The sequence below is a fragment of the Aulonocara sp. 'chitande type north' Nkhata Bay genome, linkage group LG15 (genome assembly GCF_057382095.1).
Source record: "Aulonocara sp. 'chitande type north' Nkhata Bay isolate Kocher_YH1m ecotype deep benthic linkage group LG15, A_spYH_male_GT1.1, whole genome shotgun sequence".
Lineage (NCBI taxonomy): Eukaryota > Metazoa > Chordata > Actinopteri > Cichliformes > Cichlidae > Aulonocara > Aulonocara sp. 'chitande type north' Nkhata Bay.
The window spans coordinates 9,929,841-9,990,120 of NC_141358.1; the positions used below are offsets into that span (position 1 = coordinate 9,929,841).

Sequence of the window (60,280 nt, forward strand, 5' to 3'; positions counted from 1 at the left end):
TGGGTTTGGGACGAACGAAGAGGATAATTTCCCTATCAAACGCGCTCATTTAAAACAGAAAGTTTCGCACTTAAGTTAACCGTTCCTCAGAGGGAAGCTCGTAATTGAAGAGTCACTAGTGCCCTGTGGGTGTTCTGAGACGTTGAAGTCGGTATGAGCCCAAATGGCAGCTCTGTGACATGAATTTGAGAACGTGCTATATTTTTCTTCTTTCAGACACTTTCGGTGAGGCTGACTAATGTGCACACTTGCTATCATGAAGATCTAGATGCTCGTATGCATTCCTGTGTGTTTTATTTTTGTCCAATCAGTTGTGTTACCCACTTCTCTTTGGGCTAGCCGTTTTTATCGGCAGGGTCTAGACACGGACATGCACGCAAGCATCGTAAGGCTTTAAAAAGCTGACGGCACCAGGCTCCCCTTTTTGCCAGCTTCCATATTGGAATGAACTTGAGATGAATGTATTGATCCGACAATGACACAACCTGGCTTTGCTTCAAAGGTGACTCCATCCCAGACCCTCTTGTGTTATGCAGTTGACGTGGGCGAGTCGCAGAGGATTCGAGCGGTGTCAAGGAGTCGTTTAAAATTAGAGCGTGGGGGGTAAAATTGATTTTGTTTATATGTGATGTGATTAAACACAGCGGAGACCGTTTGCTGTCGCTGGAATCACAATCGCGGCTTTCAAAGATGCAGCGCAGGTTGGAGAAATGTCCTTAAGTTAATATATGCCATTTGGTGATTGCCTTTAACCAAAGTGACTTCTGATGAGTGAAAACATTTAACAAAGAGCACAATACGTAACAGCACCAACAAGGCAGTGATTTAAGAGTTCATAACAGCGGATTTCTCTAATTATGATGCAGACTCTGTACTGAATACTTAGTCAAAGGTCTGATGGAGGCTGCTTAGCTAATTTGGGTGTCGTCCCTCTCAGCCTTACATATTTATAATACATTTGCTCACAATATAAACTCCCGCAGGACCTTAAAAGATGTTTTTGGAGAAGCTGTATGCTCACATTTGGTCACACTCAGCCTGTTGCTTACTATCAGTGATGTCACATCAATATCCCACAATAGTAAATGATCAATCTTGAATTGACTGCATGGACATTTTTAACAGCACGAACCAGCAGAAGAAAAGTGAATCCAGTCACATTGTGGGAGTCCGGCTCTCGCAGTCAACGATATCGGAGCCCTGCAACAAGTCTCTCATTTACACAAGCGCTCACGTAGTTTTCTTTTAACTGCCCTCAGTAAAATGAGAAATTAAGAGGCAAGAGATAGAGGCTAATAGCATTTATTAACCCAGCGTGAGCGGGCAGCGGGGCGACAGCGGTCCTCCACCAGCCCTGTCTCGTCCTGGTGGTTCAGTCGGCGCAGCCCAGAGAGGGGAGTGGAACATAATAAAGCCCAACAAATGCACCCAGCTGATTAATGCAGCCCTGTGGCTATAGTAATTATCCCTCTCCACACTCCTCCGGCAGACGAGCCAAACAAGTACGCGGCAGCGAAAGGAAAATGTGCAAATGATGGATTTGTGGGACTCAGTGTCTGTTTCGTGAGCTTTGTGTAAGAAGTCGAATGTTGACACGGGGTTTGTTGTTTCGGTTTTGCTGTGGCGGCGGAGTTGAAGGTTTTGCACTTGCAGAAGTTTAATGTCAGCAGTTTAATGTCTGTCTGGAGTGAGTTACAAATTCCTCGTGGGTTTAAATAGATGAAAATAAATGTATCGATTTATTGCATGTAGACGAAAGAGATAACAGTATGTGTGTTTTCAGACAGCAACATACAACAAACTTTTAACTAGTATAAAGTGAATCAAATAATGATATGCACTTAAATGCAACACTGAATTTTTATTTTATCAGATTTATATGAAATGCTAGTACACTGATAAAGCAGCTTTGCAACGTGATCAAAAAGTCATATGTATATATATTGCACTATTCCTGTTAAGAATCACAAAGTGCTTGATGACAACAATCAAACGCATTAAAATGCACAAATCTCAAATGTAATGGCAAAAATAAATATAATAACAATTCTATATTTTAAAAGAAAACCACAAGTTTTTTGGTTCTACCTTCATGCACCTTGATTATTTTCCGTGTCGCTGATTGCTCATTATGTCAGTAATTTGATTAAAGCAACTGATGATTTCAGGCAACGCGCTGAGTTCATCAAAGTGGCCGCTGCTCGAGTGGTGTGTGGCCGAAGTGAAACTAAAAACACCGGCTCCAAGAACTGAAGGTATTGTCTCGTGTTCCCTGCATAAATGAACCAACAAGAAACGGTTTCATCTGTACCAGCTTCTGGAGACTGAATTGAATGCCCAGAACATTTAGGAAGGCGTACAGAGTGAACTTCCTCCTGCTGATACACTTTCTTCATGGCGAGGTCAGAAGGTCAGCCATAACAGGCAGTTTGCTCGTGAATCAAGAATTTAATTACATACAAGCAGCGTGACAGGAAGACCGTGTCCCTCAGCCCACTACAATATGTCATTACTACTTATTGACACGTAACAATTTTGTCCTTTTTTGCACTTTTGAGAAATCTGCAAATTTCTGGTCCTCTACAGAAATTTTTTTTCTCACAATCCTTCTCATCTTTGTTTTCATTCATTAACACTCACTGTTTACACTAGTCCAGATTTCACTCCAAAAATAAACCCCGATTCCCTTTCCTACTCAGCTGTTCTTCTCTAAATTACAGCCGTGCTGGGAGTTTACAGTGCTGAGAATGTAAAACGGCAAATGAGAGCAAAACTATAATGAGAGCCTAAACTGCTGCCTGAAAATGCAGGGTGGTGCGAGGCTGGTCTGCACTGATCTCCTTAAAGAGACACAGTCACGGTCATAGAGCCGAAAATCTGTTTTTGCTTAAATACAGATTTAATGATTGGATTACGGTTTCTTCTTCTGAAGATAACGTGATGGTGGGATTACACAGACTGTGCGCTCAATAGATTTCCTGTCAGATGCCACAAAACCCTGTGTCTCTACTCTGTGTGAGCAGGCCGCGCAGAGGAAGGGAGACAAATTAGGTCTGGACGCAAGTATGTACCCACCTCAGAAAGCTGGCAACACAAGAGTGGAGCGGGAAAATGCAAGAAATGTGGAATTTAGCCTTGAATTAAGCATTGCCAAATAAAAATGTGTTTTATTTTAAGGTAGTCTGACATACACTTTATATTTTGCATAAAGTTATTCAGTCTTAAAAATACCAAAAGACCACTTTTTTTTTGGTTTGACTGGCACTGGCTCTATTTTCTGCATGTGAAATCATACATGTCATCTGAACATCAGTTCTCATCTTCTCGGTCTCATTAAAAACATAAACATATCCCCCCTATTGATTATGTCTGGATGTCTTAATCGGATCAGCAGGAATAGCCGGATTTTCCTTCGCAGGAAAGTACATTAAATGCTAAAATATTGATCAAAAATGAAATGGAGAATGCACAGCTGCTTTAATAAAGCAATCAGCCTTTTGCTCCTGTGACTCTGATATGGACTGACATGAAAAGAAAACGTTCAAATGTATAATTCCTTTTCATTTAAAAGATGGTTGGGAAACGGGAGTCTGTCCTGAGGCTTGTGGCGACACGGCAACGCTGTGATCAATAGGAGCGTGTGATGGGTTTTGCATCGATCGGGAAAATGTGGGTTGATGAAGTGGGCTGGAGGGGTGGGTGGCGGGGCTTTGGGTTTCCTCCGATGGGCTGCCACATTTCACGTACGTGGTAAAGATCCACTCAAACTTCTCTGTCGTCGTCATCATTATTATCATTCCTGCCGAGGTCATTATCACTCTCAGTTTTCCTACATCCTGCCTCGCTAAGGACGGGTAGATCCCCTCTCTTCACAGCGTGACTGGTGGAATGCTGTGGGAAGCAGCTGTCATTACTTTAAAGGAGGGCAGGCTGTGGAAAGCCAGATCCATGGTGGAGAGGATAAAAGACTAAAGGGAACCGTTTAGCTCCATAATCTGGCACTGAGCCCTTTAAAGCACCGTAAACAGACCTGTTCAAATCACCCTCAGCGAACGTGCCTCTACTTCTGTTTCTTGTCAGTTACTGCTGTCCACTTTTGTTTACCTCATTACTTTGAATATCTATCTATCTATCTATCTATCTATCTATCATTTCTTTCTTTCTTTCTTTCTTTCTCTGTTTTGCAGCGCTCCCTTGTGAATGGAGGCCGACTAGTGGCCCATTAGCCCGTCTCATCTCAGTAATCTTTCATCACCATTGGCTGCTGGCAGGACAACCTTCCTGAATCCAGCCAATAGTGGTCGCTCCATATGCACCTAAACCACTCCCTCCTGTTCTTAAAGAGCCCCCTTGTCTTCAATGGAGACTCAATCCCCCCTCGCCGACTTACTCAGCCTGAGTGCGCTCTCACTGCTGCTGCTCTCCATCCATCCCTCTTATCTTTTATTCTCTTTCTCTGTCCACCAATCCCATCATCTGTGTTCTACCTCCTCTCGTTGCTCACCGTTTCCTCTCTTCATCTCTTCCTGAGGTTCTTTTTTTGTTTTTTCCTCTCTCCTCTTTCTCGGACCACCACTTTTCTTCTCACCGGCCGTACTCCTGAGCCCGAGCGTGCGGCACCTGTGCAGACTGGAGTTTGTTGGGCCGAGGCAGAAGGTTTTTCTTTTTTTTTCTTCTTCTCTTTTTTATTTTTATTTTAAGTGTGCAGGTTGAACACAGGAGGTAGGGGAAGCAGCACCCGGGACCACCTGACCAATATTTATTGAGAATATGAGGAGATTTAGGAACTGATCTCCTGCTTCAGCTTTTCCCCAGCTGTTTATCTGTTGTTGTTTTTGAATTTTTTTTAAAATTGCAACATCTGGAATGCTTAACAAGGACTGATGGATGTTTCCGAACTGTGTATCCCTGACCCTCTCTGCTACCACAACCAGTAGGTGCTTCTTTATACAAATCCCTTTTTTCCCTTCTTGGTTAGCTCATCTAAACTTTTCTGTCTCTCTCTAAGTTGATAAAAATTGTTTAAAAATGTTATAATTTGTTTCTTTAAAAAAGCAAACGAAACTATTTCCAAAGACAGGGAGTTGCTCTTGTTCATGTACAGGACATCAGAGCTGAGCGGTGGCTGCTGTGGCGTAGCCTGCAGGGAGACCGGGGAGCTGGTCTCTGTACAGCTCTCTAGCTTCTGCATCAGGATCCAGGGTTTAAACTCAGCTCATAGGAGAGAGTCACAGGCAGATTAATGCAGCCGGTATCCCGTGCACTGTCCTACAGCACCAGCCGGTGTCCCGGGGAAAGTTAGTTGTGACTGTACTGTGTAAGCGTGACACAGAAAAGTGTGTAACTGAAGAAGTAGATACATGTCTGTCTGTGTTACTGATACAGCTCATCTCATTTTATTGTCATTTATAGTTTTTATATAAAATTGGTGGTTATGATTAAATAACACTGAGAGTTTAGTAAGTTTGGTCACCTCCAAATGTGGCACAGTATGTGAGTAAAATGCAGTTAATACGAACAACAAAATGTGCACTTTAAAACTTTTTTTTTCTTGCGCATGCATATGGTTATTGTGCATTTTCTTAGCTCAAAGGCAGGGATCAAGCAGCTTTTTTCCCTAACAAATGAGAAGTTAAAGAAACTCTCAAATCTCATTTGGAGCTCCAGTCTTTATCATTGTTACAGTTCTTGGATACCTGGAAAGATTCACTGGGATCCTCTTAATGTTAATCTGTAGATGGGATTGGAAAGGTTTAATCTGCTAAGCACTTTTTACAGGACTGCGATTAAGGATATTTCCAACTCTGCAAGGCTCCACAAAAGAAAAAAAAAGGGGGAGCATCTCCTGAAGTGTTAAACAAGTGTTTATTCTAACTGCATCAGAGCTGCCACTGCACATAATCAAAACAAATGAGATCCTATCGGTTTGTATTGGTTGAGCAAGTGAAACGACAAAGCAGCTTTGGTTAGAAGCTGTTCGCTCAGTAGAAGTATGTGTCGTTTTAATGCACTTTGCACATGCATCAAAAAAAGCTCATTTTGGTGTTAAGTGTATGTAGTTCTATTGATCACGAAATAAAATGTATACACTGCTGCTGCTGCTCATGATGACGATGATTCAAAGCGCTTCAACACTTCAGTCAAAGGTGTCGTGCACACCTTGAAGGATGTACATAAATTTGATTTATTCACTGTAATCAAATGAATCACATAAAATTCCTTTTGAAAAAGGATGTAAATCATTTCCAGGCTGGAAACTTCAACCACAGTTTTGTCAGTTGTTTTGATATTTTACATAAAAGTAACAGATCTCAATTAAATACATCTGTTTCAAGCATCGTCTCTGAAGGCTCTAACTTTTAATATCACAGTTAATTCGTGGTGGTTTTAAAACACACAATCGCAAGGCTTTCATTTTTACACTCAAAAAACCTTCAAATGAAAACTCTGAAGTTTTAATTACATCTTTAAAGAAAAAAAAAACTATGCCAAATAGAAATGATTAAAAATGACAAATCCTACGATATGATGCTATTAACCCATCGTGACCCCAGACTGTGTCTGTGTCCATCTATGTGTGTGTGTGTGTGTCTGCATTTATGTATGCAGATAAAAAAAATATGCATGCATGTGCTGACAAGTGAGTAGCTGGTTATGCATGCTATACCTGCATCCTTAAATACTTGTTAGGTCATATTTGATAGGCCAGCACTACACTAACACCACAACTCTACATATTTTTACTGGTTCTGCTTGAGATGAACGATTCTACACTTAGAATTTTTTTATTTAAAAATGTATTTGTAAGCGTTAAAGTTGCATTAACCATGTTGTCCTACATTTTCCCACATCGAGAAGTCGCACGCTGAAAATCTGTGTGCTCAGTGTCACATATATCTGTGATTAGTTAGGTTTGCCTCTGCTTTCAAACCCTTGGAGACTTTTGCCTTACAACTATCATACTGGCCCGAGGTGAAAGGTCAAAGGATTTTAGTGCCCAGCTGTCAAACCACATTTCTGATGCTAAAGCAAATACCTGCTTTGTCAAGAGACCAAAATATTAGTTACATCTAGTGATTTATTCTTTATGAAAATGTGCACGTCGGGATCGTGTTTGCGTGTTGTGGACCAAAATCACAATAAAATGCAGCTGTACATAATTGCATATGACCTACTATTTGCATCAGCCTCCACAGGTGCTCTCCACTATTTCTTGTCAGTCAGAACCATCTGCTTTAAAATTAATGGAGGCAGTTTTGAATTAAGAGTCGCATTAGACACGTTTTTTTACACATATTGCTTTATTCTTCTTTTACAATAACTGCATTTTTTTTTTTAATTATAGAAATTCTAATACTTATTAATTAACTTATTATTAACTGACAAAGGCGTCACATGAAGATTAAATATACTGCTTGCTCAAATTTTTTTTCAACTTGTTTTACCTGCTATTCCCACAGGTGTCCTCCCCAAGTAAACAAACAGGAATGCATAAGCGACCAAATGTATGCAGACACAGATAGACTGGGATCTAATTTTAGCCGTCCGATACATAGAAACACCTGACTGTGTCTGTTAAAGAGGAGCACATCATCTTATCATACATTGCATCTGTAATTTGTTACGCTTAACACACGGGTCTTGCTGTGATTAAGATGCACCCGCAATTTATTCTTTTTTTTTTCTTTTTTTTTAACACTTGGTGTCACATACGGATGCTTGAGGTAAAATTAATTTGATTGCAACGGAGTATTTAAAACCCTGAACATAAGGAAAATAGTACCTGGAGTTGCCAGTTGTTTAGGGGAATTCAAGCATTACAAATTTGCAGTGAGTGCAGTTCACTATCTGCAATCAGTGTTTTTTGCAACATAAAACATGTAGTGGCGGATTTATTTCCATCCATTCGTGATCGATCTTGCACTCATTGCTTCTTTCGTGTGCTGTCCAAGGTTCGAGTTTGAATATTTCACTTTATGTGTACTCACAGCTCCCGGCCACCTTTTTGCACTTCACCAGTCACCGTTTGGTTTGTGTCAGACTGCTTGAAAAGGATCCAAACCTTACACAAGGGCTGTGATCTCTACCAACTTTGTTTGATAGTTGGCTGATCTGACCAGCAGAACTGACTGGAAAGCCAAAAGAATCCACTGACGGATGGAGGGAGCAGGTGGTGGGAAAGTGCTGCGTTGTGTTGAAACTGTGGTGAGGGGGGGAAAACAATCTGCTTCCTTCCAACTTCACCACCAGCTTTGAGTTTTCATAAAGCTGACAAAAACTGGCCGAGATAAAAACAGCTCTGAACGTGTGAAGTCGCTGCTGTGTTTTCTCATGACTGTCGCGTTCACTGTTAGCAGTGGCTACTCCTTACGAGCCGAGCTTTGTTGGTTCTGTGTGATGGCACGAGGGGAGAAATAGCTTCATCACATGTCATGACCGCCCCTCTTGTTATAGATATATCCTTTAGGTGGCCTGTTAAGACTCTGAGTTCATCAGGCTGGAGATGGACACCTTTTTTTTCTTCACCTGCTGTTCAATCAAACATGAATGTGCCTTTCAAGTGCTCAGGCTGAGTGTAAGCAGCAGTGAGAGGACTTCTTAGAAGGAGTTTGTTTTATTGATCAAATGAAATTAACACACACACACGCACACACACAAGGAAAGAAGCAGTGTGCGTCTAATCATGGAGTGCGGGTCAGCCGGCATGTTTAATTTAATGGGCCTCATCGTAGCTTCACGAGGTCTCACATTGTGAACTTAATTCCTCTTCACCACGTTAATTTGCATTGTGTCAATTGACCGGAGCGCTTACTGTATCAGCTTGAGTCTCACTTGAAATTCAGTCCATGCTCTAATACCATTAGGCAAATGCAAAGTTGTGTCATTTACACATTTGGGGGAGAAAAAAAGGGGGTGTGGGGGGTGGAAGGGGTAGGAGGGGTGAGAGAAAAGCCAATTTGTGCCGAACAAGACTCGCTTGTGATTATCAGTGGATGTTATTACTGTGGAGAAGCAGACGTTTGAAGGTTATGTTTCTGGGCAGTAATTGAAATGCAAAATAACATTAGGATCGATGGCCATCTCTGTTTATTTATGAAATCAATATCGTAACTGTCCCTCATGAGTCCTTCTCTGATTCCCAATGACGGCTTAAGTCTCTGCTCGTTTATTCTTTCTCCCCCCGTAACCTCCTTCTTCTGTCTCTTTTTAAAAGGCAGTTAGGGGTGTGTTTGACTTTGCAGAGAGAGCAATTTCCTAGAGGTGCTGGATGTGTATGTAGATGGGGGTTGATACTCCAGGTAAGGAGACATCATCCATGTGGGAAATCTATGCAGTCTCTCCTCGTGGCAGTGACATTGAAGAGGCCATATGCTGGAAATTCTCTGTATGGTATGTGCATGTGTGTGAGTGTATGCGTGTGTGTTAGAGAGATAGAGAAGAAGAAACAAAGTATATCTATGTGATGCAAAACTAGTGCTGGGACTTACTACCTGAGATAAAACAACATTAAAACAAATATTTTTAAAAATGAAGGTGTCAGAGCAAAATAACTTACAGAATGACTTTCCAGCTTTGCAGCACAAGTAAAGGATATGCTTGGTTCCACAAACTTATCATCAAGCTTTAAACTGTGGTTTTAAAACAGTTGCAAAGGAATACAATCTGATCCATTTTAAACCAGAATCACTCAGTATTATGTACAAGTCTGTGTGTGGAATGCACATAGTCGAACATTAGCATAAACACATATTAAATACACATGCAAGTACACTAAACATAAGCTCAAATGTATCCGAAAAAGAGGGAATAGATAAATCAGTCACACAACAATGCAAGAAAATCCGAACGACTTCAGGAATAAGATGCTCCGAAAAGAAGAAACCTTCACCCTTTAAAGGCAAATACAATAAATACTTCTGTTCAGTTGGTAGATTTTTTTGTTGTTGTCACATTTAACTGTAGGTTTGCGTTTCCTTGACTGAATCTGCAACGTTGTAGCAGATGATTATTAGATTATTAGAAATCCTCTTTCATGTGTTTGCTTCTATCAAATCAGCACATTACAGGGATAGCTCTTTTAAATGTGTATTCATTATAAATATATGAGGGGAAAAAAGCGATATTCGCAGCAGCGAAATTTAAGAACACACACATTTTTGATGACCTTCATTTGTGTCACCCGCATGTTGTTGTTACCACTTAACACTTGGAGACACACGCTACCCCCATTTTCCCACTCGCATGACCATTCATTTCCCAGACACCGCGGCCACTGACTAACAGTGTAATCTATGTGTCAGGCGGGAAGGGGCACTCCGTTTAAAGCTGATAGAGTTTGCCCCAAACAAGGACAGCCTATCATAGAAAGATTAATGAACTAATTTCATGCATGGCTCCTTGCCTCTGTCCTTCTGTGCTTCCATGTTCGACTGTGTGTTCAGCACCGTGATTTACGCTGTGTTCCCTGCTACAAGCTTAACCCCAAGCTCAACAATAATATTTCCTTTATGCGGAAAAGTACACGGTAAAAATTTGGAGAGCCGTATATATTCACTCCTTCACCCAAGACAAGGACAGCATGAGGTCATTTATGGAGAACTGTTTTAAATATGCATTTTCTTTTTCGTGTTTGAGTGGCGGTGTAAATTTATCATGCTGAAATTCAGGAGGCTAGACAACATATTTCATGGAGAAGAGGTGGATGGATTCAGGATTTATGTTGGGAAGCTGGGGATCTGCGGCTCTGCCAGCATGAGGAGGCATGCCAAAATACACACATGCACATGCAAACATCTGAGATTTCAGCTGCTCTGTCGGGACATTTTCCGCACCTATCTCATGTTAGCTTCAAAAAAGAAAAAATGGTCAATGATCTGAGCGTGCATCACAGTCCTGTCGCGTTAAACATTCTGGACGACTGTATTTTGTCGTACAGAGTAGTCTCTTGACGTGTGGTGGACAGACTGGAACGCGTGCATCTGCTGCTCCGTGGTGTCCATTGTGGGACTGTGTGGGCCTCTCAGAACAGAGAAGGCAGGTGACCTTCACGTCTGTCTGATGAGTCCTGCTTGTCTGCTCCGTTTGTACAATTTTTCTGCGCAGCGGAGCAAACACTACCCCATTAGGTATTAGGTGCAGTGCATGTGTGTGTGTGTGTTTTTTTGTCAAGGGAGTGGGACAGGTTGAGGAGAGTCAGGCTGTGGTTTGAAAACTCTATGTCTCTTTATATTGGGGCTGGTGGGGGGGGGGGGGGGGGGGGGGGGGGGCGACCAAATTATGAAACTATGAAGCTATTTCTGTCTGCACGAATTGGTGGTTCGTGCCATTATTTCATTTCGACAGATTTGAAAGGGCCCATTAGAAATTTCCATTAAACCTAACAAAAAACATCTCCCCAGCGTTGCCGTGTGCTAAGTGTGGAATGAACTACTTTTTACGTATGCCACAATGTGCTATTCCATAGGGAATCCCCCCCATCTGGCTGCAATGATGTATTAACTATTACCAGGCTGGTCTCTCTCCACTTCAGCTTGGAGAAAATATATCGTCCAATTGACTCTAGGTGAATGCTGATTGCTAACAAGATTTAACATGAGTCATCTGAGTCTTTTATAAGCCACAATATCCTTAGAATGAAGGCTAACACAATGCTGTATCTCTCAATCTCGCACTATGTTAACAGTCTCGACTGATTAAAAATGCATAAGGAATGTCTGGGGCCCGTAAGAGGAGGGTTTATTTTTTCATGCCTCATCTGGAACAGGAAGGAAGCCGAGGATCAATAGATCTGATCTGGGCCCAGGGGTAGAGGCTATCTCCTCCTCTTTTTCTCTTCTTCTCACTACTCGTTTGCAGTTAAAAAAGAAAAAAAAAGAGGTTTCTTGGCTTTAAATAAACACTTGTGCAAAGGAGGCAAAAGAAGGAAAATGCATTCGGAAACACAACACCATATTTAAAAAAAAAAAAATGGAGACAGCTCCTGGCAGTAAAAAAAGCCAAAAAGTTCAGACTGTAAAGCAGCATTAGCTTGCTATTAGTTTCAAACATTCCCATCACGCCTTTCCGCCACTCTCACCCCATATTTATGACTCATAAGAATTTAAGGGCTGAAGTTCTGTAAGATCAACACCAACTGTGACAGACAGAGCCAGCAGTTCTAAGACCAACCCGGGCCTCATTTCATGCTTCGTTTGAGAGAATATTATTGAATTACAGCAAGGAGCGCAACATACACTGGCTTTGCGGCCTCAAAGAGAAATGACTACCCACCAGTAGCAGTAATCGTTAAGTAAACAAGCATACTTATGGAGTTATAACATCACCGTTAAGCAAAGTGTATAATTTCTTATAAAGCTTAACAAGGCAAATAAAGAATACTCTCTTTAGCTTCTACCCTGCATTATGAGGATTTTTTTTTTCTTTAATCCTACCTTTGTAATCTTTATGATGAAATTCTTGGAATAAGGCACTTCCTCTGCCAGCTGTAACCCAGCACCTCCACTGGCAAAATAACTGGGACTATTGATTGGGTTATCTATTACCCACAATCCTCCATATGCTGAGTGTAACACCTCTCTTTGTCCATTAACAGCCTTCTGAAGTTTCATTCATTCATTTACTTCTGGCAGCCGACCAATTGTGGGCATTGTTTGCAAGATGTATGGGGCATCTGTTGACATGGTCGTTAGTTACCATTTTGCCTGAGAGGAATGAGCTACTGCACTATATCACTTGGCATTCCGGCGCATTAATGGTTGTGTGTGTAAGGCAATCTATCAAACTCAGGTGAACGGGCTGATGAATTTCTCGCAGAATGAGTGGCGGATGATGGTAGCAGGCAAGACTCGGTACAGTCACGGCGAAGCTTTTGTGCTCTGTTGTGCTCTGTTGTTTGGTCCTCTTTTTTTTGAGAGCCATTGCGTTCTTTTTATTTAAAGAAAAAGTTTTAAAAATGTGTGAAGAAAATGCGGTAAAACGGTTAATATTTTTAAAAAGTTTGCTAATTATTAATACTGAGATATGTTACTTTTATGTTATTAGTTTGTGTAATAAAATATTATTTTTATGCCAAAGCTCAGTGTCCCCTGATGTGGTTTCTATGCCAATATGACAGTTTTTGTGTTTTGTTTTGTTTTTTTCCAAATCACAATCACAATTTTTTTCCTAAATCCAACCAAACAACTCGTGGAAACAAAAGTTGAAAACAACACAAACCATGGTGTCCTTCTGCCTACTTATATATGTGCTTTAAAACAAGTGGTTTGAACTCCACCATATCACCCAATGCTCTCCTTTTCTTTTCTCTTTTTCCTCACACACAGTCAGTCAAAGCAGATGGCTGCCCTTCTAACCTTGTTTCTCCTCGAGGTTTCTCCCACTTAAAAGGGAGTTTTTCCTTCCCACTGTCGCAAATTGCCTTCTCATAGGGGGGTTGTCTGATTGTTGGGTTTTTAGCTCTTATACTGTGGGGTCTTTACTGGACAGGATAAAGCATTTTGCGGTGACATTATAAAAATTCAGTTGAACTGAATTAAACATTCATTTCTTTTCAAAAATTTGGAAAACCATTGCATTCCCTGTAAATTCAGTTTCAAAACTGACTGACATTCCGACTCTGTTTGTGTTTCTCCAGGTTATTAACCAGAATGCCCTCCGAGGACCGGCACTTATCCTCGAGCTGTGGTTCTTATGTCAAAACTGAGCCTTCCAGTCCTTCCTCCTCGCTCATAGACACTGGCAGTCACCACAGCCCCAGTGGCAACTCTGACGCCAGCGGCGGCTACGTTAACGTTGGCAGTGGACGGTCACACACTCTGGACTCCCCCCCAATGTTCAACCCAGGCATGCTGGGAGGCGGCAGCGCCTGCTTACGCCGCTACGAGGAGTGCTCCGGCGGCATGGCCGATGACTCGCCAATCAAGTGCGAGTACATGCTCAATGGAATTCCCAAGAGGGTGTGCCTGGTGTGTGGCGACACTGCCTCGGGGTACCACTACGGAGTGGCCTCCTGTGAGGCCTGCAAAGCCTTTTTCAAAAGAACGATCCAAGGTATTTTCCCCCTTTCCCACTTTTCCTTTCACATTTCACTGACTCACCTGAGCTGTCAGTAAAACTGTCTTTTAGGTAATGGGTTCTTTGTATTTTTGTTACAATTGGAGACAAGTAAAAGCACAACCGCAGCAATAGAAAATATGAGTAAAAATGTCTGCTTTTTGGATTAACTATAACTTGTGAATACTTAGAAAAATGCTCTGTGGTGCTCCCATTTACTGCTTAGACCATGCACTGCATTTTTGCATTTTTTGTTTGTAGCTGTTTAAGTACTGGTTTATTTTAACTACATTAGACACAATAATATTCATTCACAACACCACAGCTAACCAGATAAATCAGAGGATGTGGAGAACTGATCGATAGAAGAGAAATGAAGAACCCACACACGTTAAAAATTTTACAGTTTTCATTTTATTTTTTATTGGTTTTTTTCTGTGGATTATCAGATCAATCAATATTGACGGCCTCTGTTTTTTGGATTTTCAAAATAAGTAGCAAAAAAGAAAACCACTTGTCGATAGGTGTTACCAACTCACAGACATCAAAACAGCGACAGGTGAACAGCGCCAGATAAAAATGTTACATTGTTATCTTTTTTTCCCTTAAAGTGGCCATAAAAAAACAATGATTTGTATTTCTTAATATGTTATTCTAAAAAGTAAATTATTGCTAAGGTTGTTACATGAAAGCATTGAAGTAAAGAGATGAATAATTTTAGTGAAACTGAATTTTAATCAAACATAAATTTATACTTAAAACAATAAATTCCTGACTTTCCACCAGTACTTTTAAGCAAGGTGTATTTTCACTCTTGTCACAATAGAGAAGTGCTACTTTTTAATGATTTTAAATACTTTACGTTCACTTGAATACGTGGTCGTGCGTGTCACAGGTTCCTCAGTGCTTTCATGGGGCTAATACGATGTGGTGTCTACCGCAGGCATTAGGCCCAGACCGCAAATCTGCTCTAGTTTGTGATTTTTGATGTCTTTGCATGCGAATCATACATCTGGCACCGAATCTGCCATGTGTGGGATCCGTTCCAGAGTAATCTTTTGGACAGAGATAATGCGCCACTTTTTTTTTTTTAATTTGATTTGCAGCATTTGTGTCTGGATACATGGAGTCAGAGTGAGGGCACATTAAGTCAGGCAAATTTGAAAAGTATTCTGCCTAAATCCCTCTCAATTACTGAAGCACGAAGAAACAGAAGAAGCATCTTTCGGCACTGTTTTTTCCTTTTATTTTATTGGCTTTTGTTAAAATCCAAAACAGCGCATTACTGTCAGAATAAAGATGGAAAACGTGGGACTGATGTGAGAGCTGGTTACCTCACTTGGTCTTAAGAGTGAAACTCTTCGGCACTCTCTCTAATTACATCACATGTTTACAAAATTCTGACTTTTTCTAATAACTCTTAATGTGATGATGACAAATATACCAAGCCTCATCCTGATATATATAATTTTTCTTTTTCTTTGGCAGCGAGGTTTTTTTTCTAAAATTTTCTAAAATATCCTATTTCTCATTATTAATTATCAGACATTTCTAAAAGAAAAACACACACAAAAAATAGAGACAGCAAAGACATATTTTCCAAAACTTATTATTTATTTACATTTTTTTGGCTGCCCATTTTTAGGAAGGCCTTTCCTGGCTTAATTAGCCTATATGAAAATGGCTGGATTGTTTTATCTTAGGAGAATTTTCACTTTTCATGTACAAGAGGCTAAAGCATCTTTGGATCGGGAGCATCAGAAAATGTAGGAAACCCCTACTTTCTTTCAAGTCATCAGCACAATATCTGTTGTTCAGTCCGCATGCTACACTTTGTTGGGTTTTACTGAATGTTTTTGGCCTTCTGTCCAAATCCTGCATGCCTGTTTATGATCAATCATTGGTAGTTAAAAGGCTGCTCGTGCCCCAGTAATGCTGATGTGTGACTTTGCATTGTCTTGCCGAGACCTCTCTCTCTCCTTCTCATCTTCTTCCTCGTCACTGTAGTCTTCTTCTTCTTCTTCTTTTCACTCTCCTTCTTGGAGGACAGGCCTGTAATGAGCTTAATCTGTCCGTCATTCGTCCTGAGCCACGGGAGTTTCAGTCAATAACAATCAGTGTTGGGTGACTGTAATTAAGAACCAGGCATTTCATTGGGAGAAAGTCAAGAAAGGAGGGTGGGAGGTGTGGATCCGTTCCTTTTGCCCCCAGGCCCCTCAAGCCCTCACCCAAGGGGAAGGAGATGGGGTCCAATTAGAAGCAGAGGCACGTGTTGTGGTGGCAATAACAGAGGAAGGGAACAGCGAGACAGAGACGCTGAAGAGTCCTCTAAATAAAGGCGGTGGGACGAGGGATGGGGTAGGTGGTCATTCACAGAGAGGAGAAGCTGCTTTAATGGAATGGTAATCAGGAAGGGGGTCCCGGCCTCGGTAAAGGAGGAGGACAGGAAGAGGTCCAACTTGAGTGGAGATGCACGTGGATAATAGCATAGCATAATAATATATCAAAATTTAGAGGGAAAATAAGAGAGGTTAAGGAAGGTTATTAGAGTGGTTGAAATGTCCTTTGAGAAATAAAGGTGGACACAAGACCTGATTAACTAAGAGGGTTGCCGACAGTGAGCTTTTAGAGGTAGGCAATTTAAGTCTATTGTGGACCCTCGTCTCACCCACCCACACCCAACAAAAAACACACACATGCAGGTCATATTTGACCTATCCTGTTATTTTTGGATTACTGTTTGATTTTGAAGGAAGAAAATTTGATATCCAAGCAAGTTCATCAACCTCAGAAGGTCATGAAATATTGCATGTATGTAGTACAGAGAATAAGTTCAACATTTCAGGCATGCAGCAAACTGTAATGTTGTCTGCTTGTTAAGGCAAAGCTCAGAATCACTGCCTTCAGTTAGTGAAAAATAACATATTGCTCGGTGCTCTACAACAATAGAACAAACAGCAGACGTCAAGGAGGCAGCTGAAGAAAGATGAAAAAAATGAAAACTATTGTGTTTCATTTTGTAAAACCGGAATTTTATACTCACAGATTTATTAATGCCTTTCAACATATCACATCATTTTCATCATTTTGTGCTTGTGCAAAATGTGGTTATGTGATTTAACATGAATTAGATTTTCTTTATGTATACAACATGCATCATATATAACATATATATATATATATATATATATATATATACATATATATATATATATATATATATATACATATATATATATATATATATATATATATATATATATACATATATATATTTCTTTTAGTTATTCATTTATTCTTAATTGTCTCTAGTGTGAATTGTGGGACATTACTGTGCATTAAAAAGTATTAAGTGTACTCATTAGATTATGTAATTTTTACCATAAGAATTTACCCTCTAGTATTCGCACTGAGAATAAAACTAAAGTACTATATATTAATACTGCAAATATTATAACGCTCTTGCTGCATGCAGTTAGTTTGCAGTGTAGTATGCAGTACGGTACATGGCGTGCATCTCTACATACGAGCGCTGCAGTGTACTTTATTTCCCCTCTGCTAATGCCTCTCAGTTTAACAGACTTTACCTACCCCGAATCCAGCAGCAGCCTCTGCCAACATGCTGGCGTGGTGCCCTCGGCCCCTAACTGTGCGTGTGACCCTGCTGGCACTTTCGATGCCAGGGATCCTGACAAATGTTGGCACCTTCTCCTTGACCAACAGGGGGTTTTGTGTGTGTGTGTGTGTGTGTGTGTGTGTGTGTGTGTGTGTGTGTGTGTGTGTGTGTGTGTGTGTGTGCGCGCTCCTCTGGCAGACCTGCAACAGACAACACCTGGTTTGCTGTTTTTAGGTACCATTAATACATCTCTGGACTTACGGGATATTGTTCAAACAGTCAATCATGGGGTTACGGATACTTGGGAAAGAGGATTTGTCACTGGATTCTTGGTGTCGTGTCAACTTTTGAAGTGTGTGCGTAATGATTTGGGGAAAAAATAAATAAAAAAAAACTCTTAACCGGAATCAGGTGAGAAAGACGGGCAGCGGTTAAATTCCAGCAGATTCAATATGTCTGCATTTTCTGGCTGTTTTTGGATCTGAGTGATTAAATTGCATAGGAAATATTTCCATAGTGAGCCAACAACCGTCAAGACGACTTGAATAATACATCGAGCTTTGCTACATGATATCGCAGTCTTAGATTGTCCAGTCTAGCAGCAGCTCCTGGTCTTTGCTGGAGAACATTATGCAGAGTGCTCAGCTGTGCGTCCGTCTCTTAGCCCCGTGCTGTTGAGGGAGGGCAGTTTTCCCATCATCCTTTAGGTGAAGAAGGATGGGCTGGAAAGGGTCGTGGTGAGCGTTGCAGAGAGGACGCTCTGCATTAATGAAGCTAATTTATCTGTGAATCAAAATTTGAGTGTGACTGCGGGGCGGGTAGGTGCTTTTTACATGCCCCATCAAAATGCCACTAAACCCTCCTCTCCTTCAGGAGTGTCACACGGGGTCACCTTGGGACAGGTGTGTGTGCGTTCACAGGCACACATGTGCACACACGTGTTGTGTATTTTGCAGTGTTCTCACTCCGCGCCTGGTGTGATTTGATCTTCCTGCCAGCGCAATAATTCCAAAACAAATTATTCCTAATTGCTGATGTATATCTTTTAAGCACACAGAATAATGGAGTCCTTTTTTTCCAATCCTTTTCCAGGGAATATCGAGTACAGCTGTCCGGCTACCAATGAGTGTGAGATCACCAAAAGGAGACGAAAGTCTTGCCAGGCCTGCCGCTTTATGAAATGTCTTAAAGTTGGCATGCTAAAAGAGGGTGAGTACTGGTTTTTCACACAAGCTCACACAACATATATATATGTGAGTGTGTGTTTGCTTTATCCTTTTATTTTTACTCTGCCCCTTGTGCAAAGCTGCATTATTTGGGGTCTCTGTTCAGTGCTGCTCCTCAGCACTACGAAAAAATCTAAGTACTGTTGTATCCATGGTTGTATATCACATAGGAAGCAGCGTGAAGCAGTTGAGTTCACAGTTCGCAGAGTGACGAGGGCTGCGGTGGATGAATGCTTTAAAGACTTTTGTCTGGAGTCTGTGTCCCTTATAAAACCACACACATGTAATTTTTAGACTTAATTTCAGTCACACTGTGGCTAAGCTTGGGTAACAAAACTAGCTCTTTATGTGCAGGAAAAGGTTATAGTTGAGGTGTTAGAACGCCTTTCTGGCAGTGAGTGCTTGGGTTCAAGTAACACTTTTGGCTACGGACACCCCGGTGCTTGTCTCTGTGATGCCGTATATGCCATGCTATATACTCCCTGGTGTAAATAGCCACATTAACTTTTCCACCCACTGGTGCAAATAGCATTGTTGGCTATTGCCACCTTGGTGCTAATAGCATCTGTCTAGATTAATTAACTGTCACATCAAAATCCTAAAGATCATATGCTTCTTAGGCAGCTTTCTCTGTTTATTAGTATATAAACTTTAGACTCTCCTCTATGGCACCAAATTGTCTTGTGATTCTATATTTTAAAATATATGAGATGGTGTAAAGATTTTATGATCAAGCTGAAATCAGGAGGTTTGCCTATATGTTAGAGTAAGCTGTCTGTTTTTCAATGGTTGTGGATCTGTGATGGTCACTCCGGTCTAGAGGATGGTCAGTGATATTAAAGCCAGCTGTGGCCTCAGGGAGACACCGGTGACATCACCCACAAGCCTTACTTACTTCTCCTCACACTGCCGAGCCTCTGAGTGTTTAACTCAGCCGGGTGGAAAAAGCTGCTGAGCTGGATATTCTTACCAAGACCGACTGAGATGTGTAACAGTACTCTTAAAAAGCACAGGCTGTTCCCCCAAGACTTCCCTCTCCCCTGGGCTCTGGGTGTCTCTCTCTCCATCTCCCACTCTGTCTGTCTGTCTGTCTCCCTTCCCCTCTCTTGCCTGCCGTATTGATCCACTAAATGCTTTCCGAATATCCCACCTCACTTCCTGCACGTGTTGTTTTTCCTCCAGTGTGAGTCCTCTGGGAGTACAGAGGGAAAATCTAGCCGATAGATTTTCTTTTTTTCTTTTTTCTTTCCACGGGAAGAGCATTTTTTTTATCTTTTCAGTTTGCAGAGCGAGAAGAACTATCCTACACCAATGCAAAGTCTATGAAAAGTCTAAATCATGCTATTTATACGCAGAGGGCTTGTGCTGAGCTTGGACTTCAGTGAACATTTCTGGACAGATGTCCATGAGAAAAAACAAAATCTCAAATTGCTGAAATACAGCCTATTTTAATTACATTTCTTTGTCTTATACTGAAACAAAGAATAATTTTTGAGCAACTGTGGTACGAACGCTGTATAGGACAATAAATGCACACTGACAGTAACAGTAAATTAATTGAATAATGTGCTGAAATAATCAGAATCAGAATACTTTATTGATCCCTGGGGGAAATTATTTTTTGTTACAGTGCTCCATTTTAAACCAACATTAAGACAAGACAGACAATACGCTAACTAAGAATAGTACAATATATACATATATATACATACATACATAAGTCACTTATAAATAAATAGTTGGAAAAGGCAGAAGTGTAGGCTTTCCATAGGTGTTGATGGCATAAAAGATATAAGAAAATAAAGATTTAGAGAAAAAGAAGCAAAGGAATTTTTAAAATATTTCATTCACACATTAGGATTTCTTTATTTCTACCAACATTAAGATTAAGTGTAATTGATTAGAGGAATGACTGCATCGTACATTTTATTAGGACGTAATATGTGCTCTGATAGCATTAATGTGTGTGTATGTGTTTCATAGTCCACACTGAATCCTAAATTAAAGAAACATACGATTTATAAATTTATTTATAAGCTCCACATAGAGAAAAACAACTGTTTCCTAAAAATAAAACCATGGCCATATAGTTTTGTACACATCTGGTAATAGCAGCCTGCACAAGTTGACTGCAATTTGTCCCAGTAACACAAGACTGCGTGTCACTCTTTTAGTTCACTTTCACTGACCCAGCTTCACTGTGACGTAGCTGCGTTTGTTCCTCTCAGACAGAGGGGCCGTCCGTTCTGTTTGGCATAACGCTACTATTTATACATGCAGCCATTTTTTATGTCTTAATCCTGGCCAAAATATCTCACACTGAGCCTTTGACTCTTGGCCAGAAGAAAAAAAAAATAGCAACACATTTGCTTCAGAAATAAAGCTGAAACTATTAGTGCATGCTTAAAGGAAAAACTGTGGGGTATTGTCAGCGGAGAGCCAGGCTAAGCCGGCCAGTGTGTGTGCGAGGCGCAGCGTCACAGCCACCGCAATATGTGGCACAGTAGGCGATTTTCTAAAAGTGATGGTGTTCAATTAAGAGTAAAAAGGACACTTAATCATGGCATACTGCAGTGGCGTGGACTCTTACAGATTTAAGGGGGACTTTGATCAGTGAACCAGTAGGGGGGAGGGGACAGCGGCTAGCCTCACTTTATGCTATGAGATCACCCTGCAACAAGTGACCAAGGGCTGGTCACCGACAAGGAACAATTACATTGTGTAATTTCTTAAAATGTTAACTTAAATGGTGTTTAACACTCTATTATCCTGCAAGGTTAGTTATATCATCAACAGGTTCAAACACGGAGGACTAATAACAGAAGGCACAAATGCAGACTCTGAACTGCAAGCAGCAGAGTGACATTGTGGGTAAAATCTAGGAAACACTAGCAAGGATTATAGATTCAATTCAGTTCTATTCTATTTTATTTACATAGCACCAAATCACAACAACTGTCACCTCAAGACGCTTTACCGTAAAATAAAGATCCTACAATAATACAGATAAAATCCCAACAATCAGACGTCTCCCTATGAGCAAGCAGTCGGTGACAGGGAGGAAAAACTCCCTTTCAATGGTTAGAAACCTGCGGACTCCGCTGCAACTGGTTTGAGTTAAGGGGAGGGAGACAGGACAAAAGATACACTGTGGAAGAAAGCCAGAGATTAATAATAACTAATGCAGCGTGGAATGAATCCAGAGGACTTAAAGACAACAGCACATTCCACAAACAGGAGATGGATACACTGAAAAGAATAAGGAAGCGTAGTGTTAAAGTATTCGCTTAATAAAGAAGGTTTCTATTATCCTCACAATTATCCAGACTCAGATTTGAAACGCAAATCTTTTAAACCAACAAAGACGAATGTTTGAGCGTCTACTGAAGGGATATTTTGAAGACACCCACAATTGTAGTGATGCCTCCACAGTCCAGACCTAAATACAATAATTACAGAGAAACCAGAAACCAGTTAACTTGTGTTTTATATCCATATCCAAGCCAGACCTAATCAGTTTGGCCCAAATATGTTTTGTGAGATCGCAGTAAACCTTGATCTTTGACATAAAAAAATAGCTGACTGACTCTCTGATGTGGATGAACTGAAAGCTTAAAAACAGATTTTTTAGGTGTAAACTCATGATTGTGGTGTCCAAACAGAAAAATGGTTTTATGTTGAAGGTTTACACATTTGAGCAAATTTCATTTTTCGTAGCAATCCTTGTCAATATTAAGCAGGCTTGTGTTTTTTTTACTTCTTTCCTTTGAAATGAAACCATTTTAACTTTTTAATTAATAAAATGTTTCCAGATACGTTTCTATTTTAACTATTATAATCTTCAGCTATTAACAGGTAAACATTGATAAATACATAAACTGGATATTGTAAGTTTCATAAGTTATTCATTTGTTCCCATTGCAAATTTCCCTCACGTTGGCAGTGGCTTCCTAAAAAACGCCTCCCTCGGGGTGCTGTGAGAGTTATATATTGTGATGAGTTGCTCTAGAAGTTTCCAATATTTCTCTTCCTCGTGCCAGTCGTGCCATCCTGACTTTTAAAGGGTAGCTGCCAGGGATTTTGAGCCCCATTAGTGGGTGGGGAAAACCCTTCTGCTGTGCGCCACCTGCCACTAATCAGCTGACTTTACTTCTTCGAACTTGGTTTGGTGGCTTCAGGTGTGATAGGGGTCTAAATAAATCAGGTATTCTAGCTGTGGCCAGTGCCAACATAATGCAAAGGGAATTTATGGATTATGCTTAAGGGTATGTTGAGCTAAGCTGTCTGTTTAAGATGTAACAGATTATTATTTTTCCAAGAAAATCGAATAAATAATATAGATGACAGGCCTCTCTCCTGGTTCGGCTTTACTGCTTTGTCAAAGCAGAGCACCTGGATGAGCCGGGTGGACGGCAGCGAAGGGCAGCTGTTCGAGGAAGCCTCATTCACTGACCCCTCAAATGTACAGCTGAGACTGATGAAAGGTCACAGGTCAGTGGAAAAACTTTCACGTAATTACAACTCACGGAAGGTATGGTGTCAGTCACAACTGCCAGGAGTCAGTGCCCCCAGCTAATAGCGGCGCTAATATCCCATAGCATTACTGTACGGTGTTAAATGATGCAAGAATCTACCGCGTGTGCATTTTTCAATTTCCGCTTTGAGTCACATCCTGCTGAAGAAGAGAGATGGATTCTTTTTTTCTTTTTGTGCCAGTAAGCATGGGTATCTATGTTGGTCCTTGAACAGGTGTCCGATCATCATGTTAACAAATTATCGTGTTCAAAAACCAAGTCCCACTGGAACAGAAGCATATCGCCTTATACCCACTGAGTGTCTGTCCTGGAAGAAGCAGGTCTGAGCATAAAAGGCGCTTACAGTTTGGTCTTTTAGTCACTACTGGTGGGTTCTAGTTCAGTGATGTTAGCTCGGTGTTTCTGTGGTTTATTCTTTGCATGCTGGGATTTTCTGACATCGCTGTAATGTGGTGGATGAACACAAGCTGCCAGACTATTTTGGCAACCTACACCGCTGTCTCGCCCTCTCCTAACCACAGATAGGGATCAGCAGTCTTTCCTGAGCGAACGTGGCTACCAGGGTAATGTTACAGCCTTATTTTCCTCCGGCCACATACACAAAAGATTAGTAAAGCCATATCCAATATCACAGACTGTCAGGTCCCTTCCAAATCAATAGGCTTAAATCAGAAACCAATCTATATGCTAAGATTACATCACCATAATAAAGATATACCCAAAGTCTATACTCTGTGGGCGTCTTCAGAACCAGAATTTTTAGCATGTGTTGGTCTGCACCATTCGAAGTACTTGAACTATAAGTGAGAAGGACCCCTCCCTTCTTGCCACTTGTTTTTTCTTGTACCGTAAACTTGTCTATCTAACAGCACATGTGTGGGGGCTTGTTTGCTTTTTAGGGTGTCAGAGTAGCTGGCAGAATGCAGCTGAAAGTCAGCGCCCACCCAGAGGCTCTGCACTGGCCTGTCCTCACTGTCTGGCAGGTGATAGATCAGACACGGAGGCTAACACGTGTTCCTCCGAAGAAAAGGATTTAGCGAAGCGCTGACCTCATAACAACCCTTCTATACATGTACTCGCTTCCCAACACACATGTTAAAATGTATATCACCCCTGACAAGGGGCTCAGAATCGCTCCTTGAGGTCCCATGCTTGTCACTGACACCGTTCTAGCTTTTTAAAAACATTTTATTTTGTCCACTACACCAGCTTCAACTTCATGAATGATCTCGGCCCTTCTCGAGCTCTGCAGATGTTTTTTATTAGAGCTGCATCTGTGGTTAGGGCGGCACTGCGAGACAAAATAATAGCCCTTTGTGGACACGCTGGCTCAGATTTATGTAAGTGTAAAACATGATAAAGAGTGATACAAGTGCCATGGCAGTTACGGTTAAGCAGTGCCAGCATTGCCAGGCCACCGGGAGGGGGTTGCAGCAGATGGTGCACCATGTTAATACCCAACCCAATCCAGTTCCCTTCAACTTTTTGTGTCGTCTTTTCTTCGCCTTTCCCTTCTTATTTTCAGCCCACCCAGACTTAAGAAAAAAACCCGATGACAGCCTTTACTGTAGCTCTTTCTGACTTTCCAGATCAGATGTTGAGAGGCAGCCCTGGAAGGGCAGAGCGGCTGCGCTTTGCAAAGGGTGAGCAGGCTGCGTCGGAGGGGGCTGCACGCCGCATCCCTCTGATTTTTCCCAGCTAAAATAGGGAGCTCCTAATCTCCCTTTGGCAGCGTTAGCCAGCCAGCCAATTCTGACACATTCTCTCGAAAGAAGCGCCTCTGACAGGTGAAAGGCTGAAAATAGTTGAGAGTGAGAAGCTTAAACACGCATGTACACACGAGCACATGTTCACATAGTAACACACAGTCTCGATATGAGACACATGCACCTTTCAGTGATGACAGCTGCTCTGTAGAGCATCTTTTTGTACCAGAAGAATGAATCTCATTTATATCATGAATGTTTTTTTTGGACACTTTTTTTTGTTTTTGCTCAACCTTCTGTCTTCCTTTGTGTATTTTTGTTTTTCTGGCTTCAGTTTTACATTGAAGACACTGCTGATGTGGGTGTTTTTCAGCATATAGACCGATGTTTCTGACCACATTGCGAAGAATGTGGATTTAGACAATTTGGGTGGGGGCTTTAGGCCGAAAATTTAATCACATACTTAACTCAGATTTCATTCATGAAGCGAAACACTGTCACTTTAATAAGAAATTTGCCTTAACGTTTTAACAAGTCAATAAATGTTGTGTATGTGAAAGCAAAACAGATCAGGTGGCTGTAAAGATTGCTCCAATGTAAATATGCCTCATCGTCTTGCCACACACATGTGCACGCACACAAACACACTCACATAGCAAGAATAGACTTTCAGCCAAGTATCTCAGCCCGTCTTTCTCGCAGTCAGCACAAAGTTATGAGCGTGCTGTAGTATGTGAATTCATATTATCCAGCACACACATTTCTTTTACCCCATAACCTCACCCATGCATCCATACTTTGCCTGTCACACTTTATGAAAGGCCAGCAACCATAAAAAAGGATCTGGATGCCTTTAAGATGATCTGTGGACCCGCCTGGCCCCCGCCGCCCCCAACCCATGTCAGAGGCTCTCGTCTGGACCCGCATTGTCTTGAAGCGCGGAGGCCGATGTGGTTTTGGGCCTGAGGTTAGGAATGCGGTGCTGACGATGACACACACTGCCCCCCTCGCACCCTCTCCGGCCCTCTTCCAGGGGCCTCATTCAGCTGTCTTGTTGTGGTCATATTCTCAGTACTGTTCCATATCACATGGGGAGGAGATAATCCCGCACTGGTGAGATCAGGTGGTCATTGGGACAGGCAGGGCCGACAGAGAGAGGATGTACAAATTGAGAAAGAAGAAACCATCAGAAAACAGATATATTCATCCAAGCACAGCAGATTGTTCTGTTTGATTTTCCAACCCTCCCACTCTTCAGCCTTATCTAACCCTTGTTTTTTTCCCTTGTCGTTGTCCCTGCCCTCCTGCCTCGGGTCTCTGCTGTTTGGAGCGCCGCTAAGCTGTAAACTGAAACTGGTTAGCGCTGAGCTCTTAATTCTTGTCAGCGTCTATTAATTATGGGCCAGTTGGATGTTCGAGTTCAAACAGCCCCCGCGGATCTTGGAATTCTAACTCTGGCTGTTTGGTCACTTGTCGCTTGTTGTAGCTACATGACCTAGCAGCCCACGGCAGGGAAACTGGTGTGTGTGTGTGTCAGTGTGTGTGTGTCTTGATAATGTTAGGGGCAAAAGCAGCAACAATTCACTGTCAGTTAGCCTTACAAGAACATGCTGCATGAATTCGGTTTTGGTACCTTCTTAATATATTTATGCATTAAACAAGCTTATTATTGTGAAAGGCTTAACTAACTGCATAACCCTTTATTAGGCCTCTGTGTACCATTAAATAGAGAGAGAGAGGCTCCTGAACTGATTTAATATCTGGAGTACATGCACACTGTTTCCTGAAGCCCAATTTATCATTTTAAATTTAACTTAACCAAGAGTAATGCTAAAAACAACCACTAAAGCTCCATCTATCGCAAACCCAGCTCCTGCCTGCCTAACTGACTAATTAAAACCGCATCCACATGTGTTCAAAGAACAAGAAGTCTATTTGCAAGCCTTATTGATTACTTTAAGGCGTACAAATGGAAAGCTGTGTTAGGAGAGGGGCTCTCGATTTAGCTTCAATCTGCCAGGCATAAAATGATCTCACTGTGTTTGCTGGGAAGAATGAGCTCCCTCTGGGCACGGTGGGTAATTAGGTTAGTGGATAGTCGGTGTCAGGAAATTGAAAGACCATCCTAATCGGATTCTTTTGTTTCCAGGGGAATCAAAGGAATTTATATGAGTCACTGGGAAATCTCACACGACTTAATTCCACTTGACCATGTAAAATCTGTTTGCTCTCCCTCAGTGCTCAAACAACTTTTAATGCAAACGTATCAATTCAGGAGACAAGGTGCATCCAGCCCGCATCCTCTGTGATGGCTTTGAAGATAATCCTGCATGTGAATGCTTAAACTTCCACTCAGAAGTCCTGCTTGATGGTTGAAAGGTTAAAAATAAAGGAATGTAACTGTTTATGTAGATAAATGACAGAAAAATGCTGTTATCCTAATTTTTGTACTGTATATTATATGAAGAATGGTTATATAGTATTTGTCATATACAGGGTAGAAAATTAAAAACCCTGAAATGCTCGTGAGAGTCTGATGACACAGCAAAATAGGTCAAGTTTTCCCCCCAATAAATAGGCTACAGTTTTATAATAAGCTGTAGCAAATACGATGCCATAAAATAGGTCGTTATAACTGAATGTAACTTTCAAAAATTAAGCATATAAAAAGAAAGTGAGAAAGTCAGCAGCAACGCCTACTTCCAAACATAACAAGTGAAAAGTTCCCTTTTATTTTATTTTGCTACGTAATCATTACGTTTTGTGGATTCGTCAGAGTGGCTTTGGTTTATCTTATGCATACGTGATATTTTTAATTATTTTTCTTTGCAGGTGTGCGTCTGGATCGAGTGAGAGGGGGGCGTCAGAAGTACAAGCGGCGGTTGGATGCCGAAAACGGCGCCTACCTCGGCCTCACCCTCCCCCCTCCAGCCAAAAAACCACGTGAGTTGCTTTTTTGTTGCTTTTTTCTTTTTTTCATTTAAAATCTCACTCAGTAACAATGTGTGTATTACCTGAGCATTACAAAAAGCATTAACTTTATTAGTTAATATGATGGGACATAAAGCTGTGAAATGAATCCCCTTGAGGAATATGGCGAGAGCATTGTTATCTACATCCAAAGATGAGATTGATGTGGCACAATATGATCATATTTTAGGCAAACACTGTTGCCTAAAACTGTCGCACACCACAGTACATTTATATTCCTTCACGCCCTCCGTCCTTCTCTCTATCTCTCTCTCTGTCTCTTCCCCCTCTTAGTGACAAAGATCGTCTCTCATTTGCTGGTGGTGGAGCCAGAGAAGATCTATGCCATGCCTGACCCCACCATGCCGGACGGAGACATCAAGGCTCTGACAACGCTTTGTGACTTGGCTGACCGCGAGCTGGTGGTCATCATTGGCTGGGCCAAACATATCCCAGGTAGAAACATGTGACTGCTCTTGACTGAACCTGTCATCAGGGCTCTGGCTTTCCAAACACTTGTCTTAATGTGAAATTTCAGACATAGGTGCTTTTTATACAGGCCATCTATTAAGTTGCTAAAAAAAAAAAAAAAAAAAGGTTCACGTGTGGTCTTGTGCAGTTAGTAAAGCGGAGGAGAAACTGCTCCCATTTGCTCTTTGATTTGCTCAAATGTTACAGTGTGAGATTACTGGAGTACTTCACCGACTGCTGTACATAACCCGCCACCCCCTCCCGTTCATACGCATGCACACACACAGGATAATTAACATCTGCTACTCATCTGCACCTAAGGGAGAAGCTAGTCCCATATTCTAAAATCTAATCAATAAAGAGCAGCTGAAACCTTTGATTTGACTGGGGTGGGGTGGAGTGGGGTGGGAGAGTCTGTGGGGGGGACCCGCCCCTATGTCAATGTATTCCATTTCAATCCCAGACTTAAAGAAAGCAATCCTCTTACTTACTTAAGGAGACTACACAGGGCCTGTGGTGAAATTGATTTATTTAGGGAAATACTGATGGATTTCCCTTCTCCTTGTTGATGAATTCTTAAATAAGACTTGCTATGCAAATGTTCTTAGATCTTCCGTTCTTCTCATCTTTATCGGCTGAAGGAGACACTTTGGACCTCCGCGTGTTCATAAGGAGCACTGGCTGGTTTCAAAGTATATGCAAGCCATTGATCTGGTTAAATAAAGCATGTAAAAGACACACGTGTTGTCAATTCAATTATTATTCAATTAAAGCTAGTAATATTCTTCACTGATGCATTTCTTAAAGGGGTTCCTAATTGATTAAAATAAATGGCAGCAGTCAGGACACAAATTTTATCTTCAGTTGTCTTTTGTTGTGCATTTATTTCAAGGTGATAACAAAAAAAAGCAAATCCTTACGTCAGAGTAAGGAACTAAAAAAGGTCTCATGCTTGCTTAAACACAATTAATTAGTCGTAAAAACAAAAATGAATTTATTCAGAGTAAATAAAAAATGATTTTTTGCCAAAACAATGGAGTTTTTTTCTCTCTGTCTCCTTTTGGGCTGGCACAGTGCTGTCCTATTTGTCCCATTTACTGACTCATCGTCCACACTTAAAGCAAGACTATGAATCGTTTGCTGAGCAGTGGCCCAGAGTAGTTATAGGACGATGGCAAATACGGTTATGGGAAAAAGAAAGTACATCCTCTTTTAATTTTGTGGCTTTACATATCAGGACATAATAAAAATTATCTGTTTAAAATTAAGTAAATAAAGCCTCAAAGGAAATGCACATGACATGTAACCTGTGTCATTATTTATTTGACAAAAACTAAAAGATGTAGAAGTGTGTAAACAAAGTACAACCTTACTGCTTCTGTAGGAAATAGAAAGATAAGTGGCAGCAAGCTGCTACTAATCAAGTTAATTAATTGATCATCAGCGAGGGTGAGCACCTCTGTGAAAACTGAGGTTTTGGCAGTTTGCTGGTCTGCGGTATTCAGATGTGTGTTAATGTAATGCCAAGCAGCAAAGATATCAGGAATGTATGGGCTCAAATTGTGGTCATAAATATTTTGTACTTGTAAATCAAATGCGTAGTTGTGAACTGAGTTTTGTAACCTTGTAAACCAAAATATCTGAAACTTTTATATGGAAAGCGCCACTCCAACAGCCAAACCCATCTGTTCTCTGATTGGATTGTTAAATTTGTGATTGAGATGACATTGACCAATCAGCTGAAAGGAAGAAAAAACGGGTCAAAATTCGTACTTGTATGTTGAAACTCACACACAGCCAGGAAACTTGAGCGCAGAGCTTTACACATAGTTTTTTGTTTTGTATCTGTAAGCAGACCTTAACAAAAAAAACTGTAACTTGTGTAAATATTTTTACAAACACAAATCTTTTTTACACACACAAACAAATTCTCATCTACGAATGCACAAACATAAAATTTTCAGATATTTTGGTTTACAAGGTTACAAAACTCAGTAGTACAAAATATTTATGACCACAATTTGAGCCCAATGTTCTTGCACATCAGTCTGGTAAGAGTTAAAGTTTGTTTTGTTTTTTTAATTGAACTCCAGTGAGAAAGCTTATTCACGGGTGGAAAAAGGATCAAGGTGTTGTAATGGCCCAGTCAAAGTCTAGACCTCAATCTCATTGAAATACAGGGGACCTTAAGAGAGCTTGACATAAACAAACCTCAATGGGCTAAATCAGTGGCGTAAAGAAGGTTACAATGATTTGATGTCATACAGAAAACAGTTACTTCAAGTTATTGTCGCTAAAGCCGGTTCTACTAACAACTGAATCATGGGGCGTATTTATTTAGCATTTTGGCTTTGTTTAATAAATAATGACACTTATATGTCATTTTGTTGTTTGCCTTCAAAGTAAAAGTTGACGCTTTTGAAATGCATTGGCTGATGCAGGAAAATTTACTCTAATGGTAAATATTTTTTATTTCCGGTTTGCGTTGTACTTTTTTAAGTTTAACTAAAGCTCAGAGAGATGTCTGCAAGTATTTGCAGTACTTCCATGCAAACTACTGACAACCCTGGCAACTAACTAGGGACCTTACCTGACAACCTTATGACCTTTGTTTGCCAGATGGTCGTTGACAGGCTCGTGTGATTGAGGCCTTAGCAGTAAGAAAAGTTCAGGAATGGAGAATGACATTAGGAGACAACTCCTCCACATTATGTGTCAATTTGCTGTAGACCAGTGATTCTCAAATGTATGCTGTGTTCCACTAGTGGGGCACCTAGCCACTTCATCCACAGTCAGCCAAGTGGGCAACCATCTGAAAACAGCATCGATTGCATAGTGGAGTAACATGAAGGAAGTTACCTGTTGGGGAAAGCTTACATCATCTGTTTGGACTGTGGGCCAAAATGAGCTGAGCCCAAACCAGCCCTTTGAACTTTACATGAATGTTTAGGAAAAGAGAAGCCTTATTAAACGATTAGCCAATGGAGGGTTGCTGGGGTTTGAGACATGCTGTCTCACCACTCTCGAGTTTACATCGAGAAACAAGCGTTAACAGGAACAAAAGGAGCTTCCCTGACCCAAATGCACAGTTTTTGGGTTTTGTTTTTTGTTTTTTACTCCTGACCTCTTTTCCATCCAACATCTTGTGAACAAGGGAAAAAATCTAATTCAGGTGTATTTTTCATAAAAGAGCCAAATAGGGTAACTACAGTCAAATTCCTCAATTTAATGGAGCCCCATGGGGCCTGTAATGAATTTTACTGTAATGTTTTTCCACTGCCTTATTCTCATTACATTTTTTTATATATATACATATATATATAAATATAAATAAAAAAGTATTGATCTTGTATGGTGTGAGGATCTAAATCCAGATCTGTCAGAGTTATTAAAGGCAGCACGTGACACTCTGGAGACATTTTACCCGCGGCCACTGGGTCAAAGTGTCACCAAGTAACGATTAAGACAAAAGGGGTCCCTACAGTTTAACAGTCCACTCCCTCCATTACACTCATAGCCCACTGCGCAAATGGCCTTAACGATGAGGTAATAGGAGTCATTAGCGCAGATCGCTCCATTAATGTGAAAGTCCTTCAGCATCCACATGTGGAGAGCTGGGAAGAAACATGTAATACTCCTTAGGTATTGTGGTACACGTGTTCATTGTGAAGGCTTAAATATTTGTGTTTTACAGCTGGAAAGAAGTAATTTGATGAATTTTTAATCCTCACAGTTTAGTTTGGTTTAGGTTTTTTTGTGTGCAAAGGAGCCAATTAAAAATATTGAAGTTTTTAAAAAATAAAACAAAAACACACATTTTGGCTTCAAGAACATGATAGGAGACATGTTATTGTGGCCCTTGATTTGTAACCACACACACACAGACCACCTCACAAAGCGTAGACTACATTCAAGTCAAAAGCGTACAGCGCCCTCTATTCACTTTATCTAATGCTCGTTCTTTTTCCTTTCTTTTTCTCTGTTTCTGTCCCGCGCACCCTCTGCCATAATATCTTTCACACACACTCTCTGGCTTCCTTGTTCTCCTGTTCCCCTGGCTCTCCCTCTCCTACTCCTCCTGCTCATATAGGGCCCTCAAGTCTCATTATTACCTCTGTCTTTTTATTAGGCCCATTAGGGCTCTTAGGAGGCCTGTAATGATACTAAATGAATAGAGAGTGAACTGCTGTCTGTTTTAGACCTCGCTCTCAATGACAGCTTCAAGCTTCACTGCCAACCACTCAGTCTCCTCACTGTACTGAGCAGGGCCTCAGTTATCTTACACGCACCTGTATTTTTTTGTTGCATTACCAGAACCCTGCCAAACAGTTCTTTTTTTGGGGACCTGGGGACCTTTAAAGAAATAGACATATTGCTGACTAACATGCTACATTGGCTAAATATGGGTTTTTACAGTGTTACAGTATTGTAATGTGTTTGGTGAAACGGCAACACCCCTCTCCCCACACACACACACACACACACACACACACACACACACAACAACAACAGCCTCCCCCTGCAGGTCAATGCATTACTACAAAAGCTGCCCCACAGTTTGCAGAGCACAACATGGTTTTAAAACAGTGAACAGTGTGATAGATGTAAAAGCAACAAAAATACTTCTGATTTTGATTTTAAAGTTAGCAAAAAACAGTCCCTATTTATTTTAATGCTCAAATAAATAGGGACATTTTGTTATATAACTTACTGTCTCTTTCTTTATGGCTAAAAAATTTCATTTTGATTACATTTTGTCAGCGTAGTAAATCTTTTTGTAACTATTAGCATTAAAATGTATTTGATCACTAAAAAAAACAGCAGTTTACATAGTTGGATCAAAATTTTGCAGTGTTACAAACCTTACTATTCCCTGTAGCCATGCACTTGGCAATGGGAAGAAAAAGACTCCCTTTTAACAGGAAGAAACCTCAGACAGAACTAGGGGGACGGGGAGGGGCAGCCATCTGCCTCAGTCAGCTGTGGGGAGTGGCGAGAGAAGAGATGAGCGCAGAGCAATAACACACTATAAACACTGAGCAGGTTAGTTGGGCTCGTAACTACAGATCATAAATGTGTAGCTTGTGCAGAGAGGTGCAAAGAGAGAGTACAAAGCACAAGCTGGAGGAGAGAGAATTCAAATTTAATGGCATGCAGTAGTGGCAGATAAATGCTTTTTTCAGGGTCACTGAGATAGTTTAATTATCAAAAAGAAAATTGTCAAGCTTAGTTATAAAAGTAGAGAATGTGTCTCTTTCCAGTCCCTGTTGGTATACTTGCTGTGGCATTTTTGTAACAAGGAGTTCAGCCTGGAATTGAAAAATGTTTGGACTAGTTCTTCTAGTATCTGAGACAGGGTGTTCCTAATTTTGGCAATAATGCACAGAGTGAAGAGGTAAAAGACATACTTTGGTGAAAAATGGCCTCGTTAGCAAAACTTAGCTTAAAAGAGTTAGCAGTAACTTCTGAGTTTTAGGCATTTATGGGTATTTGAGTAGCCCTCTATTTACATGTATTCAGTCTTTTTTTTACAGTTTTTTTACAGCGACCCTCTATACTATAGATTAGATTAGATTCTATAGATTAGTGTCATAATTTTCCTTTTTGATAAAGCATTTGTTAGAGGTGGATCAGGTGACCCTATATCCTCCCATAGTTATGCTGTAGGCTGCTGTTTCTTCTTCACTCACATTTTTTCACTTACTATGTGTTTATACACCACTCTGCATCTAATTATTACTTATGCTTTGGAAAACAGCCAGAGATTAATAATATCTTTTGTCGTGTCTCCCTCCCCTCGCCCCCAAACAGTCATGACAGACGGCTGCCTCTCCCTGACCCTGGTTCTGTCGGAGGTTTCTTCTTGTTAAAAGGTTGTTTTTTTTCTTTCCCACTGTCGCCAAGAGCTTGCTCATAGCACTTTGTCTGATTGTTGGGTTTTTGATGAATTATTGTAGGGTCTTCCTACATAAAGCGCCTTGAGATGATGGTTTTTTTCCACTATATAAATAAAATTGAGTTGAAGTAAAGTGAACTGTAACCTCCAAAAATTAGGCTTCATTGAGCCCTATAAGTAGTAATTTGCACTCTTGCACTGACATTTTTTTATTCAAAGTGTCTTTTAGGCATTTTCCAATAGTCTAGATTTCTTTAAAATAATTTAAAGAAATCACTTTAAGTTTAAAATAATTTTACCTAAACCTAGTTTCGGGTGCTTCTTTGTTCACAAGGGTCACCACAGCTGATAGCTCCCCATGTTTTTTTTTCTGACGCAACCCTAAAGGGGATTTCTGTCTCAACTGGAATGGAACCAGCAACCTTTTGTTTGTGAAGCAAATGTCTAAGTCACTACACTATGAAGACGCATAGCGATAAAGCCTATAGGATGTAAAATTAAGGATTTTGATTTATTCAGCTAACAAGTAAAACATAAATACTCTAAAACCCTGTAGTTTAGCAGAACAGCGTCGCTGTTCATGTTCTTCATCTCCATGCAGAGAGACTGCAAACACAGAGATGCTGACGTTGCCTGGTTTGCTCAGTATTGTGTCATGTTTGGTCAAACGGCATCAAATCACTAGGGTGAAATATTGATATTTCATCAGGGGGATTCACCCTCCACAGTGACACTTAACTCAGCCACCTCCAGGCGACGCACATCCAGCTCCAGGCTAACCCAAGGGAAACCAGGAAGTCACTAAATTGCTTCAGTAAATTGAGTGTTTAAAAAAAAGAGAAAAGAAAAAGGTGGCCAGGAGTGCTGGGGGAAAATAAGGGAAATATATGCATGTCTTCACCAATGAGTCACAAAATGAAAAGCACAGTGCAATGTTCTGCTGGGAAAACCTTTAGTCCTGGCCTCCATGCAGATGTTACTTTGACATGTCACAAGTTCCAAAATTGCACAGGAGCAACTGGAGGAATTTTACAAAGAGCTCGAAACTTTATTTACAAAGTCCAGTTGAGCATCTGTCCCACATGCAAAAACAGCCCAGGTTCACGAAGGCCACACCCAGCAGCTCTCAAGACTCAAAGCATTTGTTACCAATGTCCTGATGCCTGACACTACAGGTTACCCATGATAAGCAAGCTTTTGGCATCACAAAGGGAGGGCATTCTGCACAATTGGTGGTTTTATGTTGAGGCAGTATATTAAAGGTATGCTACATTAAATGGAGCTAATAAGCATGATTTTTAGCCTTAAGTGTTCTTGCTTTATAGTTATTTAAACGGGTTGTTTCTGTATGTAACTATGCTACTTTTTTCTAACTGTCAGACTTATTTTGTCCTGCCTAGGGATGGGTATCGTTTAGGTTTTATCCGATACTGGTGCCAAATCGGTACTTTTGAAACGGTGCCGGTGCTCAAACGGTGCTTAAAGAATGGAGAACACAAAATTGGTCCAAAAACCTCTCATGTTCAGCTGTTGTAAAAAATATAACAATGTTAGCCTTTTCTGCAGCTATGGGGCATATATGGTATCACTCTTGGCTGGAAGCAGTGCTTAAACAATGGAAAAAAACACAAACTTTGTCCTAAACCTCTCATGTTTAACTGTTTTCCACTTTTTCTTTGGTCATTTTAGCCTTTTTAGCCAGGGTGAAGGGAGTATCTGCCATCAAACAAGAAGACAGCCGCATGTAGCTATGATGATGTTTGCTAGTTCACCTTACATGCATTAATGTAATAACGTGGTTAGCCTACTCAACGTAAATTAGCTACTCACGCAGAGAAGAACGGCTGCTGCCACCATCATCTGTCATCATTTCTGCTACACTGGCAGGGCTAGGGGCCAGGACTCTCCTCTTCGTGTTTTTGGGGGATGTTGCATAACAGGCAACCCACCCGCAGTAGATGTGCTCGGTGTGAGGTCTCGCAGCAAGCTATCAAATACGGCGCATTTCTGGGCTTTTAAAAAAAAACGCTACGCGTCGCCAGGTGTTTCATCGGATTTGAGGTGTTACCTCCTTTGACAGTATCACAGTATCAGCTTAAAGCACTTGTTGCAGGCTGCTGAGTTTGCATATTTTGCTGTGAAGTACAGCCAGACTTTTGACCGCTTCGCCTTGGACATTTTTAATCTGTAGCTCTGCTCTAACAGAACGTACGTACCTGGCCCCGCCTACTATCCTCGGAAACGTAAAATGATTGGCTAGAATCTAAAGTGTATCACAGCTCAGGAAAAAAAAGCACCGAAATAAAGCACCGAAATGTGCGCTGCTTTTCGGTCTGGTTACTACCGTTTATGTCAGAACCGGTGCCATCATGGCACCGGACACCGGTACCCATCCCTAGTCCTGCCTCACTATTCTAAATAAGCCTCACCAAATTTAGGCCATTCATTTCTCTTGCAGAAGTGTCTTTGGGGAATCTGGAGTAAACTCATGAATTCCTGACACAGCATTGATATCTACATTCAGTGATCCTGTGGTCCTCTCTTCCCCCCACTAAACATGTACCGGATGTCCTCCATCAAATGTCTGTTTGTCAGATCTGAGGCTTGGATCGATACCCTTTCGCATTTGGTGGACTGATTACAATCTACTAATCAATGACACCCCCAGCACTCTTTTCTCTCTGTTTCATTCTCTCGCTTCCCGCCGTTCCTCTATTTGCTTGATAAGAAACATCGGGAGGACCCCTTTTAAGTCAACCTGTCCGATTCCGATCCATACAAGTTTCAAGATTTAAGTAAGCAGCGTGGTGAGTTCAAGGCCCTGGTCAATATCCCCCAATCACCTTCCTATTCACCATAGAGTAGTGAAAGGTATTGTGGCCATTGAGGTCCTTTCAGGTGTTTGATGTGGTGTGTGTGAATGTTAGAGGTGAAAGTTGATGGGTCGACCTCGAGATTTGGATGAATTGCCACACCAAGTTCAAAAGGTTGAACAACACAGGAAGAAGCCTGCATGTGTGCTTTGTTTTTGGATCTTAACATTGCTGCGTTTAAAGCATTCCCCTTCATAATTCCATCCCAATCCCAGTGAATATGTTATTCAGTATATGTACGGACCTGATTTCTCCTGTTGCAAAACTCTAAACAAATTCTCACACACTGAAAATCAGCACATTAATACACTTGTGATACATGATGGTAAATGTTGTTGGGAGAACTACACCACAGCTACAGAACAGATCCAGTTTCTTAATCATGGTGGCTCAAAATTCCTGTGAATGAACTAACCAATAAATACCAGTTCAGAGTCCACAGCCAGAAGAGGTGAGTTGAAAGTTGATGCCAATAAAGAATATGAACAATGTGATAGGCAGGAACAGGATTAGAGTGAGACACCATGTTCATATACAGGGAATGATTGTGCATGAACAGGAAAAAAGACATTTTACTATGATACGCAAATCTGTGTATGTCTGTCCATATGTTTTTGCTACCAAACTTGGTACGCAGGCTCATCTGATACACCTGAAGGTTGTTGTCTATATCAGATATTCTGATGCCCAGCAACCAGCTAATAACAGGTTAAAATGACATGATATTAGCATTTCTGAAGCTGCAGCAACTTATAAAAGGATTTTATAGTTTTAGTTTCACAACAATAACACATCCACAAAATTTAAGTTATGGATGATATGTTATGATACCTTCAGGTTCCATGAGAACCATATTACAAATGACTAAAATTACCTTTTTAACCTTGAATGTACAACAATCCACAATACCTCATGAAATCATCATCACCTATTGTTTTCAATTCACAACATTAACATCTCATTTATATCCACAAAAGTGGAATTACACATGATATATTATCATCATGTTGCATAGCAACCACCTGGCAGTGGGCTGAAATGACCCAATTTGTGCATTTATGGGGCTACAATTTATAAAGCATTGATCATTTTAATTTAATGGCCATCAGCAAAAACGGGTCAGAAAGTACCGTGACATGGGCATGTACTATTAGAGTTTCTTGTTGTAGTAAATGTTTTATGTATATAAGTATTATAAACCTGTAGGCTATATCTTTTATAGATAAAAGGTACTTTCACTTGCTTCCTTTAAAAGAAAAAAAAATCATCAGATGGTCTTTCTGATGCAAACAGAGGTTGTTTTTTTTGATTCAGAAGTGTTTTGATTACTGTTTGAAAGGTTTTTCTTTACCCTTTTATGAAAAGGGTGGAGGAATCCCACAAAAGTCTCTTAGAAAATGCGAAAACTATAAAATGGTGAAGTCTAATTATAAATCCACACGATCTTCTTTTTTTCTCCTTCCTATTTTCTCAGTTGGAATTTCAGTACATTAATTTAGTCTGTTTTAAATGACAGAATTAACTTTGAAGTTGTTGTAAAGAAGAAGTGAATGTCTATTCACCCGTCCTTACTCTGACAATGATACGATATAATCAGTGTTAAGTCTGGATTTGTCCTCACTAAGCAGGGTCTCATGTGCTTATGCAGTGGGTTGCAGAAGGACTGAGTTGATGGCTGAGGCAGCCCTGGCTCATGTTTCAAAGGCCTCTGCTCCTGACTGATTTATATTGCTCCCTGAAAGCCACTGCATACAGCAGTCGGTCTCTGTTTCAAGTCGGACTTCTTTGAGGATTGCGCAGCAATTGTACATAGCCCATAAAGCACACAGAGGACTGAAAGAGGCAACAATTGAGCAGGGGGGTTAATAGGCTGCCCTCTTACTATGTCACATGGTTGTTCTGTGTGAGGGCTCAGCAGTACCTGGAAAATGTTCAAATGTGACATATATTTTCTTTATACTCCTGCAGGCTTTTCCACACTCTCGCTGGCAGACCAGATGAGTCTATTGCAGAGTGCCTGGATGGAGATCCTGGTGCTGAGCATTGTGTTTCGCTCACTGCCCTGTGAGGATGAGATAATGTATGCGGAGGACTACGTGGTAGATGAGGAGCAGGCGAGGATCTCAGGCCTGCTGGACCTTCATGTTGCCATCTTGCCATTGGTCCGACGCTACAAGAAGCTGCGTATGGAGAAGGAGGAGTTTGTTACGCTCAAAGCCATTGCACTCTCTAACTCAGGTAATCTTCCATTCACCTGTTAGACTTAAATTCACAATCCTAATCTATGAGTTTGTGAACAGCACAAATATTGTAGGCTCAAATTCATAGAAACGTTGGATGAGTAGTGGGTTTGGATCTTCATAAACATCATAGTGCATCAATAAGTAGGCAGAGCAGGATTGTGTTGCTGAATGCAAGTCAAAATGATGGGATTACATCCTAAACCAAGTTCTGTTTATTGTATTTGGCTTCCAGAGAGTTTAAGTTTTCCAAAAATCATCTATTTAAAACTCCCAGAGATAGTAGTGGCTCAGTGGCATACTTGCGTTGACTACTACCCCCACCCTGTCACGGCAGATGGCTGCCCCTCCCTGAGCCTGGCTCTGCCAGAGGTTTCTTCCTGTTAAAAGTGAGTTTTTCTTTCCCACTGTCGCCAACTGCTGTACAGGGATCATCTGATTGTTGGGGTTTTCTCTGGAGGCTCTTTTCCCTCCAACTTAAAGCACCTTGAGGCGACTGTGATTTATCGCTAAAGAAATAAAATTAAAGTAAATTAAAATACTGTAATCAAGTAATCGAAAACCGATTAGTCACTTTTGCCAAATAGCCTTTATTTTCTCCGCAGTAATGACATAGACAGGAAGGTACATCTTTATATAAAATCTCAAGTAAAGCCTGGCAGTTGGCGTTTAATTAAACAGACAAAGAAATAAAACACAGGGATAAAAAATGTCGAGTGGTTATCGGTATCTTGTGGCACCATCACCCCCACAATGAAAGATCCCCGATAAGAGAGGACATAAAGGTCAAGATCAAGATTTTTTTTTAATTTAACTTTGTGTCTGTGTCTGTGTGTGTAGCTATATTTTAATTTGTGTGCAGATACATGTGCACGTGTGTTTGTGTGTGACTGTCACATTGCACTCTCATTCTCTCCATCTCCATAACAGTAGCTGCCAGCGCGCCACAGCCGAGGGAGATATATTTAGCATTTCATTAGAAAAACAGGGGCTGTCAATAAAATGTGTTAAGTGGAGTGGAATGAGCGTCGGGGAGCGACGGGCCTCGTTTGTTCCAGTGTGAAGATGCTGCGCCCGTATTGACAGTTTGCTTTTCATGAGGCTGGGCCTGTCCCCCGCTAATCAATGCCTGTTAGGAGTCTTTTCTCCTGCCTGACTGAAAAAAATGAAAAATGCTGAGCCCAGAGCTTTAGTCTCCTGATGACAAACACTCCATGGGAAAGTTGGGGATAAATAGGAGGGGAGGTGATGGAAAGACAGGGAGGTAAAGGTATAAGGAAGACGTGTGAGAGAGAGAGGAAGGCTAGGGTTCAGAGGGGTTGCTCTGGGAGGGCGAGGGGGCAACTTCGGCTCGTTTGAACACAGTCTCGGCGAGCTTCGGCTCCAGTGGTCCTCTGGGTGTGACAGCTGTGGAAATTCATGGCCATTGATTTTGTAATTAGCAAAGTATCGACGGGATTGACGCCAGGCTGCTGACGGATTACATGGAAATTGTTTCTTCAAAGTTAGTTTTGCATTCCTCCCCCAGCCCCAGCCTCCTTAAACACACACAAACACACACACACACACACACTCATGCTTTACGCGTGCACCCATTTAAAAACATATTGCTTATTTTCCACTCTCTTTCTCACATCTGAGCGCGCGCACACACATGATCGTGCAGCCTAATGAGGATCAGATCAGCATTAACATGAAGGTTTCAAATGAAGAGTGCTGGAACACATGTGCGGTCCACATAGCCTAGTTAATTTCCCAAGATAGAAATGCAATTTACACAGAAGGCGACTGGTAAAAGAGACTTAATCAGTCAGTTAGGAACATAATTAGCCTTGTACTTTCCCTTTTTTCTGCCTCATTTACATGTTCATACACGGTCTTACTTCACGCCACAACTTTCATGACACATAGCAGAGCTGATCTCATTCACTTACACTTCAATCAGCAGCCGTGTTTGCCTTCTCTTTAGCGCTACTCCGTATTACTACCAGGGTAGGACGAGTTTATCTCAGTCTGTGAGATTTGATTATAATACTGTATTGAATTCGCATTTGCGTCGTGCACTGCTTTATCTGTGAGTTAATGAATTGTGGATATGATGCATACACAGATTAGACCTGACACAGTATGTCAGTGCAGTGAAATTGGCTGAAAGCAAACCAGTGCTTGTCCATTAAAATGCTCGCTGTCAGCTCGTCCTTCGGAGGACAAGCCTGGTTTTTTTTCTCTCTTTTTTCCCCTCCAACATGTAGACTTATACGTAGAGAGCAGTTTTTAATAAGTCTCAACTGGTTTTATTTTAGAGCCTATACATAAGGGGGCCAACTGCTCTTTCTTATGGAAATGAAGCCCATCTGCCACCATCATTCAGCTGAATGATATCCTAGTAATGCAGCCATCTGAATTCATTAGCAGGGGGGATGTATGTGGTCCATGATACCAAAAGAAATGAATCTTTTTTTTCCTCTCCTGCTGTATATTTATATATACCTACTGTACTTCCCTCTCTTCCTATGTCTCCCGAGACTCCCAGCCATGCATAGTCATTTATTTAAGGAGCGTCATTAAGCACTAAGAAGCAAAATTGCACGTTTGCATATACAAGCTACTGAGTTTAAAACCAGATGATGCAGCTGCAAAACATGCAGTTGTTGTCAATGTAGATATGAAACATCTGATTTGTCTTAGGCATTTTTGTCATTCCGACTTTCTTCTTCTCGCTCCAGACTCCATGCACATAGAGAATATCGAGGCTGTCCAAAGGCTCCAGGATTCTCTTCATGAGGCCCTGCAGGATTTTGAGGGTTCCCAGCACCCAGAGGACCCCCGGCGGGCAGGCAAGCTGCTCATGACCCTGCCTCTGCTCCGTCAGACTGCCACCAAGGCCGTTCAGCACTTCTACAGCATCAAAATGCAGGGCAAAGTCCCCATGCACAAACTATTCCTCGAGATGCTGGAAGCCAAGGCTTGACACCCGGGCCGGGTGTTTGACGTGCAGCTGCATCACCCAATCCGAGGCGAGGGACAGCCCATTAAAAAATAAATCAATAAATAAAGGTGGTGCCAACTGACAATGGAAGGATGAAGCTTGGAGTCATTTTAACACTTTTAAACAAAACTAAACTTAAAGGTAACTAAAGGGACTTGAAATAGTTTTAAAAGGTGGGCAATTATCAGACTGATTGACAGGGGATCACGATTATGTATATAAAGATGTTGTGTACAGAAATCAGGCAGCCGAGGTCTTGTTATAACCAGAGACCCGTTGCTCTATATCACCTGAAGGTTCTGTGAATTTGTTTCTTATCTTATTTTCATCTCAAAATGGAAATGTGATAATATAAATGTCCTCAAGAACTGTACAGCCACGTAGCCACATGTTTTTATTTCCTTCTCTCACGTTTTCTCATCGCAAGCTGTTAAAGCAATAGTCTCTAACTGGTCTACATATAATATGTGTACTGTATATTGTGTGAAATTGCACTGGACATGTGGGGTTGGGGGAGGGAGAACTGTTAGACATATTCTTGTATTGACCATCGAAGACAGTGGTACTCGTTACAGTAAGATTCTCCATTTCTTCATTATATATTTACCTCGTAGAAGCTTCATCAGCTCAGTGGTTCGGTCAACTTGGTGCTTGCAGAAGGACGGTGGTTGGCTGGTGATCAGAGTTCACTGAGAGTTTGCACTGAGCAGCTATGAATAATGTGGCAATAATGAGTATTGTATCAGCTCACTCTGTCGGTCCTTTTTGCTTTTAGAGGCTAAACTTGTCCCTCGCTTCTCTTTGTCCTCATGCACATCTATTGGCAACTAAACGTACTGTGAAACCTGCACGTGATAACGATAAGCTATATTTAAGAATGAAGTTAAACACAATGAATGCAATGTAATACGCCCTTTAATGCAAACTGACACCCCTAATATGAAGACCTCAGCAACTATACAATATCATTCAGTTTGTTTCGAAAGCTTTTTGTTGACGATGGTGCGCTAGATTGTGATATTTTGTACAGGCTTTGCCTTTTCTTGTGAAACTCTGCCCACCTTTGTTTTAGTTTGTTCTCAACACAACAAGTGTCACTATATTGATAGCCCATAGCTGAATATGTCTGTAAAGTATGAACAGTATTATTTGCTATTTAATTTAACATCATCTGTGTCGATATAAAGGCTACAGTCAATTAATATTATTAATTTGTGCGTTCAAATGCTTGTCATAATGTCCCAGTTGGTTTGTTGGGAAGTCTTTTTTTCCAACTGAAGTGTCATCACGTGCTTTGATGTAGGAATGTAGGAGCTTTAAACTAAAAAAATGATGCTTTACATGACTTTTTATCAGGATAACTGATAAAGTTTAAAAAAAAGACTCTTTGTAGACACCAATTTGTGGTTGTAGCATAAGATCATATTGCAAATGAGATGAAGGAAGAAAAAAGTTTATATGCAACATGCTAAATTATACCCAAATTTTATTTATTTTTTTGTCAGGAATCATTATGATCCTTACTTTCCTCACTTTTCTTTCGTCTTAATTTTCATCCAAATCACAATAATGACACTTGTTTGTCTGAGAACAACCTGAAAGGCTCTCCGAGTTCATTCTTAGTGGCAACAATAGTGGAAAATTATATATCTCACTGACCACCAGATGCAGCTTTCGGATGTTTTGTAGTTTTATTGGTCTTTAGCTAATTTTTAATGAAGGTGCTAATATTCAGACAGGCACTGTGTACAAACATACTCCCATTAAGGAGTACAGACTAAGTTAATAAATCTGTATATTCCAAAAGTAATGGTAGTCTTTTGGAGCATAATATCTATCAGTGATAAACCAGTTGCCAAATTACTCAATTAGGATAAAAGTGATAGAGTTATGAACATATTATTTCCTGTCCTGATGACCTGAGCAGGTTAGATGGAACATGTTACCATATGATCAAAACAGTATACTAATAATAAATGAAACAGCTGCTCTTAGGGTTTTAGTAAGACACATATTGTCCCTCGTGAACACTTAAAGTAGTCTTTAAAGTGTCAAGTACCATTAGCTTCTGCCCAAACAATTATAAAGCATAAAGCCAAGCTGCCAGTAACTATTGACGATTCCCACAGGAACACTCCTGATTCACTGTAATGTAATGCATAGATAATTATAACCATATACATTAGAGAATACAATTCCCACGATGCACTTCCTCACTTGTTAACCAGCTTTTCTGTCCCCGGCTGAAATGAGGGATTCATCACCTCTGTACAGTAGCAAGCCAAAGCATTATTGTCTTTTTAATACACGTTATGAAAGCTGCTGTATTAGGCAGACATGACTGCTGTTTCCACATAAATACAGATTTTAATGGTGAGCATACCCTTTCTGCTCTGTATCCACTAAACCTAACAACAAAACATGCTGGAAATCTTTTATCTTCTTTTGTTCGCTCAATAGAGGCATTGATCGATCATTAGTTCTGTGAAGTCTCACTCTGAGATAAAAACAAGTCTAAAAAGTGAAAGGATTTTTTTTTTCTTTTTCTATTTTTTTGTACTAATTTGAGGAGAGTGTTTCTGTAAATGGCTGCAATCCAGCTCGACCAAAACAGGAAAACTGACCCTCCCTCCTGATCAGAGTTCATTTACACACCTCCATGCTCTTTGAAGACTTGATAGCAGATTAATTGTTTCCCAACTTCCACCCCCCCCCCCCCCCCTTCTCCCAAATTAATATAAGAAAATAAAAGAAAATGCTTAATTTATTTCCAGACTTCTAAAACGGTTCGACAACATCCAATTAACTCTAATTGTCTCCTAAGCTGAAATTCTCAGTAGAAATGGAGCAATTAAATTTCTGCTTTGGCTCTACCTTGGGGACGAGAGACGTTTTACTTTGGTTGATGGTGGGAAGGGTTTGTCTAAACCTTTACAAAGACGATTTCATGAGTCTCTGTAATAGTTTCATAACAGAGCGATCACTGGGCTATGCAAGGCAAATATGGCCACCCTATGTTCCTTGTGTTGTGGAGCATCAGACTGACATTTATTTGTTCTTTGTTTACATTGTGGACATGCTGTACAAATGTATTATGTGCATATTTCACTATACTACGACTGCTGTTCGTTACTATAACTATGATCCTTTGATTTGCCAATTTAGGGAGTTTTTCATGTTGGATTAGCAACAAAATTTAGAGCCCACTGAAAACCTGTATAATACAAGTCACTGTATTGAGTCAATGGGTAATTATTTAAGTAAGTCTTTGGTGAGATATTGTCTTATTTTCTGTTTTTTTTTTTCTTCTGTATCTTTGTGTATCTCAATGCTGAAACACACACACACACACACTGCGTTACCATCGATTTTGCTTATCGGCACAGCAGGACATATAGTGAGTAAAGTCGTCTAGACCCTATACCTCAATTCATATTTTTTGAAAATTACACTGGGTTTGGAAGCGGGCCATGGGTTCCTCTTGGGAATCTGTGGCACAGAAATAAAGTGACATCACTGGCTGGGTATTAAAAAAATGTAGATGAACTTACGGCGGTTGGGGAACACATTCCTCGGAGGAGAAAGCTGCTTATTCGCTGTTCCATTTGCGGACTTTACCTTAACTCCGCGCACGCTGAGATGACGAGATTTACATAAAACATGGAGGAACCTCCCTGGCCGTTCTGGTCCACGGTGTATAAAGGACCCTGCTAGGTGTATGTACCACAGACATGTGATTACCCAAGAGGATTAACCCTCCCCTTCTCAAAAGCAATATGTTAGCATTTGTAATATATGAATCAAGATAAAAGGGAGCTTTGGTTCATTTTGATTATACACTTATGCTTGGGAAAGGACAGGCTAACTATGCACGCACAGTCCTGGGAAGACAAAGGGAAAATATTGGAAGTTAGAAGCAACTACAGCTGGGTTTCACTGGACAGTATTGTGTGGCATTTTCTTGTGTTTCGTTTGTTGTGTTCATGCCTACTGTATCCATGTGTAAATATATGCTTTTTTTTTCTTTTTCTTCTTTTTTTTTGGAGTGAGTCAAATCTAACAGTGCACTGAATGTACAGTGACAATAAAATCACATGGTTTATGTAACAGCTGCACAGGATTTTTATTGGATAGCTATGCTTAGTTTTGGTCTTCAGTGTTTTTTACTGATAATGTAAGCTTATCGTGGTTTAGGTTTATAACTTTCTTTGTTTCTTTTTTTGCAAATTGTCACCCGGCACTTTTCAGATGTCTTCTGTAACAAAGTTGCCTCTCTGGGTGCAACAGTAACATCCTTTGTTGAAGCGAGGATGCAACCACATCTACAAAATGAGCAACAATGAGGTTTGTTACACTATCACAGTATATACATTTTTATTTGCACAACCTACTAACAATATAATTGCAGCCTATGCTTAACCTGCACTAGATATAAGATGAAATTCGCATCAAACTTACACACAGATGCACACAAAATAAATAGTCCTTAGGCAAGTTGTAAAGCAATAAAACTGGTAGTTTATGTGCAGTGCCTGGAAGACCAGTTGAGTGTCTACACGTGTGTATGTGTCTATGCGCGCTTGGATATTATCAAGACGGTGCCTCGGGGTGTAACGGCATCCTCCTGCCCCCCGACTGTCAGTTGGTTAACTGTCTACACGCCGTCCCTTTTGACCTTGCGTTGGCTACAACGCCGGCTGAATGCACATCTGACGCACTCTCTTCCTTTGTGGTGCAATCCTGTGGAAGTCATTTCATTTACTGGGCTTTCAACTTCAGCCAATATGGGAGTCGGGGTGGGGGTGGGGTGGAGTGGAGTGGGGGTAAGTCTGTGTTTAATCAGCCTGCCACAAAGCATTCCTCTAAACAAAATCAGCTATGATGTCCAGCGAAAAGATGTCTCAACAGAAGACTGAATTAAACAGATAAATGGGCTTGTCACTTTTTCATTTTTTTATTTATTATGCTGGCATAAGCTGCACTCGCCACTCCATATTATTGCTGCAAATCATAACTGTGTATTAACTTGGTCTATACTGTATATCAGCAGACCTTTTTATGTGTAGAAGTTTTATGTGAAGGTGTTCCTCGCCGACGTTTGACTGATAAAAAAAAAAAACTGCAAGCAAAGTAAAAGAAGCTACAGAAAATGTGTCTTATGAACTTGCAGATCTTCTTTTTTTCACCTATCATATAGAAGGGAATTAGGCCATGGCCCACTGTCCTTATAGTGACTTTCCATCCTGCAAACCCTGTTGTATTCACCTTAAGTCACCACAAGTTGTTAGGGCGGTCTGTACTTACCAAGGGGCACTGACAATATCGCACTGTAGTCTGTTTATCAACCAGTCTTGTTGCTTAGGTCTTTTATTAAATCTTTAATCACACTCTTAGTGCAACCGTGTACCACCGACAAATGCTTCAGCTCCACAGCTGGGCAGCCGGACTCCTTCCTTTGCCTCATGAAGATTATTCATCGACTGAGGTGAGAGTCCACTGAGAATAGGCTGTAAAGTGTCAGTCACAGTTACGTACTCAGAGCGGTGTTGTCTTAGACAATGTAACTGGGTGAAAGTGAGTGAAGGAGATAGGAAACCATCAATATGCTCCCTGTGTAAATTGAAGAAGGTCATGATTTATGGCTCCTGGCTACATTGTACATACATGCTGAATCTACTCTTTTTTATCCACCCCCCGCTCACTCGCCTGGCTCAAGGACAGGTAAGGGTGCCTTTCTCTGCAGCTCATCCCCAACACCATGCAGTCTGTGGCACTTTGTGATGGACAGCCCTGAGGAAGGCCGGTGCTTTTCAAAATGAGTTGAGCGCCATCTATGGGTAGCCACAGTAACTGATTGACATGAAGGAAAGACGAGAGTGTAGACAGAAAGAATTAGATGCACATTATACAAGTGCACTGTACTACCTGTGTTACTCCACCTGTTCTTTGGATTTTTCATCGCCTCATCAGTCACATCTGTCTCGCAGTCTCCTTTTACTTAAGGACTCAGACAGAGAGGGGGACAGCTGTGGGTTTTCTAAGGCCTCGCAACAGCTGCAAGCCCCGCATGGCACTGCATCTGTTCAATTCTCACGGCCTCTATCTCTGCTAAAGCAAGTTACAATTCATAATGTGGTTCTCGCTGGTCTTACCCTATTAACCAGTGAGCAGATGGAAATTATATGGTAGGGTGTTAGGCCTGAAAATGGACCTGTAAGCGTCATGCTGTCTCAAGTACATGCAGCTTAAAATGGGACAATTTAAATAAGGCCACATGAGAGAAATCAGGACTTGGCTGTGAATTCATTCCATGAGCCACAATGAATATCGTGATGTCTTCTCTGAATCTTCTCTGAAGTTTATTATTTATTTGGATGATTTATTATGTCTGGGTGCCTTTGACGTTGTTGCTTTGCCTTTGGGGAGAGCCAGATGTAACAAATGGAGCTCTCATTAGCATTTGACCTCCACATTATGCTTTGTTTACCTGCTGCTCCTCACCTCTATATCTCCTCAGACAAAATCAGGGCTTTCACAGAAGCCTCTAACTGTAACACAGTTTTGTTACTGGGCGGTAAAGGTAAGCACCACATTTGCATTGCAAGATTTCTCAAGCAGCTTGAGCGCGCAGAAACAAGGGGGGTGAAAAAAATTCTCCACTCCCTGGGGACGTAGCCACTCCCAGGTACCGTCATCTAGGATCTGGAGCTCTGACAGCCGTTTAAATCCCAAGAGATGGTGGAAAGAAATAAAGTTACTGTAAAGAGTCACCAGCACAGTCTGTTTTCTGAGTAGAAGAGAGGGCTGTTGTGCTCAGAGTGGAAGTTGTTCACTAATTGCTCATGGGTCGTACGTTTCTGATGTAAGATGGAATTTAGCAGTTTATGCTTGTGCACATGTTGATCTTGGCCAGCCAATAAATATTACAACATCTGTGATTTAAAAAAAAGTTTGGTTCAGGTTCTCTAATTTTTAGGGGACAAGTGAAAGGAAAGAGCACCCACACATAACTCCAACACCGATTAAGCAGCTCCTCAATCAGTGTTTAATCACTGTTGATATATTTTAGATGCAAAGATATTTATAACAGAATCTGAGTGATTTAGGAGAGCTCCCCACACTCAACATGAGCTGGTACAACAACCATCTCCATGCAAACTGCAGCCACTGCCCTGCTTCTTAAAGGAGGCTTATTAGTAATTATTTCATAAACTGTAAAATCTCATTTGTCATCCAAAGATTAGAATGTTTCAGCTGCAAAGGTGTTTTTGTTTCTTTGTTTTGTTTTTGTACTGAAAGAACAAAGTGCAGGGCAGATTAATATGAATATGCCATTCACACAAGCAATGTTAAGTACATTATGGCTACACTACCATGGCCTCCATAAATGTAACACATCTACATTACAAGCATCGACAACATCCTACTTTCCATATGAAAAGTTGAAGGGCAAACGGAAAGATCTTTTTCAAACTTTAACATTGTATTTCCTTTTCTACATCGTAGTCCCTTGCAGGTTCTTATCTATAGCAGATGCTATGATTTTACCATGTTGGCCAGCAACCGCCTAACAAACTGGCTAAAATGACCTGTTTTTAGCATTATTTCCCTGCAGCACCTAATAATAGCATCCTAGCATTTTCTGTCACCGCTGTAACATCTCATTTATATCCACAAAACTTCAGTTAGCCATGATATATTCTGATACAATCATTTTAGCTGGCAACCACTTAGCAACATGACTTGTTTTTAGCATTTATGCACCCAGAACACCTTATAAGAATTTTGAATTTTGTGGGGGGGGGGCATATTTTTACTTTTCTCAAGGTTTACGTGTTTCAAAATGGACACAAAATGCCTGCTTAGTTGGTGATAATGGTCTCCATGTGTTGAGAGCATAATTACAGCATGATATTTTTTATATTTATAAAATTCTCAGCAAATTATTCTGTGGAGGTGTCATGTTTAACATTTATATAGCATAAATATACCAGAAAAGGGAATGCACTTGATAAAAGCTAATATCAAATCAAATGACAAAAAAAAAAACATAAATTATCATCCATCTGAGAAACGTCTCTGAGAAAAACATTATAATTGCAATTATATGCTCTGTGAATTATTAACGTCTCCTCGTTTCATAAGGAAGCAGGTCATGCATATTGCCTGTATTAAAAAGAATTTTAGCAACAAGTAATGGTAAATATCCACGCATTACACACAGTCTCACATACACATTCTATTACCAGACCGGGGGGTGTGGCAGGTAGCTGTCTGCACTGTGGTTAATTGTGCAGCGGGAACCGGTTCTCTAATTTATTTCTCGCCTGTCCATACAAGAGTGATCATGAAACCCCATTCATTTCACAGAACACAATTTTCATATTTAATGAGCATGACTCCAATACAATTACAGTAATTAGTCAAATCTCACTCACGGCCAATGGAGCTCGCCACCATTATTAGTGGATCTTATTAATGATGTTGCACATGCGGTGCTCATAGGGTAATTGAGGGCATGTGTGGGTATGGGAACAGGGGTACGGAAGATTGGAAAGCAACGCCGCTCTCATCCTGCTTTTTGTCTTTACCGGGCCTAAAGTTAAATGGAGGTCTGCTTGATATTAACTGTGAGCTGCTTAAACATGGCAGCCAGCAGCAGAAAGCTGACTTGTTGTCAGTTAATGTTAAAGTAACGTATGTTGAATTCTACATGCATTTAGTGTGCTTCTATAAAACTGCTCCAAGAGAAGAAATCCAGATCAGCTTGTTGCTCCTCTTGTCTTATATTCTACATCAGGACAGTTCAGAGCATTACTGCTATGCACAAGATCCCAGGGGATCACAACAAAAAAGAAACAAAGGTGGAAATTGGAGGAAGAAGCCCATTTGCTGTGAGTGATGATACCGCAGTGTCTGACATTTTGGAGGTTTGCAGAGCTTCTCTTTCTAGACTGATCCTTATTAAACCTGTGAGCAGTGGTTGGATCTGCAACAATCACATGCTCTGCAGCAAGTGACACCCGATGCGCAGCGTGGGGCCATTTTACTTTGCAGGTATGTGCAATTCCAGTGAAAGCATTTTCTAATGAGGAGTTATATTCAGAGATTTGACAGATGTCAAACTTTTCAAAGTCTTTTACGAGGGAAGCTGCTGTTTCATGCTCTCTGGGTTGATGTTTCAAAGCAGGCGATCATTTTAATCAAAGAGAAGTGAGTTAAATGGCCTCTTATCCAATTAAGGGCAGTGTCACCGCTAAGTTAATGAGTGTGACGCTGTAACAGAAAAGCCTACATTAACACAGCATAATTAGCGGAACATGGTGGAATTAGACGGCAGCAATGACAGTGCTTTGGTGTTTTTATAATTAAACACCGGAAAAGACAACAATTAAGCCAAATCTTAAACCCTCCCAATCCCATTCAAGCCAGAAAGGACATGTTTTGTTTGGGGAAAGCTCTAGAGATGAGGCCGGCTGCCACCGCCGCGTGAAGTCTGAATTACGGTTCAAAGGCAGGAGCTGAAAGTGGGGGAGGTCATGGCAACAATGCGTGGGATTATAGTTTGTTATATACAATTTGTTAAAGAGGACAGACCAGTGTCTGTTGTAAATTTCACAATTTTGTTTCTGCACGTTGTTTCTGCATGAAACTTTGGATGCTGATTTTTGATTTTGATTTATTTATTTTGTCTTTTTCACTGGAATAAAGTTTCAGTGCAGATTAATGTTCCATATGGCGAGATACTGTTGTGGCACAACAACAAACAACCAGAGGACCTACATCTATTTTAGTTAAACCCAAGATAAAACTCCATGAGACATTAATACTCATTAGAAGTCAGACAGGCCATTGCGTAACCAAAAACTCAGTCGCTGCTGTTCATATTGTAAATATCAGCACCAGTACATTGTTGGCTGTGGCTTAGGAGGTCCACTACGACATCTATTAATCATATGGTTGGGGTTTCGATCCCTGGGTACTCCAGTCTGCATGCCAAAGTGTACTTGGGCAAGATGATGAACCTTGAGTTGCTTCTGAATTTTAGATAGATAAGACCTGGAAATAGGAAAAAGTCCTGGTGTGAATGAGGCATGTTGTATAGCGTGCTTTGAAAGCTCGAGTAGAAGGTAACAGTTTGAAATATGGCCAAAGACTAAGGGTGTAATCCCCCTGTAATTAAATGAAATATTGGCACATTTTATTTGATTTTACAACATAATTGTATTTATATAAAAATACATTAGGTAGGTACACTTGTTACGTGGGTAACAAGCCAGGCAATAAAGAAATAATTATACTATGAATTAAGTTTAAGTAATATGTAAGTAAGAGCTACATTTTTCCCTGGCAATTTACTGGAAAAACAAACAATATTTTAAAATCTTACATCACAAATACACCATATTATGGTGTGCCATAGCCTTACCTCCAGTTATTTTACAGGAAAGGAGACACCAGTTATATTGAGTGTAATTTTAGGTACAGCGTAACAAATTTCCTAGTAATTTAGTTGAAAAACAAACAATATTTCCCCATCTTACATTGTAAGTACACTGTACTTTTTGGACAACGGGTTATATTATGGAGTGGGTTAAGCTTGCCTTTTTACAATTTTCATAATATTTCATCATATGGCCCTCGCCCCAGAAAGTAAAGCATGCTTACAGTATAAGATGAGGAAATATTATCTGTCTTTCCACTTATTTACCAGGAAATTATGCAGTACTTAAAATTACAGATGCAGTTCTTAACATTAGTATTACTACTATTTATTTGTTTCGTGTAACAACCCGACTTGTTACCCCCATATTCTAGTGTGCCTAGCTTTAAGTATTTGTCTGTAAATATAATTACATTGTAATTTCAAATAAAATACATTAGTACTCCATGTTTTTACAGGGGAATCACAGCCTTAGTCATGGGTTGTATTATAAAGTGTTAACAAGTACCAAAGCGCTATATAAGAACCAGTCCATCAAGTGTGCTGAAAGTGATTGGTTTGTGGAATTCTTTTTCAAGACTCAGCATCAGCTTCAACACGGTTGTTAGGCCCACTGTGAACAAACCAATTATTGCCTCTGCAGCATACTGAGGGTCAGGCCTTATTAGTGATGTGCTAATGTGACATTAATTGCTTTTACCTTTTCACTCCATTAAGATGCTGCTATCTCTTTCAGGAGCCTGGCCAGATGGTTTATCGGCCCTGCTCTGGCAGCAATGCTGCTAATGGACTGGAGTGTGGAGTAAAACAGCAACAGACCTCACCAATAAAATCTTGTAACTAAATAACACATTTGTAGATGCAAAACCCCTGCCTTATTGTGAAAAATAAGAATGGCTGAATTTCATCACCTTCGCTCAAATATTGACCTGGGAAGAAAAGACATCCCCACACCTCCAGCCTCAGATGAAAAACATTTTTTCAGTTTAGAGTACTTTTAAGGTTTTGTTGCAAGCAGTGGCAAGTCTTCATTTAAAGTATTGGCATGCATTGACTATATGCTGAACATGAGGCTGCTGCATTGAGTTGTAAAGCCAAGACCAGGGTCAAATGCTAAATAAGAGGAAATTGGCACAAGAAACACCCTGGGGAAGCGTCTTCCTCTGTGTCCTTATTCTCTTCTTCCCTTCTCTGTCCTTACTCTCCCACGTACACCCTTCCTCCATCCAACCTCTCCACCTCCTCGCTACCCTGATGCCAAACCCATGACCTAGGCCAAGATCGATAGCACAGTTTAAAGAGGATGGACTGTGTAAACAGAGACAATAGATCCTGCCAACGAGGGTGCCTTGACCACTGATGGCCTCTGACTAGTGCAGTAGCATTTGATCAAGTCTAGCATTGATGGCTGTCGTCTGTACTTTCAGGACAGATTTTAGATCTTCTCAGTGGGACATCAGGATCATGAAATATGCAGATATTTGAGTGGTCGATTAGTAGATTACTTCCTGCTACCGCTGAGGATGAACAAGGGATCAAATAAAAATGCTGATGTCTCCTCAGGTTCAGATTCTCAGCCATGTAGATTTATTGTCTTTCTGTTAGATTGAACAACATTAGACTTAATAACAGATCTGGGCCCTTTAAAGGAACTATTCATCTTTTTGTACAATTTTAACCCAGAGTGTAATTAAATATCTAGGAAATAATGTGTGTGTGTGTGGGTGGGTGTGTTATGTGAGCCGATAAACCTCCAGTGGGGGTCTGCTAAGCCACACAAACTTTATTATTTCAATTATGAATTCACACAGCCTCCTTTACTATCTGAGGATATAAGCTAAAGCTAAGTGCCCCGATATGTTGATTGAATGGCTGAAAACTTGGTGCAATCCATTCTGGCTGCATAAGTGTGAGCAAGATTTATATGTTTTTTAAATGTAAAAAGCAACCATTCCTGCACTTTTATACAGACCACATTAGCAGATAGCATCTTGTCATTTAAGCACATATTTCTTTAGTGAAAACAAAGACATTACTCACCCACATTTATACAGAATGCATATCAAGCATAGCACTTTGTAAATGCACAATGTGCTAGTCATAATTCTGCTTATCTCACATGTGTGGCAGGTCACATTTTAGTATATAAACCAGCCCATTACTGCCTCTGTAAGTTATATGCAACAACGCATTCTTGCAGGACCTGGAAGCAGCCAGCTGCTTGTATTAATCAAACAGCCCACTTCCCTTTTTGACACAAAGCAAATAGTCATAAATGCTCTTATCAGCCTTTCTAATAGTGTGAGCGTTACAATCAGATTCATGGTGGCATAAACTATTGCATTTCACCTTTATCATATCCAACAATCACTTCTTTTTCACCGGTATCGTTTATAACAGGCGGACAGCTTGTTGCTTAATGAAATTCAAAGCACTCTATCGGCTTGAGGGATCTCACACTCCATTTACTTATATTTACATATATTTTGTTTTTCCAGCACAGGCAAACAGGTATGATGAATGTCTGGCTGCGGTACTGCTGGGACATGTGGCTCCCTGCAAATGATCTGTGATCAGGCAACTGTAATGCTTTACAGTAAAGTGTGGGGAGGTTCCCCTTGTATTGCAATGCAAAAATAAAGACTTCTGTCTTTAAACCAGTGGGCTGATGATGGAAAATATACGCTTAATATGGATGCAAAATCAGGTTTTAATCACTTTGAATTATTTAAGCAAATAGATTAAAAGTAAATTACATGAACAAATGTAAGCAGCAGCTAGAAACTCAGACGTCAGTGAACAGTTTATCAAACAGGTCTATGTTCCAGTGAAACTAACTACCGGACATTCTTCTAAATGTAACGTGGTGGTGATGGTGGTGGTGGGGGCTTCGTCAGACCTCTGCTTTGTATACTCCCCGCATAATTTGGAGGACTTTGATTAATCAATTAATATTCTCTTCTCAAGGTCTTCTTATAAAGCTCATCATTAATAAAAAACCAGACATTCAATTAGCAGCCAAATCTTGATTGCCAATTTTGTCATAACAGTCTCCCTTTGTATGCCTTTTTCCCCCCTTTCTTCATAGTTGGGAGTGTGGCGTGGGTAGGAAGAATTAACTAATTTCATTAATCTAATTGTCATCGCTTTCAACCATCCCACTAATAAGTACAAATTAATATGATTAATCAATTTGACGACGTAAACTCATTCAATTACACTTTTTCAAAGGCAAGTGGGTGTGTTGGGGTGATAGGGAGGAGCAAGGTGCTGAAGGGAGGAGGGCGTCTGAGCAGCTTGCTCTGTGAGGAGCCCAGCCCATAAAATTGGAGTCAAGACAATTAGTCATTCTGAATGATAAATAAAAGGTGATAAAATGTCGTGGGCAGGCATCCCACCAACGACAGATCTGATTTAATGAAACATGTTGCTTTCCCTCAGAGAACTAACAGACTATTGGTGCTTTTAGGACTGTAAACCAGCCTGTCTCCTTTTTTTTTTGGGAGGACCGCTGTTCTGCGGTAGCTTTGATGGCTGCAGCTCTGGAGGGGGAGGCACAGTCTGTAAACATAAAAGTATCAGAGATTATAGTGGGTGGAAAATAACAGATTCAGACTTTGTGCTTCTAACTTTAACTGCTGTATATGTGGTAACTAATGATGCTGTTATAATGCCTTGTTAATTAGTATAAGTCAGGATTACTGTAAAAATTGCCATTACTGTATACTAAAGTCAGGCCAACACATTATTATCTGCTGATATTAGCCTATCACAACTATATAAGCATTTGCAGATGCAATAAAAAAATAGTCTTGGCACTGATAAACATGAAGCAATATTTCTGAATTAAATGCAATTGAAATGTTTAAATTTAAAGGTTTACTTATTCACATAATTAATCATTAAGGAAAATGTATCAGGAAAATGGTAAAGACTGCATGTACAACTGCCAATCAAGTAACCTGCATTTGGCCAGATTCAGTATTTTACATTGTTATGGGAACAGACAGTCACACTGTTTTGTGAAATCCAAAAACACTTCATAACATCCCAAAAGTCAGTGTAAGCCCCCCCCCCAAAAAAAACCCCACTATATAGTGTATATTTTCTTCTTTACTTCCACACTGTAAAAGCAACAGAAGATTGCACAAAACCATATTATCTGATGTTTAATTTAACATTTTCACATGAAAAAAAACTATCTTCTAACCATTAATACCATAATGACAGTGGGACAATGGGACAGTGGACAACTGGAATTCATCAAACGCGGTTTCATTATTTACACCAGGAAGGTCAAACTCACTTTACATCATGGGCCACGTGCAACCTATTTGATCTTAAGTGGGCCAGACCAATGAAACTTCCCTTTCTGTCACTCTACAGACATTCAACTCCCTGAGATAACTTAATATAAGAATAAGAAGTACAATTTCGATGGTACATTTTAGTTTTTCTACAAGATCTCTAAGTTGTAAATGAAAGAAATTTGGAAGCACAAATAAATAAATGTGTATAAAATTACAGAAAACATTCTTTGCAAAACAAAACAAAACAGATTTCAACAGTAAATAGTGAAAAAGCAGGAACCTTTTTGTCATTTATTTGTTTATATCAGGGCTGTCAAACTATTCATCCGGGTCCCATAATTGGCCCACAAAAAACTCCAATAAGACCCACGTACTGCTTTGGAAAATGTAAAGGAAGGCATAGACTTTTGATTTTTTTTTACTGTATTTTCATGAGCTCTACAGCCCATTCATACTACACCACAGTATCTAAGTAATAGACAAACATTTAAATAACTATCTACAATAGAATTTAAGTTTTATGGTGAGTCCTCTGTAAAAAGAAAACAAAATGAATCAAGAAAATAAACAAATTGCAGAAACTTTCTTTAACAATTACAGGACAGTCTGCTCAATGAGCTACCAGAAAATTTGACTGTAATTTTCTAAGCCCAAATAGTTATGCTGACAGATTTCTTCCATTAAGTCCAGCAGCATTTCTTTATCATGTGGAAAAACTGAGACATGCTGTTCAAATTACACTTATTATTTCTTTTACTAAGACATGTGAAGGATTCAGCATGTAGTTAAACTTCTTAAGAGTTTGACACCCTTGGTATATTTATTACTTAATTACTTTAGTGTCATATGAATGGACATGGGTCAGCTGTAAAGGTTAAAATTCTGACCTTTACCTCACAAAAACATGGCCATGCGCTTACAAAGCAAATCAGAGAACTACATGCTTACACTACAAGGTCAGTGATGTTCATGATTTACCCTTTTATTCTGTTCTTTAATAGTCCTAATTTAAATGAGGATATTAATAAAGATTCAGATAGTGTGAGCTTTGACAGACTGTTGAGTCCAGAGTCTGTTTACTTGCTGCCGGGATCTGACTTGTATATTTCGGATCTTCCGTGCCGAGGGAAAGATGTGCTGGCACAGCAGTTTAGGTGATGCCCTTTAATGCACTCTATCTTATCAGTCCACAGCATCGCTCCTATTCAAACCAGTGTTTGATTGAGCAGTGTGATGTTGTTTGGGCCTTACATGGGGAATAGTTTATAGAGGCACCGTCTCTAATTTGTGAATTGAGGTATTATAGAGGAGACAATTAGACAGAGGTTCGATCGGCATATCGAGGCTCGGATGCTGACAGTCAAGAGAAGGCTTTCAAATGTCATACCAATTAATCTATCCAGCCATCAAACAATATTCTGGAAACAAAGTCAGGGGGGGCGATCAATCCACATCACTTTTCTCCTCACCGGGTTATGGGAAAATTGATTTGTCAAACAAAGCATTTTGGAAGCAGTGCATGGACTTGTTTGGGATCCATTAGCCTCCATTGAGCATTTTGTTTAACATAGGATTTTCATCTCAGAGAAAATGCCGTGTCCTCAATACTGTGAGCTACAACTTTACGATTTCTGATTTCTTTGTTCTTGCTTAGAAAGCTTTCTAAACTGCTGATGAAGATCGAAAAGGGGCTAACTTCTTCACTGGTGTTTTTCTTTACATGTCTAAAAGTCGATAAATATTTAAATGTTATAGTTTCAACCCAGCTTTCAACGCACCATAAAAATATATATGACAATAAGCGTCAAACGTTTCTCCTATCCAAAAGCATTGGTCCCTAGTGTCACCATTATTGTGTACTGTGGGGTTATTCTGCCATCCAATACAGTGTGGCTGCCCTAAGCTCTATCATGAATCCTCTGTGCGGTGTATTGTCCTAAGACAGAACTGTATCACATTGTGCCCGTCATGCTGTTTTAGAGGGGAGAGAACTTCCTCTATGGGATTTCTCCCACCCCCATCCCCTGATAATGTATCTCTCCCTAAAGGCTAGGCCTCCGTGACCTTGTCTTATTCATCGAGGGCGTCTTAAGTGAAAGAACTGAATCCTGAATGGGCCATTTCCCCTCTTTTAACACCCCTTGAATGTCATCAGTGAAATATGAAGTCATTAGGCGATATTAAAACACTGCTGACAAACTAATTAACGGGAGACATTAAACAGGACCAGCTTGATTAATCCGCTTTAACGATTATTTTTAAGTGGTTCTGGTCAAAATTAATACAGATTTACTGGTGATCTTAAGAAAAAAACACTCTTATGTGTATCAGACCTCAAGGGCAACCTAAAGTCACTGGTCCTTTACCCACCACAGATCTCATCCTGTACGCTGCTAAACCCACTTCAAACACAGCCTGAACTCCCACAGTTGGTTTCTCAGTCAATGGATAAAACTTACGGAACTATATGAAAACACTCATAGACTGTACATACAGTCTGTGGACACACACACGGGTAGATGGATGGATGGATGGATGGAACTCACATTGCAGAATAATATTGATAATAAAAAAAGTATTTTCATATCATCTCATATAGAATTTTTTACTCAGTACAATGTAATAAAACATTTCTGTGAATACTTCTTGTTGGTTTATATTTCTAATTAGTGATGGCTTTTGCAATTTGCATTGTGTGACCTTTCAGTCCAAAATCGTTAAGTGCTCAATTTTTTCCAGTAATAATAATAATGATGATAATAATAATAATTTGTTTGTACTTTTGTATGTTATTTTGTTTTGTTTGTTTGTTTATTTATTGAGGGGGGGGGGGGGGGGGGGGACGACGACGACGACGCGGGAATGTGCTTGTAAATGTCTCCCTCTTGTGGTAATAGGACAAAAACAGCAACGTATTTGTTCCGAGATGGCATGAAAACTCAGCAAGTGATC

The 60,280-nt window shown here is 40.4% G+C and overlaps 1 protein-coding gene across 1 annotated transcript; it reads left to right on the forward strand.

The window, feature by feature from the left end:
* The first annotated feature begins 4,302 nt into the window (after positions 1-4,302).
* Positions 4,303-46,878, forward strand: LOC147312506 (steroid hormone receptor ERR2-like). Its single transcript, XM_086263946.1, has 7 exons — positions 4,303-4,933; positions 13,634-14,049; positions 18,761-18,877; positions 27,968-28,078; positions 28,400-28,561; positions 39,314-39,583; positions 42,312-46,878. The coding sequence occupies exons 1-7, from the start codon at positions 4,884-4,886 to the stop codon at positions 42,554-42,556; spliced, it is 1,371 nt and encodes a 456-aa protein (XP_086120072.1). The 5' UTR covers positions 4,303-4,883; the 3' UTR covers positions 42,557-46,878.
* Positions 46,879-60,280: the final 13,402 nt, after the last annotated feature.

What these genes read in the sequence shown, in the direction of transcription:
- LOC147312506 (XM_086263946.1), top strand. Translation starts at nt 4,884, where the DNA reads ATGGATGTTTCCGAACTGTGTATCCCTGACCCTCTCTGCTACCACAAC. An exon ending in TTTCAAAAGAACGATCCAAG is followed by an intron (nt 14,050 to 18,760) that starts GTATTTTCCCCC and finishes ATCCTTTTCCAG; the next exon opens with GGAATATCGAGTACAGCTGT. An exon ending in CTGGGCCAAACATATCCCAG is followed by an intron (nt 28,562 to 39,313) that starts GTAGAAACATGT and finishes ATACTCCTGCAG; the next exon opens with GCTTTTCCACACTCTCGCTG.